The 59,908-nt window shown below is 43.3% G+C and overlaps 1 protein-coding gene across 1 annotated transcript; it reads right to left on the bottom strand.

Annotated features, from left to right (window-relative positions):
- Positions 1 to 2,177: 2,177 nt before the first annotated feature.
- On the bottom strand, positions 2,178 to 59,213 carry PCCB (propionyl-CoA carboxylase subunit beta). Its single transcript, XM_082252561.1, has 15 exons — positions 58,994 to 59,213; positions 52,717 to 52,836; positions 41,594 to 41,662; positions 41,454 to 41,510; positions 29,968 to 30,081; positions 27,778 to 27,888; positions 27,022 to 27,130; positions 26,422 to 26,542; positions 21,646 to 21,727; positions 20,885 to 21,008; positions 19,866 to 19,973; positions 17,861 to 17,961; positions 15,347 to 15,445; positions 13,299 to 13,398; positions 2,178 to 2,409 (listed from the first exon to the last, which is right to left on the bottom strand). The coding sequence occupies exons 1-15, from the start codon at positions 59,162 to 59,164 to the stop codon at positions 2,288 to 2,290; spliced, it is 1,608 nt and encodes a 535-aa protein (XP_082108687.1). The 5' UTR covers positions 59,165 to 59,213; the 3' UTR covers positions 2,178 to 2,287.
- Positions 59,214 to 59,908: the final 695 nt, after the last annotated feature.

The following is a 59,908-nucleotide window of genomic DNA, read 5'->3' as shown; positions in this document are numbered from 1 at the left end:
AAGAGAGAAGAGAGAAAGAGAGAGAGAGAGAGAGAGAGAAGAGAGAAGAGAGAAAGAGAGAGAGAGAGAGAGAGAGAACCCAGTACGTTTTTCCCCTTATCCGAGAGAATAAACATATCCCAAATCGTCCAAATTTTGTCATATTTTTCTCTGTCATGTTGAGCCGTTAGGGTGAGATCTTTCATTTTATTTGTCTCTTCGACCTTATGTATGCAGTCACTAAGAGTCAGGGGGTGTTTTTTCCAAAGCAATGGAATGCAGGATTTGGCAGCGTCCAGGATGTGGCGCAGTAAAGATTTCCTGTATTTTTGTACTGGGATGTGTGAGAGATTAATTAGGAAAAAAGCGGGGTCATTTGGAATCTCATAGTCAGTAAAGTCTTTGGCGAGATTATGGACTACACTCCAGTAGTGAGTAAGTTTCGGGCAGGACCAAAAAAATGTGCGACAGTGTTCCTTGTTCCCCCTGGCATCTCCAACAGAGATCTGTAGTGTGTGGATAGAATTTATGGAGTTGGGTGGGCACACGATATACCATCTCATCAGTATTTTATAGTTGGTTTCCTGCATTTTAGTGCAGGTGGACTGAGAGCAGGGAGCCATTCTGTTTCTGCTGAGGTGTGAAGGTGCGACCAAGATCCACCTCCCACTTTTGTAGAGATGGTAGGAAGCACTGCTTTGGCGGAGATATCAAGAGGTTGTATATTTTGGAGAGCGGACGAGATGTGTTTTAAAGGCATGCGGTAGTGAATCCCTGCACCATGGTGCTCCAGACAAGAAGACATCTGATTGGGAATGTTCTAGCTGTTCACACAACTTATGTCGGGAGTGTCGTCTCCAGTCTATCAGTCTGCCTAGGTGGGTTGTTTGATAGTATTTTAAAACATGCGGTAAGGCCAGGCCCCTGTGCAGTTTGGGTCTCGTGAGAAGACTGCGTGGGACATGTGGTTTCTTATGTGCCCATATTAATTTCGTAAACATGGTGTGTGTCTGCCTAAAAAATCTGGAGGGCATCGTAATTGGTAAAGCTTGAAATAAATAAAGTAGTTTAGAGAGCACACACATCTTCAGGAGATTACATCTCCCAAATCAGGAGTTTAGACCCTGGTGCAAGGACTCCAAGAGCTTTCGATTCTGGAGCAAGAGGGGAGAAAAATTAAGTTCGTAGAGTTTTGGAGCGGTCAGGTGGTATTGATACTTAAGGGCCATACTGGTCCATTTAAACGTGAGGCTGGTTTTCAAGTGTTGTAGAAGTGTTGGAGTGATGCCAGCTCCCATGGCCTTGGATTTAATAAAAAGATTAGGGAGGGAAACGATTGGGTTAGTAAGGGAGAAAAGAAGGTCATCGATTACAATCTTTTTACTTTGTTTTCATTCTTTTTTTAATTTAGCAAACCCAGACAGCTGCTCAATACAGAAATTCCCTAGCACTCCACGCAGCTGAATAGCATGCAAAACCTAATAAAATTCTAACATTTGTCCTAAAAGCAGGGAGTTTGTATACAAAATGAAAAATGTATTCACCATCCCTAGCTCTAAAACTAGTGTTGAAACTGGTAATTATATAAAGCAATCAATAAATTGGCAGGCTTACTTACCCCCTCCCTTCCCTGGAGGCACAGTAACAGCCCTGAAGAACCCCCAGCATATTTTTTGCACCAATACAACAAACCAAAAAATGACCGCTATTAAAATGAATAACTAAAAGGAAAGGTGCACAAGGGCTGAGCAATACACTAGACAAACATTGCTCAACCAGGATGGCACGCTGCATCTAGTATTTTCACGTCATGCATTTCTGTTTGCAGTCACTAGAAAAAATAAAAAGGAGCCAAGCATTACCCCTGTAGGGTAAATAAGCAAGTTGCCATTGCGGACTTGTTTATGAAAATGCATGCTCCCAAGCCGTCCAGACAGATTCCTAATGTACAAATGAACAGATAAACAGAGCAGAGAACATTGGCACCACTCAAAACGCAATAATATTCTGATTCCAGCAATGATGGTAGATATAATTGTTTATTATTCTTAAAATCAATGTCCCGGATGTAACAGCAGACAGCAATTATTATTGTTAAAATTAAGTCAAGTTTTCATTTGTATTTTGAGGATTTAATATGGCAGACATCTACATAAGCTGTAGTCTGCAAGAAATCATATCTCCTTGTCCATAAAAAAAAAAAAAAAAAAACACAGTTGTAGGGTTTGCTTTTCCAGTTTGACACAAACCAGTCTGCGTTTTGTCATTTCCCAGACAGGAATGTACTGTGTTGTAACACAGATTCACCTCACAGAGGGATATTTGCATGCTTCTTCCAGGGATTTACTTGTTGTTTACTTGCAAGTACTTCAAGGTCACGACAGATGCGCATGCGAGTAGAAGATGGCTGGATGATGTCATCAACAAATCCTGTCCAAAACACATCAGGCCAGTCATTACTTCACAGAAACAAAATACATACAGAGAAATAGGTACACTTAAAAAATAAGGTGTGGAAATTCCTATCTAGTAACAGAATTTCATAGAATTCATCCACTGCTGATCTAGCTTAAAAATGTAACCTGTGCAGAGAAATAGGACTGATTTCTGGAAATTCAACTTGCCTGGCTGTCATGTTGATTCAGTAGCTTTATTACACTGCTCAAAAAAAACTAAAGGAACACTTTTTAATCACAGTATAACATCAAGTCAATTAAACTCCTGGGATATTGATCTTGTCAGTTACTTAGGAGAGGGGGGGGGGGGGTTGTTAATCCATTTCAACTGCTTTGGTTTTAATGAAATTAACAACAGGTGCACTAGATGGGCAACAACGAGATAACCCCAAAAACAGGAATGGTTTTACAGGTGGAGGCCAATAACTTTTTTTCCCTCCTCAACTTTTCTGTTTTTCACTAGTTTTGCATTTGGCTAGGGTAAGTGTCCCTACTGGTAGCATGAGGCAAAACCTGGACCCTATAGAGGTTGCAAAGGCAGTCCAACTCCTCCAGGATGGCACATCAATACATGCCATTGTCTGTCTTCCAGCAATGTCCTCAAGAGAATGGAGGAGATTCCAGGAGAAAGGCAGTTTACTCTAGGAGAGCTGGACAGGGCTGTAGAAGATCCTTAACCCATCAGTGGGACCAATATCTGCTCCTTTGTGCAAGGAGGAACAGGATGAGCACTGCCAGAGCCCTACAAAATTACCTCCAGCAAGCCACTGGTGTGAATGTCTCTGACCAAACAATCAGAAAACAGACTTCATTAAGGTGGCCTGAGGTCCTCTAGTTGGCCCTGTGCTCACTGCCTGACACCACGGAGCTCGATTGCATTTGCCATTGAACACCAGAATTGGCAAGTTCACCACTGGCGCTCTGTGTTTTTCACAGATGAGAGCAGGTTTACCCTGAGCACATATGACAGACATAAAACGGTCTGGAGAAGCCGTGGAGAATGTTATCCTGCCTGTTACACTGTTTAGCATGACCGGTTTGGTGGTGGGTCAGTGATGGTCTGGGGAGAAATATCCATGGAGGGACACACAGACCTTTACAGGCTAGACAATGGCACCCTGACTGCCATTAGGTATTGGGATGAAATCCTTGGACCCATTGTCAAATTTTACACTGGTGCAGTGGGTCCTGGGTTCCTCCTGGTGCATGACAATGCCCAGCCTCATGTGGCCAGAGTTAGCAGCCAGTTCCTGGAGGATGAAGGAATGGATACCACGGAATGGCCCCCATGCTCGCCTGACCTAAATCTAATAGAACACCTCTGGGACATTATGTATTGGTCCATCTGACGCCAACAGGTTGCACCTCAGTCTGTTCAGGAGCTCAGTGATGCCCTGTTCCAGATCTGGGAGGAAATACCCCAGGACACCATCTGTTGTCTCATTAGGAGTATGCCCCGGCATCATTAGGCAAGCATACAAGCACATTGGGGTCATACACACTACCGAGTACCATTTTGAGTTGCTGCAATTAAATTTCAGCAAAATGAACTAGCCTACTGCATTATTTTTTCACTTTGATTTTTGGGGAGTCTTTGAATTCAGCCCTCTGTAGGTTGATAATTTTCATTTCCATCACACAATGTGGCATTCTTTCGTTCCTAACACATTACCCAGTCCATATCAGTATAGATATCCAGCAATATATTTTTTGACATCGGTTGCGTTTTCAGTGTTCCTTTAACCACTTACCGCATATCGACGTACCCATACGTTGGTAAACTTTGCGGTAGTATACCGGGATGATGCCTCTAGCTAGAGGCACCATCCCGGTACCGTGGTTAACAGCCAACGGTCGGCTTTCCGTCGGTAACGACCGATGCGGCCCGGGAGCCGCTCGATCGTTACCCGGGTGAGCGGGAGGGCATGTCCCCCCCTTCCCGCCGCCTTCCGTGACTTTGCTCGGGGCTCCCGTCCCACCGGGAGCCCCGACCACCTAGCCGACACGTCTGCCGGCTGGATGGAGTCCCGATGAATGCCGGAAACGGCATCGATCGGGTCTCCGATGACGTAACACAGAGGCGGCGTCCATGTGCTGCAAAAAGCGGCAAATTTAAAAAACGGCTGTATGCAAAAACGCAGTTTTCGGCATTTTGCATACATGGAAGTGTAGTGGAGGGGTCGAGGGTCTTTTAGACCCTCGATCCCTCCATAAAGAGTACCTGTCACTACATGTTGGTGTCACAAGGGATGTTTACATTGCTTGTGACAGCAATAAAAGTGATCAGATTTTTTTTTTTTTTTTTTTTTAAACCTGTAATAAAAAAAGTTAAAAAAATAAAATAAAATAGGAAAAAAAAAAAAAAAAAAATTTAGCCGCCCCTGTCACTGTTCGCTCGCGCACAAAAAAAAAAAAAACATATACGGAAGTCGAACCGCGAATGAAATCGCTGTTCAAATCACACATGTGAGGTATCGCCGCGATCGCCAGAGCTTGGGCAATAATTAAAAAAAGAAGAGCTACACTCCAACTCTAAACTGGTAACCGTTAAATAAATAAATAAAGTGTCGCCTATTATGATCTCTATTGACCGTAGTTTGTCGCCATCCCACAGGGGGGGGCGCAATTTTAAACCCTAACATGTTGCGTATCTATTTACTCGGCGTGACATCATCTTTCACAATATACAAAAAAAAAAAAAAAAAATGGGCTAACTTTACGGTTTAATATTTTTTAAATGCAGTGAAATGTGATTTTTCTAAATTTTTCCAAAAAAATGGTGTTTTAAAGACCGCTGCGCAAATACCGCGCGACAAAAAATATTGCAATGACCGACATTTTATTCTCCAGAGTCTTTGCTAAAAAAATATATATAATGTTTGGGGGTTCCAAGTAGTTTTCTATGAAAAAAACTGAATTTTTGTAAAATCTTACCTGTAAAATTCCTTTCTCTGAGTCCTCCGACAGTCGCCGCCATCTTCATATTCGTCACAATGGGGTATTAGTCCCTGCTTCGTAGGAGTAGCTAGGCAACAGAATATGTCAATATTAAAGGTTTTAACATATTCCCACCCCCAGGGGGTGGTCCCCTCAGACAATACCCTCCCATTTCCTGTATCCATTCCTCAGTTTCAGTGGAATAGCAGTAGAGAGTACATCAAACCCCAAAAGAGGGGCGGGGGCGGCGACTGTCGGAGGACTCAGAGAAAGGAATTTTACAGGTAAGATTTTACAAAAATTCCGTTTTCTCTTACGTCCTCCGACAGTCGCCGCCATCTTCATATTCGTCACAATGGGGACGTCCCAAAGCAGTGCAAACATGAGGGGTGGGAAACGCAGTCGCGCCTAAAGGCAACGCCGTCTCCACATCAGAGAAGGGAACCTTACCAAAAGAAGGAACCCAGCTGGGCAACCTGAAAAAATTTGCTCAACAGGAGCAACAACCCAGGAAAACAAATAACCCAGGGATAAGAAACAAATCCCGAACAGATAAAAGGGCCCAAAAACAAAGACCCTTACGGAACTGCCGCACTAGGAACCTTGCGGCCAAAGGAAGCATCTGCCGATGCCTGAACATCTACTCTGTAGAATTTTGTGAAAGTGTGTACAGTCGACCAAGTCGCCACCCTACACACCTGGGCCACAGAAGCCCCATGACGACAGGCCCAAGACGTACTCCACGATCTGGTAGAGTGCGCCTTCACAGGCTAGGGGGAACTTTCCCCTTCAAAGCATATGCCTGTTCAATGGTCTGTCTGATCCATTTGGCGATGGTGGAACCCGACGCTGCCATGCCCTTCCGAGAACCATCCGGAAGTACAAACAAGGAATCCGTCTTGCGAAAAGACTCAAGTCGATTTCATGTAAACCCTAATCGCCCGAACAACATCCAAGGAGTGTAACTGTACCTCCTTCGGATGCTTAGGCTTCGCGCAGAGCGAAGGCAAGACAATGTCCTCATTGAGATGAAAATCCGAAACGCACTTCGGAAGACAAGAAGGGTTAGGTCGTAAGACCACCGTATCCAAGTGAACGACCAGGTACGGAGACTTGCAGGACAAAGCCGCCATCCGACACTCTGCGAGCCGAAGTGATCGCCACCAAAAAAGTGACCTTCTTGGACAGCATAGACAACGAGATCTCCCTGATCTGCTCAAAAGGAGCACGTAGTAACACGGACAGAACAAGGTTCAAGTCCCAAGGAGGCAAAGGATCCCTCCTAGGAGGGACCAGATGTCGCACCCCTTGAACAAAGGTGCTAACCAAGGAGTTAGATGCCACAGGACGTTGAAAAAGAACGGCCAGCGCAGACACCTGACCCTTGATCGTAGCCAGCGCCAAGCGCTGGTCGACACCCGTCTAAAGGAAGGACAACACTCTAGACACAGAGTAGGTGCGAGGTGAGACCCTCCTGGACTCACACCAGGCAAAATACGCCTTCCAAGCACGGTAATAGACCTTCCCCGAGGAAGATTTCCTCGCATTGATCAAAGTGTGAACGACCTCAGGAGAGAGACCTCTATCCTTTAGGATTTCCGTTTCAACAGCCAGGCCGTCAAAGCCAGCGACTGTAAAGCAGGATGGAATATCGGCCCTTGAGACAGAAGATCTACCCGAAGAGGCAGACGCCATGGAGCGTCGATCGCCAGATTCACGAGATCTGCGTACCAGGACCGGCGAGGCCAGTCCGGTGCCACAAGAATCACTGTGTTTTGTTCCGAGTGCAACCTGCGAAGGAACCTGGACAGTTATTGAATCGGTGGAAACGCATACATCAGCCGATACTGATGCCACGGGACTACCAACGCGTCTGACGCGTCTGCCCGAGGATCGCGCGTTCTTGCCACGAACCTTCTCACCTTGTTGTTCAAACGAGACGCGAACCGGTCGACCTCCGGAAGACCCCACTTCGCGCACAACATCTGGAAGACATCCGGGTGGAGGGACCATTCCCCCTGGTCCAGGGTCTGGCGGCTCAGAAAATCCGCCTGCCAGTTCTCCACCCCCGGAATGTGAACCGCCGATCTCGCCGGGACGTGTGTCTCGGCCCAAGACAGAATGTCGGCCACTTCTCGAGCCGCTCGGGCACTCCTGGTGCCCCCTTGGCGATTGATGTAAGCCACCGCCGTGGCATTGTCCGTCTGCACCCGAACCGGGCAGCCCTGCAGCCTGTCCGTCCAACGACGGAGGCAGAGATTTATCGCTCGCAATACTAGAATATTGATCAGAAGGGAGGATTCCTCCTCCGACCAAGTTCCCTGGGCGGACAGAACGCCCAGAACACCACCCCAGCCCGACAGGCTGGCATCCGTGGTGATCACCGTCCACGAAAGAGGACGAAAAGACTTGCCCCCCGACACCGACGGGGACTGGAGCCACCACAGAAGATCCCTTCTGGTGCGATGACTCAAGGAAATCTGGAGTTCCAGAGACTGTGGTAGCCCGACCCACCTGGACAGGATCTCCGCCTGGAGCCCCCTCGTGTGAAACTGGGCGAAGGGAATCGCCTCGAAAGCCGAGACCATCAATCCCAGACACCGCATGCACGCCCGGAAGGACGAGCACGGAGCGTCCCTGAGGGACCTGACTTCTTCCTGAAGAGTCCCGAGTTTGTCGTCCGGTAGGAAGACCTTCGCCTGGACTGAGTCCAGGACCATTCTCAGGTAGGGAAGACGAACCGACGGACACAGCGTCGACTTTGGAACATTTATCGTCCACCCAAACTCCTGTAGAGTTTGCATTGTGACGGACAGGGCCTCCACCAGACCCTGGTTGGTCGCAGACCGAACCAGAATGTCGTCCATATACCCCAGGACAGAGATGCCCTGGGCTCTCAACAAAGCCAGAACCGGTGCAAGCACCTTGGTGAACACCCGTGGGGCCGAGGCGAGACCAAAAGGCAACGCCACGAATTGGTAGTGATCCTCCGCAATGGCGAATCGAAGGTACCTCTGGTGACCCTCGTACGCATCCTTCAAGTCGAAGGAGGCCATGAACTCCCCTGGAACCAGGGCAGCCACCACCGACCGCAGTGAATCCATGCGGAACTTGCGAACCCGCACAAAGCGGTTCAGGGCCTTCAAGTCCAGGATCGGACGAACTTTGCCCTCCTTTCTGGGCACAGTGAACAGATTGGAATAGAACCCCCAAAATCTGTCCCTGTGAGGTACCGGAAGCACCACTCCCTGAGCCCGCAGGTCCCGCACCGCCAGGTGCAGAGCCCGCAAAGGATCCGGAGACAGTTGAAGATTTGAGGGAAAAAATCTGCTCTCCGGCCGAGAGAGAAACTCGATCTTGTAGCCAGACCGAATGATTTCCTGAACCCACCTGTCCCGAACCCGGGCCAGCCAGGGCTGAAGAAAACCGAGCAAGCGTCCCCCCACCCCAGAACTGGGTGAGGGCGCCCCTTCAGGCCGCATTGTTACGCGCAGCTTGTCCGGACTGCCCGGACTTCTGCTTACCTGACTGCTTAACTGACTTCTTTTGGGAGCCTTGACCCTTGAAGGGCTTGTGGGAGTGGGGCAGGAGCGTGCTCTTGCCACCCCTGACCCCCTTCATCAGAGTATCCAAAGAGTCGCCAAAAAGGCAAGACCCATCATAAGGCAGATTGGCCAAGGTTTTGCGCGAAGATTGGTCCACAGACCAACACTTCAACCAAACCAAGCGGCGAGACAACACCGCCACACTGTGCACACGTGCAGCCAGCGGTACCATATCCAGGTCCGCATCACACAGATACATGACACCCTGATGGATTTGATCCACCATATCCAAAGTCGCCGGGGAGGCAGATTCAGCCACCAGGACGCGCCTAAGCACCTGCGTCCAATTCGCGACAGCCTGGGCTGTCATAAGTGAAGCAAAGAAAGCTTTCAGCATAGACCCGGTTACAGAGTAAGTATGGCGGGCAAGAGACTCCAGTCTCCTGTCCGTGGCATCCCGGAACACCGGGGCGAACCGCAGTGGACTTATTCAAAACCGCCACCGCGTGATCCATCGGAGGTGGCACACACCAACGTTCATCAGTAGCGGGTGTGAAGGGATAACGCAGCCTGAACCTACTTGGTACAGCAAAAGGCTTGCGTATATTGCGCCATTGCTCCTTAACAGCGCGCTGAAAATCATCCGTGCAGGGGAAAACCTGCGATGACTTGCGCCTTTTTTGTGTCCCATAAGCCGCCAGAGCAGCAGGAGGACATGGTTCATCTTGTAAATGCAGCGTTTGCTTGATAGAAGCAATCAATTCATCCATGAGTGCAAGCTCTTCAGGCGAGCCAGGGGGAGAATTATCCACCCCTTCTACCTCAGCCTCCACCTCGGACCCCACAAGATCCAGGGAGGAACGGGACCCCGATAAGGAGACCCCAGCCATAGCAGCCCCATCACCATCATCCTCTGAATCAGAGGAAATTAAAACTCTGGGCCTTTTTGTGGATTGAGCAGCCACCAGCATTTGCACCTGAGCAGCAAGATTAGCCACAACCGCAGCCAAATCCCCCCCTGGGGGGGAAACAGCAGTCCCTCGCGAACCCACCAAAGTGGTAGGATATTTGCTTTCCTGAGAATCCATTGCCCCCAGATCAGACCGGAAAATAAAGGGTTAACAGCCCCTACAACAAGCGCGGCGAGCGCTGCCCACCGCACACACACACTAGCACAATCGAGACCCCCACAGGGATAAATGCTAAACTTAGGCAAGGACACAGGGATAGAGAGGATAAAACCTGTAAAGACCACTGCTGCTGCTGCTTCGATCGGTGCGCCCAGGGAAAAGGATGTGATGTAATACAGGGCGCTTCTGTGCAAGCCTATGGAAGGCTACAAGAAAATGGCCGCCAGCAGTTACCATGCGGCCGGAGCGAGCGCTGACAAAATGGCATCGTTTGGCGCCGAAAACTCCGCTCCCTCACCTCAGTGAAATGCACAGTAAACATGGCGGACCGCCGCAGCGGTCTCAGTAATGTGCCCCAACACGATTAATGCATGTTTTACAGCACACAGTCTGACACACAAGCCCAGTCTGACACAGAAGTGCAGCACAGCCCCCCTCCTTGCAGCCCACAGCATGCACCAGAGAGATAGGGAACATTTACAGTGTGACAGAGGCAGGGTAACACAGTCCCAGACTGACACCCCCCAGACAGACAGGTCCCCACATAGATTTACACTTACCTCATAGGTGGCAAAGGTGGGTTAAGAAACCGCACAGCGTCCAGTGAGGTAGCCACCTCACCATAGCATCCCTGCACCGAACAGGGATGGGTCGTTCAGAACGCCAGGAGCGGTACCTGACTGAACGCTCGATGGCGGGCTGAGAAGCCACTGACCCACAACCTGCGAACAGGTGGGTCAGCCCGAGACGCAGCCCGCATGATCCTCTTCATCAGAAGAACTAAACTGATGCTGGTAAAAATAACAGCTAAGTAAAGAAAGAGAAAAAAACTCAAATAAAATCAAAAAAGAAGAGAAAGGCTGAGACAAAAGCCCCAGCATAGAGACATGCAGCCACTCCTGACAAGCTAGACATTGAAACTGAGGAATGGATACAGGAAATGGGAGGGTATTGTCTGAGGGGACCACCCCCTGGGGGTGGGAATATGTTAAAACCTTTAATATTGACATATTCTGTTGCCTAGCTACTCCTACGAAGCAGGGACTAATACCCCATTGTGACGAATATGAAGATGGCGGCGACTGTCGGAGGACGTAAGAGAAATACTGGTTTTAACTTGTGAACAAAAAGTGTCCGAAATAGGGCTGGGGCTTAAGTGGTTAATTTTTTTTTTGAGCAGTGTACTTCCTTAACCTGGGTTTACACATTCAATAAGGAAAAAGAGGGGGCGGGCCAGGCCGTTACTCTGTCTAAAAGAACACAGGGAGCAGCGGTTTGGCTCGGGTGCCCCCCACAGCAAGCTGCTTGCTGTGGGGGCACTCAACAGGAGGGAGAAGCTAGGAGCACCGAAGAGGGACCCGAGAAGGTCAGGGCTGCTCTGTGAAAAACCACTTCACAGAGCAGGTAATTATAACATGTTTATTATTTTAATAGAAAATAAAAATGAGACTTTAGTATCACTTTAAGATGGCCACGGCCAAAAGTGTTGGGGGTGTTTTTCAAGGTAATTTCTCAGAAAAATAAAGCATGCAGGCAAGGATGGATGGGGGGAGTTTGCTATGAATATTAAAATGGTTTAAATAGCGTTTTTGGTTTGTGGTGCTCAGATATAGTGCAGCTTCTGCTTAAGGTTCAGTAATTCTCAGAGACGGCCAGGCCACTATCATTTTCAAAAGGAGATCATAAATAGCAGCCTACATATGAATTCTTCAAGCTGGACTAAAGAAAGTGATCAGATCGTATCAAAACAATTCTGCTAAAAAAGGCTTTGTGTACATGTGCACATGACTGTTTTCTGTAAGCTGATCTGTTTCTGCACTTTAGGCATTCCAATGCCATAAAATGCAATTTTGCCAATGTCTGCCTTCCTTTATATACTGCAGGCCATACACATACAAAATAGTTTTAATATCTGAAGTGAATATAGCAATTAAAACCAAGCTTTCACTACCATTATGACCCTTCTGCCAGTTTAGCTTTTTTTCATGGATGAAAGCAATCAGAGAGTTTGGAAAAGTTGTTATTTATGTAGTGTATGGAGCAATCAGTTCTAAATTCACTGAAAATAAAATAAGCAGATTGATGCAGAAAAAATGGTGTGTTTAGCCTGATAAAAGACTGTGGGAGTCCACTGGGGTAAAAAGCACTTGTAACCAGTCATTTCAGCAGCAATTTTATTCTGATGCAGGTAAATGATAAATGGTGTGTTGCCTTTGGCAACCAATCAGATTACCCAGTTCTTCTATAATCAGCCTTACTGAACATTAACCTACCAAGCATTAAAGACCTTATGAACTTGGGATCTAGGTTACTCTAGACAGTGGTGATGGACCAATGGGATACAAACAACTCTGTCTGTTAGACCACAGAGCAGTAAAGCGTTGTATTTGTTGGAGACTGTATTCTTGCTTATTAATATGCAGAGAAGATGATCAGTTGTCTTTGCTGAAGGATGTCAGCTTATTTATTATTATACAAATCAAAGGATGCCACCTCTCCCAGACTGATTATAGTGATGTAAGAAAGGATCCACCAGGGTTCATCCAGGCACTAATGTGGTTCATCTCACTCCAGGAATACTTTGCTGATTCCAAACTGCAGGCCAGACCCAGCTACTTACTTTGCTTGATTAAACCTTATTGTCCAGGAGCAACAAACATCCCAGCAAGCACAAGCCCTCTCTGGGGAGTATTATCAAGCAGAGCAGGTAGTGGTGGTGCAGCCTGCTTATTGTTTATAAATATGCAGAGCGGTTGATCCATTGTATAGGTGAAATATCTACACAGTGCCAGGCACCCAGTTAGACTTTTGTTTTAAAAGTTGTCCCCTAACAAAAAAAAAAAAAAAGCCATAGGCATAATGTGCTAGTATGCACCCCATACTAACACATTATGAAAGAAGACTTACCTTAAAGTGAAGCACTCCGGGGGTGCATTGTCACCACTGCAGAGGCTTCCATCTTCACCCGGTTCTACTTCCAGGCTGGAGAACTGCGGCCGCTTGATTGGCCGAGCCACAATTACGTCACGGCTGCGGCACACTGCTCTGAAGGAACGGCATGGGTATCCTGTTCCGTTAGCACATGGGCTGGTGCCGTCTACAGCTGCTGCTCGCTAGAATATCTCCTAAACAGAGCATGTTTAAGAGATATTCACTTTACCTACTACCTTTCATTTTACCTTCTACCTACCACTTTAATTGCTGATATTTCTGTAACAAGTTATACTGAACAGGTGTTGCAGAAGCCTTACCTCTGACTGCTGCAGGAAAGGGGTTGGCAAACTTCTCCACATATTCTGCCTCTGCCTCAGCCTGGTTCTTTTTTCCTCTGAATATTATCTGTACAGCTCCCTGCAGGAGACCGAAAGCATTAGCTTCATATCACCGATTGATCCTGAAGAAAAATTCTATTGCAGTTACACATTATAGACTTAGGGTCGTCTCACATGGGTGCCTAGTGTGCATCTGTCTGTTCTTCAGAGGGATCCAGTCTGGACCACAAAGTATGTCTATGAGCAAGTGGATGTAAAGAGAAATAAGTCTGTTTACATCCAAATCCGTTTAGGTCCGCAGAAAAGCAAAAAAATAAATAAACATGGACATAAATAGATGTCTGTTCCATTTACATCTGTGATTGCGCAGGAAACTTTTTTTTTCATACTTTTGTCCTTCAAAAAGTGAAAAAAAAAAAAGTAAAAGGATGTATACTATCCTTATCAGGTTGGAAGGCGGCAGTTGGTGCCACCCTGCCCTTTAAGAAGGTCATGTATGTTAATAGGGGTTGCCCCAAGAGATACAACAAGATATGGGATAGGTGGCTGGAGGCCCCCGACACATGCGAGTCGTAGGAGAGGATGGGTGTCTTGTGCCTCTTTCATTATGATGCAACTGTTCCGCAGAATCCGCGCCCATGGCCTCTGCTATGTTTTGCCTTGCTGGAGTTTCTAATCCTGTTCTGACACGGCGGTGCTATATTATTTCCCTATTCTCTTGTTGCAACCATGCTCTTTGCACAGTGTGAATTTTTGAAATATTTGACTTTGTGATATTGTACTTATGCAACTTTCTGACGCTGCCTTTTATTGTATGTTTATATGCAGTGCTTAACTCAATAAACGTTTGTTTGGTTTAAAAAAAAAAAAAAAAAAAAAAAGATGTATAATGATGCAAACTGAACACGAATGTACAAAATTGATGTAAACTAAATTTAGAGGGATTCAGGATTTCATGTTTCCATTGGCTTAAGCTAGATCAATACTATTCTCAATTTTCTTCTCCAGTGTTGGTTCTTCATTGCATTTTTTTAATATAACTGATGGCTGTGATCTAGTTCTATCTCAGTTGTATTTAAAGTAAACCTGTGTGCATAAGCACAGCAAAACAGGTTTGTTTTTTTGCCTTACTCCATCAATAGGTTATATTCACACTTCCTTTGCTCTCATGCTGCTCCACTCCACTAAACCCAGTACTTGCAGATAGCGTTTAAGTTGCGATTTGAAGCTTACAAGGGGATGACTCTCCACTCCTGATGGCCAAATTAAGCAGCAAGGTGAGCAAAGGGAAAGTATAACCTGCCGCGGGGGGCCTTCATTGAAGAACACCTCTACCTTTGCCATACACATGCAAAGTACAGGTTCACATGCTGAAATTTTGACCTAGCTTTACATTTTTTACAAACTTATTTTTGGAGGCTTTCCCTCAAAGCAATTAATTTTGATTATAATCTTCACTGGAAAAAGAGGATTCCTAGAGCATTGTTCTACAAAAGATTACTTGTATACCTTGGTACGCATGCTAGTTTGTACCTATAATAGTAGAGCATTCTACAGACATCCCCAGTGCCAGTCTATCTTGGAGGGGATATTGCAGATCGGCTGGGGAAATCCAGACCACTGACTCCTCCTCCTAAGTGTAGGCAGGGATTTTGGGCCCGGGGTTAAAGAGGGGGCAGCCTAAGGACATATGTTTATTCTCCAATCCGTTTGTAACCAGCTAGATTGGTCATATTTTTTTGTGGCTTAAAAGGAAACCTGTACTCAAGAGAAATATGCAGACTGCCATTGCTAACCTCCTCCTAAAATGCTATATGCCCTTCTATCTTTAGCTTCAATGTTTTTAGGACACTGACCAGAAACAAGCATTCAGATCAGTGATACTCAAGCAATTGGATCAGCATTACATCCAGAAAGCAAGGATTTTCAGAGGGAGAGGTGGGCAATTGCTGTCTACATTATTTCTAAACAATGTTGATTTCCTATAAGCCTCTTGCCATTTTCTTTTTACAATGATCTGGTTTTACCTTTGCCCCCATAACAGCGACCTCTGCTGTGGGCCAGGCGTAGTTGACATCACCTCTTAGATGCTTTGAGCTCATGACATCATAGGCACCACCATATGCCTGATGACAAAAAAATAAGATAACGCAATCATTATTATTATTAATATCATACAGGATTTATATAGCACCAACCATTTGTGCAGTGCTTTACAAAATGGAGGCAGACAATACAGTTACAACATGTGTCAATACACGAGGGATCAATCATTAGAGCTTAAAATCTAAATGGAAGGGCCAGGTAATACAAAAGATGTTACCTTTTGGGGATAAGTAGATGGAGAAATTAAAAGTACAGATTATTAAAGGCAGAATAGGTCTTAGTTGTAAAAAATCCAAACAATACTGCATGAAACCTACCAACTTTAAAACTACCTAGACAGTTGTAATATCACACTACTTCCTGATTATAATCAATTGTTATCAAACATTCAGTTGCAACACATTGGTTTCAATCAATTGAAAACGCATTGATTGGTAACAAAAGGCTAAAAGTGTATCCAAAAAAAGGCCAAACTTTAGTTTTGGATAAAATAGGAAAGGGTTAGAACCTCCAATTTGCCAAATTTGGAGTCGTCACCAGAACTGTAATTAACCACTACTTGGCCATGCTATAGCTGAAAAACGGCTACAGCGCAGTCGTTCAGTTCTGGGAGGGTGTTCATGGACATCCTCCTAAAACCATCAAAAGACATCAGTCCATCCAGTTCAACTTATGATGTGTTTGTGTTTGCTGTTAACCGTACATTGTATACCCCTGTATGTTGTGGTCTTTAAGGTGCCCATCTAATAGTTTTTTGAAGCCATCGATGCTCCCTGCTGATACGACTGCTTGTGGAAGAGAATTCCACATCCTTACTGCTCTGACAGTGAAAAACCCCTTACGTATTTTAAGGTTAAACCGCCTTTCCTCTAGTGAGTGGCCACATGTCTTATTGTATTGTCTTTCTCTGAAAAGTTTGTTCCTTATGCTAGGGTCGCCAGTACAGTATTTGTACATTGATATCATATCCCCCCTCAGTCATCTCTTCTCCAGAGAGAATAAGTTCAGTGCTTATAGTCTTTCCTCATAGCCGATGCCCTCCATTCCCCTAATTATTTTTGTTGCCCTTCTCTGGACTCTCTCCAGTTCCAGCACATCCTTCCTGAGGACCAGTGCCCAGAACTGGACAGAATACTCCAGATGTGGCCGGACCAGAGTCTTGTAGAGTGGGAGAATAATCTCTTTATTTCTGGAGTAAATTCCCTTTTTTATACACGCCAGTATTCTGTTGGCTTTGCTTGCAGCGGCTTGGCATTGCATGCCACTGCCAAGCCTGTTGTCTACCAGTACCCCCAAGTCCTTTTCCATCCTAGACTCACCCAGAGGTTCCCCCCCCCCCCCCCCCAGTGAGTAGCTTGCTTTCGTGTTTGACGTCCAAGTGCATTACTTTACATTTTTCAACATTAAACCTCATCTGCCCACCCCATTATTATGTTCAGATCCGCTTGTAAGGTTTCCACATCCTGCATAGAAGATATTGGCATGCTTAGTTTAGTATCATCCGCAAGTACTGAGATTGTACTCGATATCCCCTCCTCTAGATCTCCCCCTCCTCTAGATCATTTATGAATGAATTAAACAGGATTGGCCCCAGGACAGAACCTTGGGGGGGCCCCACTTTCCACACCCACCCAATCTGAGTACTCCCCATTAATCACCACCCTCTGGACTCTCCCCTGGAGCCAGTTCTTTATCCAGGTACTCACCCTATGGTCCATACCTACCTTCCTTAGTTTGTACAGTAAGCGTTTGTGGGGAACAGTGTCAAAGGCCAAAGCATTGTGATATGCTGATGTGTTTTGGAACATATCGTGTGTTGTAATGCATTTTAATGCAGTGCACTTATATGATGTGATCACGGTACATAAAGAACAGTTGTTTTCTCGGTGCCCTTGTGCTGAGACTTCTGATCAATACAACTGGTGTTATCAAGCCCTAAAAGTTTGCAAATGTTACTTATTTGAAAACTGCATTTAACAACTGGATAGTAAAAAGCATAATGCACAAATAATTTTTCAAAAAGCCAAAAACATCTTTGTGGCTGAAAGCCAACTGTTCTTTTTTTCTATGGCAAAATTATTTGGAGACATTAGCCCATCAATGGTCACCCCCTTGGTTGCCTCCTATGTGGATGTTTGAGGGGAGTCATTTTCCATCACACAGCTGTCTTCCTGTTAGTATTAGGTAATACCCTTATATATGTATAGGTCACATAGCTATGTCATTGGGGCTCATTGTCCTGTTCACAGTAATGTCTATATTCCCATTGCACACCTTCCTGGAACAGGACTCGTCAGTAGCAGGCGCTGAAGCGACTAGCAGCTGGATACCGAATACATCACATAAAAATGCACATATTCGCCAGCACATTATGGATCTTCAAATGTTGTCCAAAGCTTTTATTGCAGAAAGATTACATCACAATATGTCCTTACCTTTCTAGTAATGATTGTGATCTTGGGGACAGTAGCTTCAGCAAAGGCAAACAAAAGTTTTGCTCCATGCCGGATAATGCCTCCATACTCCTGTGAAGTGCCTGGTCATATGGCAAAGATAATAATTGAAATTAAATAAAACAAAAGTCAACTTCAATTTTACTAAAGTATGTAACCTGTAAAAGTTTCACTTCTAGAGATTTTACAAACCAAGAGCATAGCAATTCAAATGCAAGCATAATACATAGACATTCTCGTAATTTAGCATAGCCATTACTATTTCAAGCTCTGCAAAGATGTGTATTGGAGGATGACAACAAATATTCCAATGTGTACAAAAGGCGCATGGCTACATGGGAATTTTCCTGCAGCAGCCAATAAGCTCTGCTTGACACTATGCGAACATCATTTAATAAGAGAAACCCCTTAAGGCTTAGGATCTTGACATACAGTACTGTGAAAACGTTTTAGGCAAGTGTGAATAAATGCTATGAAGTAGAAATGCTTTCAAAAAATATATATTTTAAAATTGTTTATTTTTATCAATTTGTAAAATAAGTGAATAGAAGAGAATTATGAATCAAAATGTGTTATGGCTACCCATTGGCTTCCAACCAGCATCAATTCTTACACTTGCACACTTTGTACACTTACACAAACGCAAGGATTTTGTAGGATTAGAATAAGGTCTACGATTAACCAAATATACAAAGCAATGATCATCAATTTTCTATGTAGGTCATTAACTGAAACAGAACCATTTGTGAAGGAGACTTAAAACTGGGTGAGGAACAGGCAAATGCTGCTATTAAGAGGAGGTCGTGGAAGACCGTTTCCTGTCACAGGTCATATACCATGGCAATACTGTGCACAGCAACAAGATACAAGGTAGTCGTACTGCATCAGCAAGTTTCCTCCCAGGCAAAGATTTCAAAGCAGACTTGGGTTTTAAGATGTGCTGTTCAAGCTCTTTTGAAGAGGCACAAATAAATGGGCAACACTGTGGACCGTAGATGCAGTGGTCAGTGAAGGAAACATAATGCAGTAGACACATTGTGCCTAGTTCCCTTCGACATCAGAAGATGTCCAGCAGTGCCACCAGCACAGAACTGACAGAAACCAGTGGGTCCCAGGTAAACCCATCTAGTGTCCAGAGAAGTCTGGCCAGAAGCGGTCTTCATGGAAGAACTGCGGCCAAATGCCATACCTTCAACATGTAAACAAGGCTAAGAACTATGGTAGCAGGTGCTTTGGACTGATGAGTCAAAATTTGAAATATTTGGCTGTAGCAGGAAGCTTTTTGTTAGCTGAAGGGCTGGAGAGCGGTGCAATAATAAATGTCTGCAGGCAACAGTGAAGCATGCTGGAGGTTCCTTGCAAGTTTTGGGTTGCATTTCTGCAAATGGAGTTGGCGATTTGGTCAGGATCAATGGTGTCCTCAATGCTGAGAAATACAGGAACATACTTAGCTATCATGCCATACCATCAGGGAGGTGTGTGACTGGCCCCTAGTTTATTCTGCAGCACGCTAACAACCCCAAACATACAGTCAATGTCATAAAAAATCATCTTCAGTGTAAAGATGAACAAGGAGTCCTGGAAGTGATGGTTTGGCCCCCAAAGAGCCCTGATCTCAACATCGAGTCTGTCTGGGACTATATGAAGAGACAGAAGGATTTGTGGCAGTCTACATCCACAGAACAGCTATGGTTATTATTTTACCAAGATGTTTAGAACAACCTACCTGCCGCGTTCCTTCAGAAACTGTGCGAGTGTACCTAGAAGAATTTATGCTGGTTTGAAGGCAAAGGTTGGTCACACCAAATATTGATTTGATTTGGATTTCTCATCTGTTCATTTACTTCCCATTTTGTTAATTGATAAAAATAAACTATTAACACTTCTGTTTCTGAAAGCATTTTTATTTTACAAAATGTTTTCACACCTGTCCAAAACCTTTGCACATTCGTGTATTTATCAGAAAGTTACAATGCTAAAACATCACCTGGCAAAAATCCTGGTACATCAACGAATGTGATAATGGGTATATTGAAGGCATCGCAGAATCTTACAAAGCGAGCTCCTTTAACAGAAGAATTGATGTCCAAACAGCCTTTAGGAGAGAAGACAGGAAGAAAAAAACAAGGAGATAGTAATTCTGGTTACAGTATCGTTCTAAATTTTAGGGTAATGGTTTCCACCTAAAATAGAAGGAGATGGCTATTCTGGTAATAGTCTGTACCTGAATTGTAGGGAGACTGTAAATCTGGATATTAATAAACAGTAACGGTTTAGTTGTACAACATTTTCTGCACTAAGTTTACTGAGCTACTTGTTTTTAGATCGCACAAAGAAATATTTCCCATGAATCAGCTGCAGGTCGCTGTGAAATGAAAGATGCACTAATCTTTCGGGGAAAAAAAACCCAATGGGCTAGTTGTACATAAGTCAATTGACAGATCAACTTGTGTACAACCAGCTAGCCCATAAGCATGGTGTGTTTGCTTATATGGTTATTTGGGACTTCCGCCTATACAATCCTAGCACTCTTACAGCACCAGAAAAAAAAGTAATTCAACAACTGGCTGGAATACAGAATGAGCCCATCTACTTGGCTCTATGTAAGCTGTCCTGTGACTTAGTGGGATGTGATGAGTGCAAAAGATTTTATTGTGAAGCTCTACACTCAAACGGTTATGCAAATACAAGGAGATGAGGCAAACTGTTATTCCTATAGACATTGCAACATCCTCCCATTGCTAACCTCTTCTTTTGAAAACACTAGTTGCCTGGCTGTCACAGCAATTTCTTTTTCAGTACTTTTTAAGTCACTGATCTGAATGCAAACCTATGCAATTTTTTACTACTCTGACATTCAACAAAAATTTGGAAGGCAGGCAACTAGCATTTTTAGAATATATGCAATGGCAGCCCACATAGTTCTCTCAATATACAACTCCCATAAAATGTTCTCCTGATTTCTAATTAGTGTAAAGTTGTTTAAAATGTACACATATCCAGCACCTGATGCCACTTTTGGCTGGTTTCCAACAATGCCAATCGTCCTTCCATTCATCCTGGCAAAGCCCACTATAATATTTTTGGCATAGTTGGGCATTATCTCAAAGAAGTCTTGCTCGTCAACAATCTGGAAAAAGAAAAATCAAAATGTCACTATCCCATATAGGCAACTAACACAGTTGAAACTTAAAAGATAACTGTGTACAAGGACCATTACTGCTTTCTGCCAGTATATAATATGGATTATACAGAATTTTCTAATGTACAAATTATCTGGACAGATATTAAACTTGTCTGTGTGTTACAAAAATACTTGTTATGAAAATACGCTTATAATATGCTCAGAAAGCAAGGTCCCTAAACTCTGGAGAGAGGAAAGAAACTAGCACTCAACACATTGCCACATGGATAACTAAGACATTTCTTACAAACTGTCCCCTGGTTAGATACACTCAGGGCCCCAAGAAAGCAAGACAACATAGCAGGTCATCATTCCAAAACCTCTACACCACCATACACAAAGTAGGACATGTATGATGAATCTCCTATCTCAAGGAGCTGGCTAGGAAATGCAGGAAAGAAATTACATCTGCTACATAATTTACACTTTTTCTGATGATAAAGTGCTTTCTGGCTCACTGATTGGACTGACTGGCTGCTGAATTCCACATTTGTTCATTATGGGAAGGGACCACAGCTGTTCACCTCTTTAAGTCATCCCATTACTTTATAACAGCAAGGTAGCTACATCGCAGCAGCATTACCGAATGGATGATATCCAACATGTCATAGGCTTTAGTGGACTCCATGGGAACTATGGTGTCTAATCCAGGTACGAGACGGTCGCTGTAATACAACAAACAAAAATCACTGCATTGTAATGGAACTACTACAAAGCCAGTTTTCTTCAGCACAATATCAGGACTCACAATCTGCACAATCAATACCATACAGAGGGGACAAGACTAACTAACGCTAGATTATGTTATGCTATGGTATTCTCTGCAATATATTTCATTTTTTTCCAGGCATGTACTGTATATCTTTAGATAACATTGAGGCCGATTTAAAACACATACATGTATTTGCTCTTCCTATTTGTTACACTACCCATAGAGCATTCAACAGGACTCCTCTGCATTGACACAGACACCTAGGCTTGGAACTATGAAAGAATATGTAGCTGTATATATGCAGAGGATATACTGGTTTATATGATTTGTGTCCTGCGCTTGTGTCATTTTATGTATAGGGTACAATTTTACATAACAGACAATTTAGCTTGCAGTTTCAAAACAAGATAATGGAAAAAAAAAAGTTTTTTAGGTCATGCGCAGGAACACCTAGAGATAACCCAGGGAATTTATCATTATGTGTAAAATAACCCCACAACACCCCCCCCCCCCACACACACACACACACACACACACTAGGGCTGCAACTAACGATTAATTTGTCTGTCGACTAATCTATCGATTATTTTTACGATTAGTCGACTAATCTAACGATTATTTAAATTTTTTGTTTTTTTGCTTAATCTAGTGTTCTTTCTTTGATTAGTTAAATAATCCTTTGAATAACTTTACAAAAAATGATATGTACAACTTCTAATATAATATTTAACTTTTATTAAAGTTTTTCCAAAAAATACTTCAATGTGGTTGAAGTTTCAGTGGCAAAAATAAAATGTAAACAACACTTTAACATCAGGCAGGAATAATGCCATTAATTCAAAACCAAAAGCATTCAAAATGCCATATAAATTATAAAGCACTGCAGTGCTCAACAACACTAACTTGTGCAACTGTGCAAAAATACAAGAGACACATAAAGTGCCAAACACTTTAGGGCATCAGGCATGAAAAATGCCATATCTGCCTAACACTTTAACTTCTTTAAACTACAAGTCAGCTCTCTGCCTTCAGGTAATCTTTTGCTGTATTGGCCATTATTTTTGGCCATTACTTTTGCACAGTGTTGAGCAGTGCTTTTGTTGGACTAGTTGGCTCCTTTAAAACTTGGTTACTTTTTAGATATGTTTTCCATATACAGTGTTTGACCAGTATTTTTTTGGTGTGTGTGTTACTTGTAAATGTAAAACATACCTAAAAACTAACATAGTTTTAAAGGAGCCAAGTCCAACAAAAAGCAAGCACCGCTCAACACTGTGCAAATTATAATGGCCAATACTGAGGAAAGATTACCTGAAGGCAGCCAACAGCCATCTTGTAGTTTAAAGAAGTCCAACAATACAACCCAAGAGAGTGCAACAGGTACAGGTTGGGGGCCTGTACCTACCTATAATATACTAGCATTTGCAATGGAGGAAGGTTAGCATCCAACACTTGTGCAAAAATACAAGAGAGTGAGACACATAAAGTGCCAAACACTTTAGGGCATCAGGCATGAAAAATGCCATATCTGCCTAACACTTTAACTTCTTTAAACTACAAGTCAGCTCTCTGCCTTCAGGTAATCTTTTGCTGTATTGGCCATTATTTTTGGCCATTACTTTTGCACAGTGTTGAGCAGTGCTTTTGTTGGACTAGTTGGCTCCTTTAAAACTTGGTTACTTTTTAGGTATGTTTTCCCATATACAGTGTTTGACCAGTATTTTTTTGGTGTGTGTGTTACCTGTAAATGTAAAACATACCTAAAAACTAACATAGTTTTAAGGGAGCCAAGTCCAACAAAAAGCAAGCACCGCTCAACACTGTGCAAATTATAATGGCCAATACTGAGGAAAGATTACCTGAAGGCAGCCAACAGCCATCTTGTAGTTTAAAGAAGTCCAACAATACAACCCAAGAGAGTGCAATAGGTACAGGTTGGGGGCCTGTACCTATAATATAGCATTGCAATGGAGGAAGGTTAGCATATTGACATGCTCTGCAGTTAGGCTTGCTCTTTTTTTAGTCACAATGATGCCAGCAACTGAAAAAAGCCTTTCAGATGGGGTTGATGTTGCAGGCACACACAAGTAACTCTTTGCCAGCATGGCCAAGATGGGAAACCTCCCTTCATTTTCCTTCCACCATTTCAGTGGATTGTCTTCCTTTGGAATGGCCTGCTCACTAAAGTACATGTGTATCTCATTCCTCACAACTTCAATGTGAATTTCTGGATCTTGGATGTGACCAGTGTCATCCTCACCATTACTGTGGTGTTCATCTGAATCTGAACCGAGCAAAGAGTCCAACATAGACACTTGCCTCTTTTCTGAAAGTTTCATGTCTGGACTCATTGCACTGGCTGACTGAACCTGTTCCTCACATTGACGTTGATGTGTTTGCTCTTCCTCATATCTTCTTTTCTCTTCAAGAGCAAGAGCTTGGACCTTGGAGGTGAACTTTTAAACTATCCTCTGCTGCCAGGAATTTTAGCTTGCGTAATCTGGGGTCCAGGGCTGCTGCAATAAGACATATATTTTCTCCTCCGTCATCTCTGAATTTAGTTTCCCTCTCCCATCTTCTGGTCATCTCCTGTGCAGCAACATTTTGGAAAGCCTTGACTGCCGCTATCTCGCAAATTGTGCTCTGTATGGATTTCTGGAGGCCTTTTACCAAAGGAGGTAGAGCGGAACCAGTCACATAGGACTCTCCACTCAAGAAAACAGTAGCACACTCAAAAGGCTTCAAGACTTGTTCCACTTCCTCAAGTAAGCTCCACTGATCACGTTTTAAATCCAGGAAGCGCTTCCCTCGTGGTGTGACATCAGGATCGGAAAGTGTGGCAGTCACAGGCCACCTCTGTTCAAGCAGGCGACTGATCATGTGTAAAGTACTGTTCCATCTTACAGATACATCATTTATTAGTGCATGATCAGGGGTACCCATTTGTTGTTGCTTTGCTTTAAGCTTTGTAGTGGCCAGCTCACTTTTTTTTAAAATGTTCCACAAGGCACTTCGCAGCCCTCAGTGTCTTGCTGATCTGGGGATCCCTCAGGGCATGGTTGACAACTAGCTGCAATGTATGACCAGCACACCTGAGAGAAGAGATGCCAGGATGCTTTTCTTCCAAAATACGCAGAGCAGCGACAACATTTGAAGCATTATCATGAACAACTGCAATTACATTGGCCATGGATATCTCAAACTTCTCAGCTGCTTTTTCCACCCAGTTAGCAATGTTTTCAGCTGTGTGGCGATCTTCAAGTGGCATAGTGGTCAGATTGTAGGATGTAAGCTTCCAGTCTTCATTAATGAAGTGGCATGTGACACCCAAGTATGCCTCTGTGGCAATACTGGTCCATGCGTCTGTGGAGAGAGCTATTTTGGATTTGACATCTTTGATTGACGCTTTCAATCTTTCAAAAATTCTCCTCATATTTCCTCTCTATCAGCTTCGTGAAATGGGACCTGGAGGGAAGTGTGTATCCTGGGTAAAATGTGCTGATCATCTCACGAAATCCTTGACCGTCTACAATAGAAAGAGGTCTCATATCTTTTACAATCATGTTGAGTATGCTATTGGTAAGTGTAATGGCCACTTGGGGTGTGCAAGCAGTGACATCCTTTTTATGAAAGTAGAAATCTTGTACACAGCTTTGCCTCTTCCTGAGGAAAAACAACAATAATAATAATTAATAATAATAATAATAATTAATAACATTACCAATTTACACATCTATGAATGCTCAGCCTCAACGCTAACAATATTAATTGTATTTTTTCTAGTAGAATTTTGAGATATCCATGGCCAATGTTGTAATTAATAATGCTGCAGAGTGCAGTCACAGTCAAAATAGCTCTCAGGTGTGCTGGTGGTCATGGTCAGATCATTGCACTTGTTGTCAATCATGACCTGAGGGATCCACAAGACAGACACTGAGGGCTGCAAATGCAAAATGCCTTGTAGTCCATTTAAGAAAAGTGAGCTGGCCCGGCCTAAGCAATCATCAGCTAGCAATGCATTAATTATATTGTTGAAATTAGTAGTACTAGTACTTACAAAGATGGCTCGTCCTTTGTGGTCAGTGCGCCAGGATGCTTTCTTCTGAGGTGCTCATGCATAGCAGTTGTGCTGCCGTGGTATGCCATTTCACTTTTGCAAAGGGAACAGAGGACCATTTTATTTGGCCTCTGCTGAAAGTATTCCCATACCCTTGATGACCGTGATCGGGCTCTCGCTGTCTTTTGTACTGGTGGTGTGCTGCTGGAACTGCTGCTGGAAGCCTTTTGTACTCTGCTGCTGGACGTGGAACTGCTGCTGCTGGCTTTTTCTCCCCCAGGATCAGATGTCGCCATTACCGCTGCTGTTCCGCTATTTTAATGCAACTCGCGCGAGATGCGTGTGACGTCACGTCACGTGCTGACGCTTTTTTCGCACGTCGACGATTTTTTGTAGTCGACTACGTCGACGCGTCGTGGCAGCCCTAACACACACACACACACACACACACATCTATTCTAGAATATAATGGCACAGGCTTGTGCCCTTTAGTGAATTAGGAGCAGCATCTGCTCGGTTTAGAAGTTTAGAAGAGCAGTGCAAGCATTGTGCTTGCACCGCTCTTTGGTAATTCCCCCCAAACAGCTTACCTTGGGTCATGACACTCCCTGACTGGTGCTGCATCTTTGTTGCTTAATGGGAGGTAGTTAAAGAATTCCCGCAGGTTTAATAAGGCATCAATGTCATTTTCAAAAGCTCGATGAGCCACCCCTGCAAAGAAAGAGAAAATTCACATCAAATCAAATGTCTCTTCCATTGTCATGTTAGTGGCTGGTTGTTGCCTATAACTGGGACCTTGGCACTTCAATCCCAGTAAGCAAGCCCAGCCGATGATAAATACTGTGGAATTTTAGTTTAGCATAGCTACTTGAAAGTATTAAAAATTGTTTGGATGGTTTTACATGTTGTCTAGATTTTACTCTAAAAGTAGTAGTTGAAATATACATCTGTAAAATGTTATTTATTTATGGCCCCACTGGACGATTAGGCAGCAGCTGCTGCCTGCGGTGTTCATGGTGCTTTGGTCATATAAGGCTGACAAGTGTTTTCCCATTTTTTTTTTCCACAATTGCTTAATTCACAACAAGGTTTCCGGGGATACAAGAAGACTGCTCTGATTCTAGACAGAAAGCTGAACAGAGATAGAACAGAATAAATTGAGGTGTTGTTTTTAAATAAGCTTTAAAAACCTGATAGGGCAGTGTGGGTTTTGGCTCCTCCTAGGTCTTCTTGTGTCACATCCTCATTGGTCACTGACTTCACTACATCTGGACCAGTAATGAACAGGTAGGAAGTGTCCTGGGAAGAGAAACACAGACACATTGCTATGCTAGAATAGACATGACAGGGGCTCTGAGTTTTTTTTTTTTTACACATTATGACAAATGGGAACCAATCAGACCACCATTTCTAAAGCATGAAGGGAATAACAGAACTGGTTGCTGTAAATAACATAGCCAGCTTTACTCTCATTTGCCTACACATAAATCCTGCAACTTGAAAAGTCCTTATAGCCCAAATGAAGGGATTATTTAGGAGAAAAGCCAGCTGAAACACCAGTGAATGGACAATCTTTGACAGAGTTGAAATTGAGGGGAGAACAACATATTAAATTTTGCTATAATCACTACAATATTTGCCATAGGTATGAGATTGCTGCCAAACAAAACCTAAAAACGGCCAGACTAAGTCTTGCTTATCACATGTCTATGAATACATTAGGGCAACAGTAGGCACCGCATTCAGTTGTGTGGGATAATTATGGCTGATATTTACAAGTTAGACTGGTCCACAGGAACATATCCTAGATGTCCTGGTAACTTTTCTGGATGATTCTGCATGTATTGGTAGTGTGTGACCTTCAGAGTACTTTTTTCATTAACTACTATAAGTTGCCAGCATGTTGCAGCTACACTCTGCTGTACGGATATGGATTACACGCTTACCTTAACCATGAATGTAAAGTCCGTTAGGGCGGGGGAATAGACAGCACCTCCAGCACAGGGACCCATAATCAGAGATATCTGAGGCACAACGCCAGAACTCAGCACATTCCTCTAGAAATAGATGACATGGGTTAGAGCCTCCTACATAACTCCTGCCTCCAGCCTACAATTGCAGTAATCCCCAAAGCAAAATGTGCTTTAAACATTACAGGACCAGCTGAAACTGAACTACTGACAGTCCCAGAATAAACAGAAAGCAGTCTTTTTACAGTTCTAAAAAAATCATTTGAATCACTGGTTATTCTTCTGCACTGCAACCAGCCTACCCCAGGTGTGACATCACATCCTGTCTTGTATCCCACAGTGGATCTCCTCGCTTCCTAGAACATTGAACTTGGTTTCCTCACTGACAACACGCTGTTTGTGGTCACAAGCGGCTCTTCTGGTAGAAGGCTCCCATCCAATGTGGCATGGCTGCAGATAAGCTCTTTGATTTTATATTTCTGTGAGTTTGCATTTGGCTTTTTATTTGTAATAAACCCATTGATGCTGCACTTAACTGGCACCCCCTTGTGTTCCTCTTTTGTAATTTCGGAGATTAAGTAGGCTGCTCCACTTGAGACAGAAACTAAAGTGGTGTCCCAGCCTTCCCCTCCAAAAATTATGTTAAATATTGTAGCTGCTGAATTTTAATATTAGGACACTTACCTGTCATGGAGTCCAGCGATGCCGCCGCCATTGCCGGTAAGGGAACCCGGCAGTGAAGCTTGCGGCTTCACAGGGGGTCCCTACTGTGCATGCGCAAAGCGCATTCAGATTGGCTCGGCGGTGGGGGAAGGAGGAGGGGGCCAAATTTCTGAGGGAAGGCGCCGTGGTGCCATCTTCCAAAAATGGGGAAGGGTACCTGTCAAAAACAGGCACCCGTCCCCCTCCCCCCTAAAAGGTGCCAAATGTGGCACCGGAGTGGGGGAGGAAGCAAATGAGCGGAAGTTACACTTTTGGATGGAACTCCGCTTTAAGTAAAATACCCTTTCTATGGGGTTTTTATGAACATTTTATGAACTACCTATGCTACACAAGCATATCTTTACATATATCTGGGGGGGGGGGGGGGGGATAGAGGCTTACTCATGTGGATGGTGCATTAGCATTTGTTTGCGCTACAGTTTCAATTGTTATTCTTCTGCACGGTCATACTAGAGTTTACATTTAGAAATATTACTTTATAGGTTGTCTAAGGGTATCCATGGACATAAAAGGAGAGCCCCCCAGTCTGGAAACCTGCCCACAGCTTGAAGGAAGCGGTCATTCAGGTAGGTTATAAAACGAATCCTGTTGACTATTATTTTCCTGCTGATAGGTTGCAAAAGCTCCCACTCCATCCTCTTTTCTCTACAGAATAGATAAGGCAAGTTTACAAAGTAAGAGAGTGTTCTTGCAAGGGCTAGCTCTTAGGGTGATCTGCAGTCAACTGAATGCATATCTTTGATTATTATTTTTTTCTAAGAAGCCTGCAGAGCATTGCATCCGTGATCAGTAGATCAGGGGTACAATGCTAGGATCCTGCAGACTCAGGATAGCTGTCTGCCCGTACCTTTGATACAGGTAGGCAGTTACTTCAGAACAGGAAGATCAATGAACTACAAGAGCGCTCACCAGTGTCCTCACAGTTCGTTTAAAACTACAAGCCATGTTTTCAAAGTACGACAGCAGGTGTGGGGAGAGGATCCCCCACCCACTGTCATGGGGGAGAAATCTGGGGGAACAAGGTGCAGATGCTGAAACATGCTACACCCTGAAAAACAGGTGGAAAATGTATAATTAAAGACTGTTTTAGATAGAGAGATAGATAGATAGATAGATAGATAGAGAGATAGATAGAGAGATAGAGAGATAGATAGAGGTAAAAAAAAAATCCAAAGCTTGGGGTTTTCATTAGAACAGGAATAGAGGAAAGATTTTGCATTGGGAACACTAGTTCTGGTGGATTTCCTCACATTGGAAAGATTTTCTCTCACTTCCCGTTTTGGATATGGACAGGAAGTGACATGCAATCTCTCCAAACAGACACAGGTGCTATAACCTTCTCTAGTTTATCCAAACTGTAAAAAAAAAGCTTAGCCTTTAGTTCTACTTTATGTAAAATTTGCCAACGATGTACTACTTAAACTGTGCGCACAACCACAATACCAGAAAAATGTCTGCATAGCCAGCCAAAGACTCCACACCCTCCTGGATACGAGCTCCTCCAGAGTCATTAAGTCCAATCACCGGGGCTCCCACCAGAACAGCCTGGTCCATGATCTAGGAGAAGCATGAAAGGGTGCAAACAGTTCTTAAATGTTACATTATGTGTAAGATGACAACTGCAATTCCAGCAAACACTACCCAATGTCCAAGTCCATTCAAGCATGAAACTCCAGTGTACAATGCTAGGTTGAATCATTTACTGCATTAAACTCCATTGGACTATAATGAATGGCATACTCTACAGAGTTCCTGACTCATAGCAGTCATTACAAAAGCAAAATAAAACCTCGTACACACTACTAGATTTTTAAAAAACTGACAGTTCAGGTCAGAACCGCTGTACTAACAATCTGATGTTAGCGAAGCGATCTCTCCTGCTGTTGGCAGATCTTTTTTGGTCATGAACCTTCAACAGAAGCTGGCTGGACGGCCAGCTTCTATGTCGGACCGGCTGCCATACACGCGGGCCGAATGTCGGCCAGTTTCTATTAAACTGGCCGATGTCGCCCTACATTCCGCCTGTGCATGCCAGGCTTTAGGCTTTGATTTATACAAAATAGATTAGTACATGCTAAAGCTAAACTCTGGGATGGGAAAAGCATATCCAAAAACAAAAGCTTTCTGTAATAAAGACCGGTCATTGCTGCCCTCTATTATTGTGCAGGGGGACTGGGTTTGTTCCTGCCCCCTTCTGCCGTTTGCTGCAGGAAGTCTTATGGGTGGACCTGTTGGGTCCCTCCCACAACTCTGCTATCTTCAAAGGTTATGTGTTGCATGGTGTTGACTTCACTGCTACTTTTACAAGGTAACAAAGGCATTTTGTATACACAAAATTGATTTAGATCCTTGCCTACTGAGTTCAGCTTTAAATTCAGTGATAACGATAAAAAACCCCTGAAGTAAGCTCAGCAGAAAGATAAAGTACAAACTACAGATGTTACATCTCTATTCGGCCCATCTGCTGCAACCCATATCTAAAAGCTCAGTTTGAAGAGGACCTGACCTTCAAGTTATAAATTGCTCAATTTGCACTCATCATGTTTAAAGAAAAGGGCCATTGCAAAAATTCATGTCTCATTATAAATATAAAACCCTTTACAGAGAGACCAAATCTGTCCACCCTTTAAGCAACTGCCAAGTGCTCTTCCAGCACAAGCCACTGCTCCAACTTACATTGTATACAAGTTTTAATCATGGAGTGATTGCCCCTATGGCAAAATAAATTACTAAAAATAATTTCGTAGAGATTGTCCTGTTTGAAGAAGTATCGCTAAAAAGTAAAGTAATGTTCAGTAATAGCCACTTCACATAAATGTAATTTATAGTAAAAGAGTGCATCATGGGAACTAGAATGCTTTCAAAAAATTCAAGTTAGACTTACCGGTAACTTGTTTTCGAAGACAGCACCTGAGAGAACGTGGCTCCTCCCACATTTAAGGAAACACCTTCCACCTATTTTTAAAAAGGAGGCTTCTCCCCACCACATGTCAGTCTTAGTAGAGTACCTCTGGCCCAGGCTGGAACACATAAGTATATCATAATTAATCACAGCAATATACATATTGTAAGGGCATGTTGTTGCTGTCCTGAAAGACTCTTGGAAAACAAGTTACTGGTAAGTCTAACTTGAGTTTTCCCTAAACGTCTTTCCGGACAACCGAGACTTACCCCATTAGGGAGGGACAACCGCTTGCAGGTCTTTTCTGCCAAAGGCCTGATCATTGGCTGATAAAAGGTACAATCTGTAATAACAAGCAAGCATCAAAAAACTAGACCACATGGCTGCCTTGCAGATCTGCTCAGGAGTGGCACCAGCTTTTTCTGCCCAGGTGGTTGCAAGAGCTCTAGTAGAATGTGCTCTGATCCCTAAAAGGAGTAGGTAATTCCTTGTGGGAATATGCTTCCGAGATTGCAGATCTGAGCCACCTGGCTATTGATCCTTTAGAAGCCCGGTGACCTTTTTTGTTTGCCGGCAAAAATAATAAAAAACAGAGAGTTGGATGGCCTGAAACCTTTTGTTAACTCCAGATAACACAAAAAAAAAAAAAAAGTGTTATAAAAATTGTGAAAAAGCCTCTCTTTATCCTCGGAGGGATTTGAAGAGAGTTGGTAGTACAATGTCTTGAGAACGGTCCCGGGCAGATGCCACTTTTGGCAAAAATTTTGGATCTGCCTGTAAGGATGATCCTATCCTTAAAAATGGACAGAAAAGGTTCTCTTACCGACAGAGTGTGGCGCTTGCTGACCCTTCTTATAGAAGTAATAGCCACAAAAAAAAAAAAAAAAAAAAAAAAAACACACGTCTTGAGCATCAGATTTTTAATTTTTCAGAAATTGATTAAAGGCTCAAATGGTTCCTTCGTCAGTGCCTGAAGAACTACAGAAAGATCCCATTTGGGAAAGCTCTTAACATGGACTGGCCTGTTCCTGCCCAGAGCCCTAAAAAAAAAAAAAAAAAAATCATTCAACCATGGGCTCCGAGGCAATAGATCTTTCCCAGAAAACTCCTAAAAGCTGCCACCTGAACTTTAAGAGTACTGATTGCAAGCCCTTATTCTGTGCCAGTCTGCAAAAATTCCAGAATTGAAAACAAGTCCTCCAAGGGTCGACCTTCCGAATGACCTCAGGAATTGAAAACCTTCCAGGCTTTTGCACAAATTGCCCTGGTGACCTTTTTGTTCCTACTGGAAAGCAGTTTGACTGAGATACTTAGGATCGTGGAGAACCAAGCCCTTTTTGGCCAAAAGGGGCAATTAGAATCCTCTTCTTCTACCTTCCTTAACACCCTCTGAACCATCTGAAACGATTGGAAGGCTTAACCTAGTTTAAACTCCAAGGGATGTGTCAGGGCATCTGCCCCTAGGGATCCATTGTGTGGGTGAAGAGAGAACAACAACAGAAGTTTTGTATTTTCTCTGGAAGCAAAGAGATCCATCTGAGGATTCCCCCATTTCTCTATAATCAGGGCAAATACCTCCAAATTTAGGGCACCGTCTGATTCCTGTATTACTTGTCTGGACAGGAAATCGGCTACCTTGTGAAGCATGCCTTTGAGGTGGACTGCTGATAAGGATAGTAAATGCATCTCTGCCCATTCCAGAATTTCCGTGGCTAGTAGCTGCAGGGCCTTGCTTCTTGTCCCCTCCCTGCTTGTTTAAGTATGCCACAGCTGTGGCATTGTCCAGAAAAATCTGGACATGGTAACCCTGGATGTCTTGTGAGAAGGAATTCAGAGCCATTGCTACAGCCCTTAGTGCTCTCCAGTTGGAAGACCTTGCAGCCCACATTCCCTGAGCCAGATTATTTCCCAATGGGCACCCCAACCCCAGGCACTGGCATCTGTCGTAATAACACTCTCAACATGAGACGGCCACAGATTGCCTCTGGATAGGACTGACTGTTTCTTCCACCAGAGCGTTCTTTTCACTTTGGTCAGAATCTTTACTACCTTTTCCAAATATTCCAGATTGTGATCCCAGGCTTGCAAGAGAAAAGTTTGAAGAGGCTGGAAATGGAGTCTTGACCATTGAATGGCTGAAATGGTCAATGTCAGGGTTTCCAGGGCCGACATAACATTCCTGATTGATGGGGACTGATTGGTCTGTAACATAGTAACTACTGTTTTGACCTTGTATTTCTTCTTTTCTTCTGGTAAGAAGATCCTTTGCTCCACTGAACAAATTTTGTAGCCCAAAAATTGTACTACTTGAGCTGGCTCCAAGTTTGACTTCTGGATGTTCAGGATCCAGGCTAAAAAAGACTCCAAATGGCTGCCAGCCCCTGCCAGATCCTGCAGCAGTTTTTCCCTCAAAGGAGCAAATAGAAGGCAGGCGTCTAAGTACAGGATCACTGCAATACCTTGAATATGAAGAGGAGCCATAGCCTCTGCCATCACTTTCGTGAAAATCCATGGTGCCGAAGAAAGGCCGAAAGGAAGGGCTTGAAATTACAAATGAAGAATCTGATTTCCCATGTTCACCGCTAGTCTCAGATATTTCTGAGACTGAATGCTGATGGATAAGTGAAGATAAGTAACTCAGATCTATTAATGCCATAAAAATCGAATACATGCAAAGTTTTCTGTAACGCACTGATTTGCTTAGGAGCTTTAAATTGAAAATCAGACGAAAGCGTCCAGAAGGTTTCTTTACCAGAAAGACATGCGAGTAGAAACCCTGCTGACATTCTTCTGAAACTACTTGAGCTACCATGTTCTGTTGCATCAGATCTTTTAGAAGGCTCTTCATGGCCAGAGCTTTGGTGGAATCTTTTAGAAGATTTGTGATCAGAAACCTTTCTGGGGGAAGATTTAAGAATTCTATGTTGTACCCCTGGGAAAGCATTGTCAAAATGTATTGGCTTGATGTTATCTTTTCCCACTTAGGAGATAAAACTTAGAAGTCTTCCTCCCACAGGAGGTGCCCAGTCATTGGGTCTTATTGGTCTGCGTAGGATGGAAAAGGAGTCCTCCTTTGCTTTTCTGCTTTTGCGAGGTCCAGTTCAATCTCTTTAAATGAGGCCTGACATCCTTATCTTAAGACCTTTGAGGGCGAAAAAGATGCCTGGGAGGCTACTTCTTTTTGACCGGGAATTACCTTTTACTGTTCCCTGTTCTATTCAGGATGGAATCTAGTTCTGGACCAAATAACAGGTCTCCTGTAAACTGAATTCCGCAAAGCTTACTCTTGGATGCGGAGTACTCCAGCCAAGTCTTCAACCAAAGTGCTCTTCTGGCTGAATTATATAGTAGCGTAGACCTAGCTGTCAATCGAATAGACTCAGCTAAAGCATCGGCAATGTAAGCTGCAGCTGATGAAAGGGTAGAGAAGGAAGCCAAGATTTCTTGTTTGGGTGAATTCGCTACAAAATGTGCTTTAAACTGGGTAACCAAATACTCTGTACCTTGTTCAAGACTGCCGCCGGGTGTTCCCCAATGGGAAAATGTCTTTTATGAGCTTTAGGGAAAAAAGTTCTCTCTCTGGGTCAGATCATTCTTTTTTTTTTTTTAATGAATCGAAGATTACAGAGTGTACCGGGTAGGTAGGGTTTGGATCACTGAAACCTGCATACATGCGGTCATGAAGTGTAATCTCCTTCTTCTCTTCCCATAATCCAGCATAAACTGCCTGAAGTAATCCATCCACCTGATCCAAAGACAACCATATATTTGCTGGGAGCATTTTCCACGCCATCTCCTCCCTTTTCCTTTGAATCTTCATTGGAATGAGCAGGAGAGCGGCCCTCCTGGGTAGCGGGATGCAAATCTGTATCCACCAGAGGGGTTAACAGTGGGCCTTATGAGGACTCGGGGGGGGGGGGGGGACTAAGCCTTTCTTTTTTAACACTTCTTGCTTACAAGTTAAAATCAGTCTTCTCTGCTAGAAAATTACTTGGAACCCCCAAACATTATACATATTTTTTTTAGCAGAGACCCTAGAGCAGTGAACCTTGGCACCCCAGATGTTTTGGAACTACATTTTCCATGATGCTCATGCACTCTGCAGTGTAGTTAAGAATCATGGGAAATATAGTTCCAAAACATCTGGGGTGCCAAGATTCGCCATCACTGCCCTAGAGAATAAAATGGCGATCGTTGCAATTTTTTATGTCACACTGCATTTGCGCAGAAGCCTTTTAAACGCAGTTTTTTGGGAAAAAAATACACTTCAATGAAAAAAAAACACACTAAACAGTAAAGCTAGTCCATATTTTTGTATAATGTAAAAGATGTTCTGCTCGAGAATCATGATCTTTATGCTAAGCGAAAAAAATTGTGATTCTCGCTTTATCCAGAATCGTTCAGCTCTACTGGAGGGGTTTGTTAAAGATGAACAGAAAGACTGAATGATGGCATCAAGCTCTTTTTTGACCGAGGCAATCATGTCACTGCATGCTGATGTTGATCGTTCTTTAACCAGAGAAGCAATGCTAACCTGACATAGCAATCTCTTCCACCTTTCTGGCAATTTAGATTTGCATGAGGGGCATCTCTTTTTCGGATCAGAGATTTTCAAATGCCAAAAAACAAAACAGAATCCCCCATGAGTCCAGCAAAACCTGCTAAGGCTACACACAGGTGCACAGATAAGTAATCTTGACTCTTAGTGCCCAGACAGGCCCCAGCCACCAGGGGGGGGGGGGGGGAAATGAGAGTGAGATCAGAGTACAGGGTTTCCAAAGTCGTCCCGAAGGGGACATAAAGACTGACGTGGTGGGGAGAAGCCTCCTTTTAAAACATTGGTGGAAGAGACATTTTCTTAGATGGTGGGAGGAGCCACAATCTCTCAGGTGCTGTCCTGAAAGACATTTGGGGAAATTATTCATACCCCTTATAAATTTTCCACATTTTGTCAGGTTACAACCAAAAATTCATTCAATCCATTTTCTTGGGATTTTATGTGATAGACCAACACAAAGTGGCACATAATTGTGAAGTGGAAGGAAAATGAAAAATGGTTTTCAATTTTTTTTTACAAATAAATGTCTGAAAAGTGTGGCATGCATTTGTATTCATCCCCCTTTACTCTGATTTCCCTACCTAAAATGTAGTGGAACCAAATTGCTTTCAGAAGTCAACTAATTTGTAATTTAATCTCAGTATATGTAAAGCTGTTCTGTGAAGATCTAAACATGGCCAACCACCTAAATTGACAGGCTGGGCAAAGAGAGCATTCATCAGAGAAGCAGCCAAGAGGCCCACGGTAACTCTGGGAGAGCTGCAGAGATCCACAGCTCAGATGGGAGAATCTGTCCACAGGACAACTATTAGTCGTGCACTCCACCCAATCTGGCCTTTATGGAAGAGTGGCAAGAAGAAAGACATTGTTGAAATAAAGCCATAAGATGTCCCATTTGCAGTTTGTGAGAAGCCATGTAGGGGACACAGCAAACATGTGGAAGAAGGTGCTCTGGTCAGAGGAGACCAAAATTGAATTTTTGCAAAACGCTATGTGTGGTGGAAAACTAACAGAGGACATCACCTGAACACACCATCCCTACTGTGAAACATGGTGATGGCAGCATCATGTTGGGGGATGCTTTTCTTCAGCAGGGAAAGGGAAGCTGGTCGGAGTTGATGGGAAGATGAATAGAGCCAAATACAGGTCAATCTTAGAAGAAAACCTGTTAGAGTCTGCAAAAGACTTGATTGGGATGAAGGTTCACCTCCCAGGAGGACAATGACACTAAACATACAGCCAGAGCCACAATGGAATGGTTTAGCTCAAAGCATATTCATGTGTTAGAATGGCCCAGTCAAAGTCCAGACCTAAATCCAATTGAGAATCTATGGCAAGACTTGAAAATTGGATGGAGAGCGTCTGTGAACAGCAATCAAAGAGATTGAGCTATTTTGCAAAAAAAGAATGGGCAAAAATTTCACTCTGGATGTGCAAAGCTGGTAGAGACTTACCTTGCAGCTGTAACTGCATGAAAGGTGGTTCTACAAAGTATTGACTCAGGGGCTGAATACAAATGCACGCCACACTTTGCACATATTTATTTGTAAAAAATGTTGAAAACCATTTATTATTTTGCTTCTATTTTGTGTTGGTCTATCACATAAAATTCCAATAAAATACATTTACGTTTTTGGTTGCAACATGACAAAATGTGGAAAACTTCTAGGGGCATGGATACTTTTGATTTTGATTCTTCCTAGGCTGAGCAGATGCATGTTTTTCAGCATTAAACATACAGTATATACAGAGAGTGGGGACAATTAAAGCGAACAGAATGGTGCTATTGACATGAAATTTTCCCCACATATTGGTAACAACCCATACAATCCATACATACAAGGAAAGAAAAAAATACGTTCCGAAATTAAAGTTGTGTGTAATAAAATGGAATGGCACAGGGAAAAAGTATTGAACATACTAACTGAAATTTTTTTAATACTTCATACAAAATCCTTTGTTGATAATGACCGCTTCAAGAGGCCTCCTGTATGGACAAACTAGTCGCATGCATTGCTCAGGTATGATTTTGGCCCATTCATCTACACAAACATTCTTCAAATCTTGAAGGTTTCGTGGGCCTCTTCTATAAACGCTGATCTTTAGTTCTTTCCATAGATTTTCTATTGGATTCAAGTCAGGTGATTGGCTGAGCCATTCTAGCAGCTTTATTTTCTTAAAAACCAATTGAGCGTTTCCTTGGCTTTGTGTTTGGGATCATTGTCTTGCTGAAAATGTCCACCCTCGTTTTATCTTCTTCATCCTGGTAGATTGCAGCAGATTTTTATCAAGAATGTCTTGGTACATTTTTTCATTCATCCTGCCTTCAATGACATGAAGTTTGCCAATTCAGTATGCTGAAAATAGTGCTATGTAATTAATATGTTTTGCAACAATAAGGTTGCAAAGGTCTTGAAAGAGCTCTTTGATTTTTACCCATCATGTTTCTTGTGTGACACTTTGGTAATGAGACACCTTTTTATAGGCCATCAGTTGAAACTGAACCAGCGGATATCAAATTTGCACTGACAAGGAGCAGGATTGCTTTCTAATTACTGATAGATCTCAGCTGATGTCTTGGCTTTCCATGTCTTTTTTCACCTCCCTTTCTTTGTATGTTCAATACTGATGGCATTGGTTACAGAATAATTTCTAAACTTCTGAATGCTTCAGTGAGCACTGTTGTGGCCATAATCTATAAGTGGAAAGAACATAATTTCACCATAAACCGGCTATGACCAGGTGCTCCTCACAAGAGGTGTGAAAAGAATCAGAACAGTTGTCCAAGAGCCAAGGACCACTTGTGGGGCGCTTCAGAAAGGCCTTGAATTACCAGGTACAATTGTTTCAAAGAAAACAATAAGTAATGAACTCAACCGCCATGGCCTATATGCACGCTCACCACACAAGACTCCATTGCTGAAGAAAAAGCATGTTTAAAGTTTGCTGCACAACAAGTAGACAAGCCTGTGAAGTACTGGGAGAATATAGTCTTGTCAAATGAGACCTAAATTGAACTCTTTGGATGCCATAATACACACCATGTTTGGAAATCAAATGGCAGTGTACATCACCCCAAAAACACCCCAATACCAACAAGGTTTGGAGGTGGGAACATCATGGTTTGGGGCTGTTTTTCAGCATACGGTACTGGCAAACTTGAGGGTGAAACGAGGGTTGACATTTCAGCAAGACAATGATCCCAAACACAAAGCCAAGGAAACTCTCAATTGGTTTCAAAGAAAGAAAATAAAGCTGCTAGAATGGCCCAGCCAAATCGCCTGACTTAAATCTAATAGAAAATCTATGGAAAGAACTTAAGGTCAGAGTTCATAGAAGAGGCCCACGGATCCTTCAAGATTTGAAGACTGTTTGTGTGAAAGAATGGGCCAAACTCACACCTGAGCAATGCATGCGACTAGTTTCTCAATAAAGGATGTGTCTTTACCAACAAAGGGTTTTGTACTTTTTCCCTGTGTCATTCCATTTTATTACACATAACCTCATTTCTAAACGTATTTGTTTAGGTTTATGTATGGATTGCGTTGGTTGTTACTGACATGTGGTGAAAATTTCATAGCACCATTAGAAATATATTTACCTAGAAAAATGGTGACGTGTTCAATACTTATTATACCCGCTGTATGTGCAGGCTTTGCCTGTGTAGTGTGTGCACTGCACAGGTAGAGAGAGGCATGTGAGCTGTGTCTGCCAGGCTACCAGGGGGATCTTCAGCAGTTTTCTAAAATGAAAACTACAGCAATATGTTAATTAGGGTAAGAATCCACATTTTGTATTTCACTCTGGAAAACTTGTGTGGATGGTGCGGATAGACTTGAAACAGGTCAATCTGCTTAAATAAACGCACCTCGCGCCAGCACAATAGCACAGGAATCGTTATTAATGCCCCCAAATGGTTTACAATAAGCCATTAAACTATATTTAAAATGTGTAATTCATGAAAAAGAATGAACAGTCAGTACATTATGAAAGCCAACTGACACACTAAACAGGAAAGGACATGCTGACAGTTAAAGATTAACACTGGTCCCAATATTTGAACTAATGCAGCTCAGCAAACATGCTGGGGAAGTACATCACCATTTCAAAAGACACAAAAACTGACTTGTTCACCCTTTTGGCTGACATTTTTCTTAATAATAATAAGTAATAATGCTTAGGAGCATGTGCATAACAACAACCCCCACCCAACCAGTCCTCCTCTGAAATCTCCATAGCAACTCCATTGACAAGTTTGTATAAATAGTGTTGCTCAGAATCCATGGAATTTGACAATCTAACCCCCTACATCCTGCCAAATGGACATCTCCTTTATGTGTCAGCTGCACTTTCAAATATGAAAATAAGGGTCAGCGGCTTGACTGATGTCCTGCCGCTGGACCCTTTAGAGCAGGGGTCCTAACTGGCAGCCCTCCAGCTGTTGCCGAACTACAAGTCCCATCATGCCTCTGCTTATGGGGGTCATGCTTGTAACTGTCAGCCTTGCAATGCCTTATGGGAATTGTAGTTCTGCAACAGCTGGAGGGCCACCAGTTTGAGACCCCTGCTTTAGGAGGGAGTAACTTCCAAGAATGCTGTGCATCTCACTTCATAACTGGATCAATTCTACAGCAGCAGAAAGCATTGCAATCTTGTCTCCAGACTGTGTTGGCTCCTCCATCACATTACAGCAATGCCCTAACACACAGGTGTCAAACACAAGGCCCGCGGGCCAAATGCGGCCACCCAGGCCATTTCATGTGGCCCTCGCACCCCCCCCCGTCTCTGCCCCCACTTTATCTCTTAGTCGGCAGCAGAGAGGACAGAACTCCTTTGTCAGATCCTGCACTCCTCTGTGCAGCTGCAGAAAGGCTCTTCTTTGCCTGCCCTTTTCTCAGCAGTCCGCAGCTGAGAGGAGGGTGGAACTTGTCCTAAAGATCCTGCACCTCTTTGTGAAGCCGCAACACCACCTTGCCTTTGCCTCCCCTGGTCTCAGCATTCAGCAGACTCTGAAAGCTGACTCCAGCCCTCCTCTGGTTCTCCTCCAGACACTGCACTTCTTCCCAGATCCACCCGTATCTTCTTCCTGGCAGCAGCTTAAGGAAAGGGGGTGCATTGTGATGTAGGGAAGGGTGGGTGACTCTTGACTTCTGATGGTGGGGGGGGGCTCTTGACATCTCATGTAAGGGTGTAAGGTGGCTTGGGGTGCTCTGGACATCTAATCTTACAGATATAACCGGCCCTTTTAGGGCAACCATAATGCTGATGCGGCCCGCGATTAAATTGAGTTCGACACCCCTGCCCTACCAGAATGCATACTGGGCCAGCTGGGGGGCAGCGAAGAGCAGCAAAGTTGGAGCATGCGTATTGCCCAAGGCGAAATATCCATCATCACACCTCTCTTTTTATATATCTGACCAAGTCCGAGAGATAAGACACAAGACCTAACACTATTCCCAATTTACTTACCTTGCAGATTTTTTGTGCGTGAGCTCCAGACAAACTGCCTCCAAACACAGTAAAGTCCTGTAAAAATATAACAGATTCTTCTCACATAACATGTTCCATGTTTAGGATATCCACATCACACTGCACACTATAGGATTTACCTGGCTGAAAACATACACCAGCCTTCCATTAATGCGGCCTTGTCCTGTGACAACACTGTCTCCGGGATACTACAAGAAGAAATACAAATTAATAGACAAAGCGATATAAAGCTCCAGCTACAAAACTGTGGAATACCATTTGGTAGAGCAGGGGTCTCCAAACTCTCTAAAGGGCCAGTTTACTGTCCTTTAGACTTTAGGGGGGCCAGACTGTGGTCATTGGGAGCAGAAATTGTCCTGGTGTCAGTGGGAGTAAACATGGTTCTTTGGTGTCAGCGGGAGGAATAGCGGCCCATCGGCGGTGTCAGCAGGAGGAATAGCGGCCCGTCGGCGGAGGGAATAGCGACCAGTGGGTGGGGTCAGCGGGAGGAATAGTGACCAGTTATTGGTATCAGTGGAAGGAATAGTGCCCCATTATTGGCGTCAATGGGAGAAATAGTGCCTCGTTGTTGGATGTCAGTAGCAAGAATTATGCCCCATTGTTGGTGTCAGTGAGAGGAATAGCGTCTTGTATCGATAAAGGTGAGTAAAGGGCCGCATACCGCCCCAGGGCTGCAGTTTGGAGACCACTGCAGTAGAGGATAAATTGTCAATTTATTAAACACATTCTATGACGTTTACAGGAGACACAGAGGCTTAGTTGGAACATACCTAAACCCATGGCTCCACTCCAGACTTGCTCCTTTCATCCCACAAGAACAACCCAAGTGCTGATTATCACGGCCCGTCTCCACTCTCAGTCAAAAGTATAAAAAATATAAACCACACTTCAAAACGTAACTCTTCTTTCTGTTTTAATTTGTCAAAAAAAAAAAAATTGCATACACTGATGTCTCCACTCCAGTGGAAACTGAACATGCTGATGTCTCAAGTGGAGACATCAAAGTATGCAGTTTAATTATTTTTTTTTGACAAATACAGAAAGAAGAGTTAAGTTATGGAGTATGGCTTATATTTTCTTTTATATTATTTTAACAGTGGCTTTGTTTTTTATTGTGCTTGTTTAGACAGTGGCTTAGTTGTTAGCACCTTTGCCTTACAAAACTGTGATCCTTGGTTCAAATATTCACCAGAGTTTGCACATTTCTTGTGTGTTTACATGGTTTCCTCCCACATCCCAAACACAGGCTAATAAGTTAATTAGTTTCTGTCCAAACTCAGCTATATGTGCGTATATCACATTCGGCATGCCATTCTCAAGCTGAACAAATAAGGAGGAGGAATAAAAAAAAAAAAAAAAAAAAAATCGAATAACCTACTTTAAAAAATATGGTTTAGGAAAATGCTATAGAAAAGGCTTTTAAGCCTATTAGACATGGTGCCCAGAAAACTGTCCCATGGAATTATAGAGATGACAAAACGGGTATATACATACTGGACATACATATGAAGTTTAAGCGATACTAACAGAAATTTGGAAGAATGATTATGTAGTTGAATAGATGAAAGATCCCTTTCCCACTGATGTGCTTTTACCACGCTAGAACGCACCTTTCCAGTGGGACAAAACCACAGCTAAAATTATTTTCTTTTAAAATCGAAGATATTTCACATTGCTGTGCTGCGTTTGCACTGCTGTCTGAAAAGTCCTACATGCTGCACCTTTGCTGCACTTTTAAAAGTGCACCAAAGATGCACCTTTCATTGAAGTCAATAGGAAACACACCAAAAACACACCCAGGGTTTGGTTTAAGGTGCATTTTTGGGGTCACTATGCTGGTTGTTTATGGACGAGCACCCACTGGCATCCTTAACCACTTACGTCTGCTCACAGTAATACTACTGCGGCAGAGTGGCTCGTTATCGTCTGACAACGTAGTATTAACGTCGTCAGACACTCCCCCTTCTGCGCGCCGCCGGAGGCTCGCTCCCGCTGTTTTCATTCACAGCGGGAGTCGGGCCAGGGGAGGAGCAGCGGCGATCGCCGGGGATCTAGTGTGGAGATCCGCCCACCTGTGTAAACACAAGCGGACGCATCTCCATAGTGACAGGGAGTGACAGATCGGACTGTTCAGCATAGCTGGACATCCGATCTGTCCATGACTCACTCAGTCACCTCCCCCCCTACACGTCAGTAAGCACCAGGCATACATTAACCCCTCCCTCTCCAATAAAATTAACCCCTTCCCTGCCAGTGTCATTTTTACAGTAACAGTGCATATATATAGCACTGATTACTGCAGTAATGTCACTGGTACCCCCAAAAGTGTCAAAAATGTCAGTCAAGGGCCCGAGCTGTCCGCCGCAATGTCGCAGTCCCGCAAAAAAAAAAAAAAAAAAAAAAAAAAAAACAAAACGCAGATCGCCGCCATTACGAGTTAAAAAAAAAAAAAAAACACCAAAAATGACAGAAATCTTTCCCTTTGTTAGTAAACGCAATAACTTTTGCGCAAACCAATCAAAATACGCTTATTGCGATTTTTTTTACCAAACATAGGTAGCAGAAAACAAATTGGCCAAAATTTTTTTAAAAAATTGGTTTTTACATGTTTTTTGGGGGGAATTTCATATAAAAAAATGTTAAAAATATTGTTATTTTTTCAAAATAAATGCTCTTTTCTTGTTTATAGCGCAAAAAGTAAAAATCGCACAGGTGATCAAATACCACCAAAAGAAAGCTCTGTTTGTGGGAAAAAAAGGACGTAAATTTCGTTTGGGTACGGTGTCGCACGACCGCGCAATTGTCAGTTGAAGTTGCACAGCGCCGAATCGCAAAAAGTGGCCTGGACGGAAGACAGCAAAATCCTCCGGTGGTAAAGTGGTTAACAACCAGTGAATAGCCGATTGTGAAGGAGCTGGCACATGCTGGCTTCCCCCTATCTCTCGCCAGGGTAGCGCAGGAGTTCTGGAATCTTTATTAGCCCTCCAGCTTCCCCCATTTGAATGCACCTTATGCTCCAGGTTGTCCCGCTGTCTCTCTGCCTCCACCCCACTCCGGTGGTAGCATTGCTCCTGCACAAGAGGAGCTGGAACATGCTGGTCACTGAGGGGGAGGCATTCTCACTGGATGGTAAGGACTCTAACAGATTCCGGCTCCTTAACAACCAATGAATAGCTGGTTGTTAAGGAGCTGGTACCCGACGGTGCCCTTTAAAAGCAGCTATTCACCAACATGCACTGTAATGCAGCGCATTTAAAATGCATTTTTTTAAAACACATAGTATGTTTTTAGAAGTGCTGCATTGTGAAAGCAGCCTAAGAGTAACATAAAATATACAGGATACAAATAGTAAACTGTTTACTTGTCCTTAAATTTCCCTCTCGCTCTCTTTAATCAGGGAACATGCAAATCCTTTGTCCTAACAGATTATAGATCTGTGCCAACTATTTTTTTTTTTTTTATGAAGCAATTTAAGGATATCAGCAGTATGTGGCTTTACTTTGAGGGAGCTTACAAAACAAAAAGTTGTGTAAAAAAATAAATAAATAAATAAATAAATAAATAAATAAATAAATAAATAAATGCTAAAATGAAGATCGCGTAAAACTATCCTAATGTTTTCTGAAACTCTTCAAATAGATATATTTTTCCTTAAATACACAACACTGTTAAAAATAAGCAAAGGAACCCTTGAGAGACATTCAAAAGTAGAGCCAACTCCTTAGGGCTTCAGTTTATCACCCAGGCATGTGTCCTAGTTCATCCAATTTCCTATTGTCAGTAATCTAATTATATGGAAACCCTTTTAGCTTACCTTTATATTATATTATATTATATAGAAGATGGTATTCCCAAAATTTAGCCAGAAGACGGGTAACACAGCCACCAATAGGAATCAAACCCGACTAAGGCTCCATGTACAAGGGACGCTGGAAATGGCCGTTTAGGAGCAGTTGGGCGTTTTTTTTAGAAGCCCCTGAACCCATCTACATGTTATCTTATCTGTCCATGTACACCAGGTCGTTTACAGTCATTTGCAGGCAGTTGCGTTCAGGGACTGTTTTTACAACGCAATTATTTGCATTCGAACGTGTGTTTCCCGGCGTTTCAAATGCACAAACGCGTCCGAACGCGTCTGAACGCGATGACCCGCGTTTAGCGTTCACGTTTTTCCATTTTAAAGGGGAATCATTTTTTTGACCTCTAGGAACGCTTCTAAACGCAAACGCCCCCAAACGCTGCTAAACGCCCGCTAAACGCGGGTACAAACGCGACCGAACGGACGTGTCAAACGTCCTAAAAATTCCAGCATTCAAAGGGACTTTTAACAACGCCCCGTGTACATGGAGCCTTAGACATTTGAATCTCACTGGCGGTATGTCAAGCAAAGATGGAGAGAGGAAGCTGCACACCGAAGACCCTTACACTGAACCCACTGTGTAAGTAGCTCTCTGGAATCTAGTTCTAGCAGCATACGCAGAACTTAACCACTTAAGCCCCAGAAGATTTTACTCCCTTCCTGACCAGGCTCTATTTTGCGATTTGGCACTGCGTGACTTTAACGGACAATTGCGCGGTCGTGTGACGCTGTACCCAAATGAATTTGATGTCCTTTTTTTCCCACAAATAGAGCTTTTTTTTTGGTGGTATTTGATCACCTGTGCGATTTTTTGATCATGCGGTATAAACAAAAAAAGAGCAACAAATTTTGCAAAAGTAACAATATTTTTCACATTTTTTTTATATGAAATTCCCAAAAAAAAAAAAAAAGTAAAAATCTAAATTTTTTAACATTTTTGGCCAATTTGTTTTCTGCTACATATGATTGGTAAAAAAAAAAAAAAATCACAATAAGCGTATTTTGATTGGTTTGCGCAAAAGTTATTGCGTTTACTAACTAAGGGAAATTTTTTTTAACGAGTAATGGCAGCGATCTGCAATTTTTTTTGCGGGACTGCGACATTGCGGCGGACAGATCGGACCCTTGACTGACATTTTTGACACTTTTGGGGTTACCAGTGACATTACTACAGTAATCAGTGCTATACATATGCACTGCTACTGTAAAAATGACACTGGCAGGGAAGGGGTTAACTTTATTGGGGAAGGAGGGGTTAAGTGTGTCCCTAGGGGCGTGTTTCTAACTGTGATTGGATGTGGCTTTACATGTAACAGCACAGATAAACCGTCCTACATAGCAGGACCTTATGATCTGTGCTGTTACACAGGGAAGAATGACAGGCGGCTTTGTTTACATTAGCCGCCTGCCTTTCTCCCTTCACAGCGGACGATCGCGAGTGACTGGGACGGAGGTGTCCGTGAACGAGCCGGGCGGGAGCACGCCTCCGGGGGCACGCGCTCGCCCCCTATTAGCTTACAGGCTAGTGACGTACTCATACGTCACTTTGCCTGGCCGGGGCTGACCGCCGCAGTATATGTACTTGCCGCGGTCCGCAATCGGTTAAGTCAAATAAACCTCTAGAGATATAGGGGGGCTGGCAGTACTGACTTCCCTATGAAGATGCTGGTAACTTGGCTATTATTGTGTACATAAAAGTGAAGCGCAATCAACTGATTATTGCGCTGATTATATTATTGTTTTTTTTTTTAACTTGCCTATTATGCTGATGGTTTCAAAGCCTCTCAAATCAAAGATTTAAAACAAGTAAATGAATCAAACATTCCAACTTAACTTGCTGAAGGGCAGCGATTTAAAAAGTATTGAAGCTGTAGACAGCTAGAAATATAGCATTTTCTGTGGGTAATGGCAGCCTATGTTTTACCTAAGCTAAACTGAGAAACTTTCTTGCATGTGACACAGTTGCAACGTAACTGAATAGCATTACAAGCTTTTTGCTTGAATTCAATTCACTGATTGAATTCAATATATTGCATTGCTATTTAAAGAAAATCTGTGGGCTCACCCTAACTGGTAAAGTGGCTCCTGTACATAAATGGGAAAAAACAAGGGTTTGTTTGTGTAATCGTCTACGTTTTATGCAATGCCAGGTATGTGTAGAGGCCACACAAGTGCCATAAAATGATATGCCATAAGTTTTATAATAAGAAGGTGTGACATTTCAAAATGAAAGGAAAGCATTATACTTAGCTATGGCTACCTTATAATTCCCAATCATGATTAAGTGATAATGTAGGATCTCCCTCTCAAACATAGACCCCTGGGGTCCACCATAATAAGAAGCGCAGATGAATAGAATGGTATAATTTCCAACCCAATAAGGTCCGATAAAGCACTGCACCTCTTGTGAGAATTTACAGACATGCATAGAAAAGACGGTAAAAGAAGGCAGTGGGCAATTCGCTGACCGAGATTCACTATTAGTGTGCAGATTCAAATGTGAATTCCCCCATCTAGTGGTCAGAAACAATACTACATTAGCTTAAAAGGGGGACAATAGTCTTCACACTTATGAATGGAGTCATCTGCAAATAAGCCTTGGGAGACCCATCAGGGATTTCTGTGATTAGCTGGGGATGGGAATCCTTGCTGGAAGCAAAGAAAATTAAGTCGACAGCTTCCACAGCAATTCACAGCCAACTGCATGTATTTGATCATGCAGCAATTACCTGCAGACTGTCTGCATCCAGGGCCAATCATCCGCAGGTAAGCACTGCATGAGCAAATACATGTGGTCAGCCACAAATAGCTGAGGGAGCTGTCAGCCTCCTAAAGGGGCCCATCCATGAGTGTGCATGGGGCCTGAAAAGGTTTCTTTCCCCCCTACACACATGAAAAAGATTAACCTAAAGCAGCCTTTTCCCACCAGAGTGCCTTCAAGTTTATTTAGTGGTGCCTTGGCAAAAATGCTTAAAAACTGCCCAAAATTTGTAAACAAGCCAGAGGGTGGATTAAGCCTGCCTTTTATTTACACAAAGGAGGGCCACAGTTTTTCATTATGCACCATTACAACCTTCTAGCTGCTGGCAACCTAACAACTAATGATGTTGATAAGAAGGATCTCAGGCCCCTGCACAGCATCCCTGTTTGCCCTCCCCTGCCCCTCTTTGTCAGCACTGGGGTCACATTAGCTGAGTGAGGCAGAGAAACAATAGAATAGTTACATAGTTTGTGAGATTGAAAAAAGACATCAGTCCATCCAGTTCAACCTATGATGTGTGTGTTTGCTGTTAACCGTACATTGTATACCGCTGTATGTTGTGGTCTTTAAGGTGCCCATCTATAGTTCCATAGTTTGTGAGGTTGAAAAAAGGAATACTAGGCAGTACCAGTGTGCAAAAGTGTATTTGCTTTAGAAGAATAAATCACCTAATTAAAACTCTGGGTGTCCTATGTGAGTGGATGTTGCTGTGTTATGTAAAACCATTAGTTTTGTTTTTTTACATTTTAGAATGGGGTGCCCCAAGATTAACATTCTGCACAAAGGGTGCCTGAACTGAAAAAAGGTTAAGACACTGACTTAAGTACACATGCATTGAAAAACCATAGGATGCCATTGTTGAAAACCCGGTTTTAAAAATTCTAATCACCAATAGCAAGCCAGGCAACTGGCATTTTTAGTTATCAACAATAGTAGCTTGTATGTTGCCTCAGTACAGGTTTTCTTTATTGTACAATAACACATTTTGATAGGATTATGTTTCAAATACGGTATTGCAGTATATAGGTTTACATTAAATATGCACCCAGTATGGCTCAATGTTTGCTCATTATATAGAAGGGCTCTGCTTCCTAGTTATAAGCACACCACACATTATGCTCTTCTGGTCCGCTTATCTCCATGTAACTCTACCAGATGGAATCTGACTAAACACACAGATTTCAGTCTCTACTGATATTAAACACCCACTGTGCTTCTGATAAGACTGTAAAGGAAAAAGTTGTCAATACAAAAATATGGGTGCTGCCATTGAGGACTCCTTTTTGAAGGTGAAAAATACAATGCTAAATCCATATGCTTTCACATACTTTTTCAACATCAGTGACTCACTAATTCACAAATAGCGCTGCAATAAACACAGCCCTGAACTTGTAGCTTACAGTGGAATTCCAGTTTTCAATTAACTTTAGTTTGTTTGGGCCAAGCTGTCCCAAACTAACTATTTCCATTACTAAACAATGCAGCAGCAGCGTGCGCTGTAATAGATTGTTGTAGCATTCTATAAATGGTCAGCACACAGCGATTCAAATAGAGAATAGATACAAAAACAAACTTGAAAGTTAACAAGCCAATAATAGTACCCCACCTTGCTCTCAGATCATCGCTCCAGCATACTATGAACTTTATCCTGTAACTAGAATAAACACAAACTCTGTTTGCTTGGATAGTGCAGCTTGACAAGCATGGCTTTCTTCCATGACCTGTTGAAGTGTGGGTTCAGTGTCATCTGAAGAGTGTCAGTCCCCGACGTATTAGCAGCCTCTGTTACACAGCCAGAGATGTACCAACAGTGTCTTCCCCCTCCCTCACAGGGTTAAGTTTCCTGCAGCAGCAGAAGAGTGTAAGGACATGGTAGCATGCTGTGTGTCTGGGCTATTCAGTGTGGGCACAGCTTGGATAGACCCACTAGCTTGGAAAGGCGGCAGAGGGAGCGGTAGATTTTTGTGTGCAGGGGCTGTTGAACCAACCAATGTGGTCTGCTTCTGTCTTTGATGGAGGTGTGGGAAAATTTGGCAAGCAGCTCATCAGCAGATTTGTACCCAGTTAGCCATATCTTCACCATGTCGCAGGACATAGAAGACACATCTGATGCTTACACTAGCCGTCAGTGGGTGAGGAGAGCTGAGGGGCCAGCAGGCTACCAGTAGGATTGTATAGTACCGCTGGAGCTCTGAAGGCACACTCCTCACATCTCCACTGCTGAACACGCCCCTCACTGTAGTAGCATTAGCTACATACAGTAAGCGACATTGTGTTTCAGTAACAGTATAAGCGACTGCCCGCCTGCTGCTAAAAATAAAGAGGGAGCAGCTCAGTGCTTCTCTGCTAATCAGGGGAATCTTTGGGGTTGATTTGCTAACTGCAGAGTGCTAAATCTGGTGCAGTTGTGCATGGTAGCCAATTAGCTTCTAACTTCAGTTTGTTCATCTAAAGTGGATGTAAACCCTCACACATACCCAATGAAGTGAACAGACTCAGATGATACACAGGGAATAAACAAATCTCCCTACATAAGTTTTACATGTATATCTGCTGTCTTCAGCTTGCTATATTCTTTAGAATTCTAACATCAGGTTAGAATATTTACTTCCTCATTCATCAGTAGGAGTGGATTCTTGGCATACACTGGGAGACAGCTGATTGGAGGAAAGGCACAAGCCCCCCTCCACATAGGTAGAGAAAGGAAGGCATGTGTAAAGCTGTGCTGTGACAAAACAAGCTCTCTGCTAATCTATTTATAGCACCATCCCCGATACAAATTTCAGGTTGGTTTTATCTTGGCTGACGGAGAACTTGTCAGAAGTTATCATCCTGATAACAGAGCAACGAAACAGCAGAAAGACACAGGACTTAGTGCTTTGGAGACAAGATAAGTAAACACTGCAGATATATGTGCCCAGGTCAAATTTAATGAATCAGGTTTACATCCACTTTAAGTTTGGACAAAGAAACCTAGAAGCGGATTGGTTTCTATGCAGAGCTGTACCAGATTTTGTACTCTCCAGTTTTAGAAAATCAACCCCATAGTGTCTTCTGACTGGCTGAGGTGGAGAGACGGCCAGATGATGTTGCAATTTCCACCTCAGACAGTCAGAGGAAACCTTGTATTTAGTGATATAAATACAAAGCTTCTCCTGAATGATGGAAAAGCACTCAACTCTCTTTAATTCCAGCAACAGATGAGAAATCACTTGTGTCGCTGCCAGAACACAGTGCTACCTACTGTATGTAGCTAAGCTAGTACAATCTATTACAGCACACAGGTCATCTGCATTGTTTAGTAATGAAAATTGTTCCTTTGGGCCAGCTTGGCCCAAACAAACTATGAGTACATTCAAACCTGGAACACTACTTCAAATAGGCAATAGTCCACTTCCATATTTTTATATTGAGGATTTCCTTTAATACAGGCCAATAACCAGGTCTCGTGTACCTGCTCAGCTTCAATAATGGTAACTTGATCTCAAATGTGTGTAAAGATTTTTCAGCCGTCTTCTAAGACCTAGATGGGGGGAGGTTACAAAAAAAAAAAAAAAAGAAACACAAATCCCTTGAGAGACAAATCATGGATTTGCACAGGATAAGAGCCGATAATTGTTTTCAATCTCTGTAAACCCACCACTACTAAACCAATAAAGAAACTAAAAAAAATTCTAGACCGAGAAAATGCTCCATTTTTAAATCCCGAGGCCTATTTCAACTGTATATTTATGGTGCAGGTAAATGCATACTATTAGGGATAGACCGATATGGTTTTTTCAGGCCAATACCGATATTTTGGTCACAACGTATCGGTATCAGCTGATATGGGCCGATATTTTGTACATTTAAAGTTTTGAAAAATAAAGACAATTTTGGACACAAATCTGGTACTGAACATGTTAACTTTTGTTTAATGCTTAATGGCTAGCTTGCTGGCACCCTGTGGTGGGTGACTGGCTGGCACCCTGTGGTGGGTGGCTGGCACAGGGGCTGTGGGTGGCTGGCTGGTACAGGGGCTGTGGGCGGCTGGCTGGTACAGGGCCTGTGGGCGGCTGGCTGGTACAGGGCCTGTGGGCGGCTGGCTGGTACAGGGCCTGTGGGCGGCTGGCTGGTACAGGGCCTGTGGGCGGCTGGCTGGTACAGGGCCTGTGGGCGGCTGGCAGTCTGGCACCCTGTCTGTGGGTGGCTGGCTGTCTGGCACCCTGTGGTGGGTGGCTTGCACAGGGGCTGTGGGTGGCTGGCTGGTACAGGGCCTGTGGATGTGGGTGGCTGGCTGGCACCGGGCTGCTGTGGGTGGGTGTATGGCTATGATACACTCCCACAAGACTGGTCCCGACTCCAGACGAGGCTGTCCAAGGCGAGAGAGGCGGCCTAAGAAGGCAGAATGACGTCACAAAAATATCGGCCAGTTCCGGGGCCGATACCTATAGATCAGGGAAAGTGCATATCGGCCTTGCCGATAATCGGTCTATCCCTACATACTATATGCAGACTATAATGATACAAATCTCATCATACATTTTCTGTGTAATTTCACTCACACTCAAGTGCGCCAAAACACAAAAGTGTTACTTCGACCAATAGGAATTGCTATAGAGCAGAGAAAGGAGAAAATGCACCTTGTTTTGGTCCTCTTGCATTCCGAAATCGGCACATCGGTGTTCCACAAACATGTCATACTCTGCAAAACTGCCAGGATCCAGCAACAGACCAATCCTCTCTCGGGCCGTCAGCTTTCCCTGAAATACAGGATAGGACACAAGTTACCATAAGTCTTTATTAAAAAAACAGTAATATATTAAATCCGTAAATGATGTCTCTGTAGTTTGTATTTATAATCAAGGTCATGTTCCATCACCATTACAGTGCTGATTTTACATTGTATCAGCCGTCCTCATGCTTTTAACCTATTCACGTATTTAAATTACTGCTGTTTTTGTAATAAAAAGATTTATATAAATCACATTTTGGATGTCACTTTGTCTGTGGGTCCAACAAATAGTTCCTTGTTCCTTTTTGGAGGAGAATCTCTAATCGATATTGGAATGAAGGCACCCTCACTATATTTCACCATGATTCTAGATCTAAGTTACCATAACTCAGTTTACTTTAGACATGAAAGGCCTACAACGTTCTCCATTAGGTAGAATGTCATTCCGGACAAAAATCACCACTGAACACTATATAGCCAAACATACGTAAACACCACTCCAAATGACTGAGTTCAGGGGTTTTCTATAAAAGGTTCTGGTAATGCTATAGCATACAAAAATATTTTAGACAAGTGTGAAAATCATCCATTCGCTGACTTGCTATTTTACAGATTTCATAGCATTTCAGGTCATTGATAGTCGCTTACTATTAATCTCTTCTACACAGATAACAGCCTGTCAGTGCTCAGACCATACGCCGCACACTGCATCATATTGGTCTGCATGGCTGTTGTCCCAGAAGGAAAGATGATGGACAAGAAAACCCGCAAACAGTTTGCTGAAGAAAAGCAGACTAAGGACATGGATTACTGGAACTATGTCCTGCGGTCTTATGAGACCAAGATAAACTTATTTGGTTCAGATGGTGTCAAGCGTGTGTGGTGGCAACCAGGTGAGGAGTACAAAGACAAGTGTGTCTTGCCTACAGTCAAGCCTGGTGGTGGGAGTGTCATGGTCTGGGGCTGCATGAGTGCTGCTGGCAATGGGGAGCTACAGTTCATTGAGGGAACCATGAATGCAAACATGTACTGTGACATACTGAAGCAGAGCATGATTCCCTCCCTTAAGAGACTGGGCCACAGGGCAGTATTCCATCATGATACCGACCCCAAACACCTCCAAGATGACCACTGCCTTGCTAAAGAAACTGAGGGTAAAGGCGATGGACTGGCCAAGCATGTCTTCAGAACTAAACCCTTTCGAGCATCTGTGGGGCATCCTTAAAGGTAAGGTGGAGGAGCGCAAGGTCTCTAACAACAACCAGATCTGTGATATTGTCATGGAGGAGTGGAAGAGGACTCCATTGGTAATCTGTGAAGCTCTGGTAAACTCCATGCCCAGGAGGGTTAAGGCAGTGCTGGAAAATGTTGGTGGCCCCACAAAATATTGACACTTTGGGCCCAATTTGGACATTTTCACTTAGGGGTGTACTCACTTTTGTTGCCAGTGGTTTAGACATTAATGGCTGGGTGTTGAGTTATTTTGAGGGGACAGCAAATTTACACTGTTATACAAGCTGTACGGTCACCACTTTACATTGTAGCAAAGTGTAATTTCTTCAGTGTTGTCATATGAAAATATATAATACTGTAAAATATTAATGTAAAATAAGAGGGGTGTACTCACTTTTGTGAGATACTGTACTTTTATTTGTTGATCACTACAATAAAGATTTTGGCACCCTGCCAGAGTGTGCAGCCATTGATCCCTTTTCCCAGAACAAGCTGTCCTGCAGTTAGAGGGTTTGAGACAAACCATTCACCACTGCCAGGGGTGCCTACAATGATCAGGTGAAACAGAGGGGGAAAAAAAACCATAAAAGAAAACTGATGCAGCCACCACACATAATGATTGGTAAGCTGCAATATTAGAGATGTACCAAAATTTCGGAGGTCGAAAGGTACCGATAATGGCGCTGAAAACGCACATGATTTTTGCCTCGATTTCACCACAATTTTACTGTGCTTATAGTTTGTTTTTCATAGGTCAGGTGACTCAAAAACTGCATCAAAAAACGGTAACATGGGTACGTTATTGATGTGTTTTCAATGCATTTCAATGGGGAGGTGCGTTTTTGGTGCTTTTTTTTTTTAATTGACCAAAAATGCAGCAAGTAGGATTTTACATACATAGAATTTAAAGGAATGCATTCTTCTTGAGCTTTTATTGCGCTAAAAGATGCCAATAATGGTGGACAATAAATTCATATTCATTTAAGTTTATGATATAAAATGAAAAAGTCGAATATAATACATTTAAATATAAAAAAATATATATATTTTTGGCTTTCGGCCAAGTGCAACCTGAATTTTCGGTTTCGGCACACCTCTATGCAATTTACTACATTTTTGCTTTAATACCACTTTATAGGGGTCAATGTATAAATTAATCAGGTCTGTGCAGATATGGCAAACATAATGACAATCTAAACAAAAATTGCTGGATTTTTTCTAATCTGTGTAGTTCCTATTTGGTCAGCACCACCTACTGGCCATAATGCACTCTCTTTCCAAAAAGACCTCAACCAGGAAACAAAAACCTATAGTCCTCACACATAAAGAAGTGCAGCAATTGTCCTGATTGTGTGTGTGTCACCTCTGCACAACATACGTTTTATACATAGACCCCAAAGTGTATCAGCCAGAGTTTTATTTTTGTTGATGAAGTAGAGCAGAGTTAGAGCCTCAGTCAGGTTTTTATCATTGTCTGTGTGGAAGATTTGCCCTCTCTATTTGTCCCAGATGATTGCTGCCACCAGGACACAAAGGTGACAGGAAATCTAGAAGTCTGACCTGTCAGCTTCCCAGTGTCTCAAAAGCATATCCAAACCATTCACATCAGAGCGCTATGTTTTTGAAAAGCCCTTCTTGCTGCACCTTTAGGGCCCTGTTTGAAAAAAAACGCACTTTCCGTAATAGTCAATAAAGGGTACCAAAAACGCACTGCATGTTATTTCTTTAACCACTTTGTGCCCGCCCTATAGGCGATTGACGGCAGGAATGTGGCTGCATTATCCTGACCGGACATCATATGATGGCGGCAGGATAATGCGCTCAGCAGCGATCGGTGTTGTGGCGTGTCACTCTGACACACCGCATCTCTGATCTCGGTAAAGAGCCTACTGATGTAGGCTCTTTACCATGTGACCAGCGGTGTCCAATCACAGCTGGTCACATAGTAAATAGGAGGTGCCGTTGATCAGCTTTCCTTAGTTTGTGCCTGACAGGCACGAGTATAAGAGAGCCGATCGGCGGCTCTCCTGACAGGGGGGGATCTGCACTGGTAATCAGAGCATTGATTACCAGTGCAGATCTTTAGGGGGGTGCCACTAGAACCACCAGGGATGCCCACCCATGACCCCAGGGATGCTCACCCATGACCCAAGGGATGCCCACCATGGCCACCAGGGATGGCAATCAGGGCTCAGGGAGCCCACCAGTGCCCTCCACATCAGTGCTGCCCGCCAGTGCCCTCCCTATCAGTGATGTCCACCGATGCCCATCATTGCCATCTATCAGTGTGCCCCACCAGTGCCCATTACTGCCCACCAGTGCCGTCTATCAGTGCTGCCTATCCTTGCCACATATCAGTGCTGCCTATTCGTGCCACCCCATCAGTGCCACCCCATCGTTGCCGGAAAAAAACGTATTTACTAAATTGTATAACATTAACAAAAAAACTTTTTTTTTTTCAAACTTTTCGGTCTTTTTTTATTTGTTTAGCAAAAAAGATAAAACCTTGCGGTGATCAAATACCACCAAAAGAAAGCTCTATTTGTGGGGAAAAAATGACATAAATTCGGTGTAGGTACAGTGTTGCATGACCGCAAAATTGTCATTCAAAATGCAACAGCGCTAAAAGTTGAAAATTGGCCTTGGCGGGAAGGGGGAAAATTGCCCGGTATTGAAGTGGTTAAGTGCGTTTCTTGAGTCTCATATCAATGTTTCCCAGGTGGCCAAGGATTAAAATGCATGCAAGACACATGTAAAATGCATTACATTTTAAGCCCTTCTGGACTGGAAAGATTTACCCCCTAATGACCAGGCCATTTTTTGCGATACGGCACTGCGTTAATTTACCGGACAATTGCGTGGTCAGGCGCCGCTGTATCCAGATAACATGAATGTCCTTCTTTTCCCCACAAGTAGAGCTTTCTTTTGGTGGTATTTGATCACCTGTGCAATTTTTATTTTTTGTGCTATAAACAAAAAAAATGAGCGACAATTCTGAAAAAAAAAAAAAAAATGCAATATTTTTTACTTTCTGTTATATAACATTTTCGAATAAAAAAAAATATATATAAAAATCAAATTTTTTTTAGGCCAATGTTTTCTGCTACATATTTTTATTAAACAAAAATCCCAATAAGCATATATTGGTTTGCGCAAAGGTTATCGCGTCTATAAACTAGGGGAATGATTTATGGAATTTTTATTTATTTTTTACTAGTAATGGCGGCGATCTGCGATTTTTAGCGGGACTGCGACATTGCAGCGGACAGATCGGACACCTAACTGACATTTTGACACTTTTTGGGGGTACCAGTGACATTACTACAGTAATCAGTGCTAAAATTATGCACTGTTACTGTACTAATGACACTGACAGGAAAGGGGGTTAACACCGGGGGCGATCAAAAGGTTAAGTGTCCCTAGGGGGTGCTTTCTAACTGTGTGGGGGGTGGGCTTGCTGGATGAACACAGAAAGGAGGAAAAAAGGATCCCTGTGTTCATTACTGACAGAACAGCCATTCTGTCTCCACGGGGAGCGATCGCGGGTGCCCGGCATACATTGCGGCCGCCGGACCCGGGGATTGGCTCCCCCTGTGGCCAATCAGTGCTCGCCCCCATTAGCTGTCCCGCGAAGTTACGTACAGGTATATCTTTTACAGGACAGAGCCGACCTGCCGCAGTATAAGTAAGGCAGCTGGTCGGTAAGTGGTTGAAGTACACTGGTGTGAATGGGTCCTTTGGATTGTCACCAGAACAGAAGGGGAGGGGAAATCTTCCAATGGAGACATTTGCTCCAGTGCCAACTAGAGCTGCACGATAAATCCTTAAAAATAAAATAGTGATCTCGATTCAACCCCCTCACGATCTTATTTCAGCATTTCCAAGATTCATATAACAGTGCAGAGCCGTTCTCTGCTCAGAGCTGTAAAAAAAAAAAGCAGCTGGCAAAGTTTAGCACAACTTTGCGCTGAGATAAAAAGATACATTGTATCATTTGGTTCTCTTAGATCAAAGGGATAAACTTCAGTCTGCAAATGAGGGCAGGTTAACCACTTAAAACGGTAGTATACCGATTTTTGTGACTTTTACCTACAGGTAAGCCTATAATAAGGCTTACCTGTAGGTACATTTAACATCTCCTAAACCTCCACGGTTTAGGAGATATTTGCCCTGCATGCAGCCGCTGACGTTTGCGGCGCATGCGCTCTGAAGGTCCGGGGGGACCTTCAGAGCTGCTTGCCGGATCTTGCCAGAAAATGACTCCCGCGCGCATGCCCAGGAGTGACGTCATCGCGGCTCCGGCCACTCACAGCGCCGGAGCCTCCGAAATCCCGGAAGAGATGCCGTGGAATCATGTCAGCTCCCACAGCGGTGTCCGGGGGTCTGTGTCGGGGCTTCGTTTAAAGGTAAGTATTTCATAATGAGCTAGTATGCGATGCATACTAGCTCATTATGCCTTTGTTTTTTCAGTATACAACTGCTTTAAATACACTTTTGCAATGAATTAAAAAAACTAAAAACAGTAAAGTTAGCCCATTTATTTTGTAGAATGTGAAAGATGATGTTACAGCGAGAATCGTGATCTTTAGTCTAAGCAAAAAAAAAAAAATTGTGATTCTCATTTTATCCAGAATGGCGCAGCTCTAGTGCCAACTAACATGGGAAATCCGCTGACATTGTAAGGATCACCTCTCACTTCCTGTTGTGTCTCCAGGACAGGAAGCTGGGTGAAAGCTTTTTAAAGGGGACACACAAAGCAAAAGAAAATAAACAGAGGGGATTTAACCCTTTCCTGCCCTACTTAAAAACAGAAAAAGAGTCTGTGTGTATAAATATATATATTATATAGTCTTTAAAAAAGTTTTGTTGTGAGCCTCCCCTGCAGGCAGACCTTGCCATAATACAGAGTATATGTGCCTGTCCCTGTGTTGTCCTCTGCTGTCCCTCCTCACCCTCTTGTGCTGGGCCTCAATCCTCGTCTTCCCGCCGCCCCGGAGCGCCTCGCTCCTCTTCCTCTCTATCCTCTCCTGTACAGACAGGTGACTGATGGAATAGAGGCGGCCCGGTGTCCTCTGTACCCGGAGCCCGGCCAAGAGCCGGGACACACCGCGGATGGCAGCCATGACAACTCCTCCTCTAACAGGCCAATCAGCTAACCAGAAGAACACGTCTGCCAACCAGAACAGACGAAGGACTTTGTTTGTCCAATAGAAAAGCTGATACTGATTCACCAATGGGAAAGCAGCAAGGAAGAAGCGGACGAATCGCAGCGCCGTGCTGAGAACACCGGAAGGTTGAGAACCACTCACGTTGGTTGTTGAACAGAGAGCCAATCGGTGACCCGGAAAGCTGGAGGTGTACTGTAAAGTCACCCTTCACAAGAGTGTGGAATGTGGAAAGGAGCTAGAGTGCCAGTTCTTTTATGGATCTGGATAGATTAACCACTTGTTTACCCAGCTCTTTCACCCCCTCCCTGCCCAGGCCAATTTTCAGCTTTCAGCACTCTCACACTTTGAATAACAATTGCGCAGTCATGCAACACTGTATCCAAATTGATATTACTAGAAAAAAAAGACCAAACATTTTGAAAAAAAGTTTTTCTTAGTTTCTGTCAGTAAATTTTGTAAATAAGTAATTTTGCTCCTTAACTGATGTGCGCTGATGAGGTGGCACTGATGGGGAGGCACGAATATGCTGCACTGATAGGCAGCACTGATGAGGAAGCACTAATATGCTGCACTGATGAGGAGGCACTAATATGCCGCACTGATGGGCACTGATAGGCAGCACTGATGAGGAGGAACTGATGGGCACTGATGAGGAGGCACTAATATGCCGCGCTGATAGGTGGCACTGACTGGCATTGC

This window comes from Pelophylax lessonae (assembly GCF_965119305.1).
Source record: "Pelophylax lessonae genome assembly, chromosome: 3".
In the NCBI taxonomy this organism is placed as follows: domain Eukaryota; kingdom Metazoa; phylum Chordata; class Amphibia; order Anura; family Ranidae; genus Pelophylax; species Pelophylax lessonae.
This window is presented reverse-complemented; position numbering and strand designations above follow the sequence as displayed.

Bases quoted from the DNA above. Each gene is read 5' to 3' on its own strand.
- PCCB (XM_082252561.1), bottom strand. From the start codon at position 59,164: ATGGCTGCCATCCGCGGTGTGTCCCGGCTCTTGGCCGGGCTCCGGGTA. The intron at 52,837-58,993 runs GTGAGGAGGGAC...CCTGTATTTCAG, and splicing joins TTGAGGCCCAGCACAAGAGG to GGAAAGCTGACGGCCCGAGA. The intron at 21,728-26,421 runs GTAAGCTGTTTG...GTTGTATTACAG, and splicing joins AGGGAGTGTCATGACCCAAG to CGACCGTCTCGTACCTGGAT.